The sequence below is a fragment of the Lycium barbarum genome, chromosome 6 (assembly GCF_019175385.1).
Source record: "Lycium barbarum isolate Lr01 chromosome 6, ASM1917538v2, whole genome shotgun sequence".
NCBI classification, from domain to species: domain Eukaryota; kingdom Viridiplantae; phylum Streptophyta; class Magnoliopsida; order Solanales; family Solanaceae; genus Lycium; species Lycium barbarum.
The window spans coordinates 90,390,800-90,462,888 of NC_083342.1; the positions used below are offsets into that span (position 1 = coordinate 90,390,800).

Below are 72,089 nucleotides of genomic sequence, written 5' to 3' on the forward strand. Positions count from 1 at the left end.
ATATAAAATATGCAATTATTAATGCTCAGATAATAAAATTATATGCCGTCGTAATAGCCGTGCAATAATATTTCGAAAGTCCACAGTAAATAAACACTATTATTTAATTATGCGTAGATAAATGCAATGTGTGTGCCTAAGCGGGTAAAAAAGTGCTGAAATGACAAAAGAAAATATGAATTATAATAGTACTGGTAACATAATAATAATAATAATAATAATAATAATAATAATAATAATAGCTAGTAACTGTAATAGAATAATGAAACGCCGGTATTGATAAGAGACTAATAATTATAGTAAAATATGAATGTATTTTTTAATTTGCCAAAAATATTAGAAGCGTAAATAGGTATTTCGGAGGAGAGGCGGGACAAAATTGGGTGTCAACAATTATTATGTCATTTAGGTTCTTCCGATGTTTTTTATGACGTCGGATGCCGGTCACGTCTAGGGTGGGTTTTGGGGCGTGACACCTTTGCTTATCCTAATCATAACTCATGCTACTTAATTGTGACATAAACAAGTATGTAGACTCAGGAAAGCAAATTGAAGATTCTAGGATAACACAATCTTATCAAAGAAAGCTAGCAACTACCTCAAACTACTCAAGATGGATCATCACAATACTTTAGCAGTCTCTTACATTCAAATAGGATTAATATTAGTCTAGAAGGTAACTAAGGTTACTTTTATTAATCACATAGCCATATTTTATCATGTTTAAGGAATGAGCAGCCAAACAAGATCTTCAGCATCAAATAAAAGCATACAACAGTCTGTGCATTTCTATCTATGGAGCAACATCAATAAAATTATCTAGGCTCACACATTTTGTCCATATTAACAACCACTATTAAGGTTAAGCATGTCCTTTATGAAGATAAGAAAGTAATCTCTATTCCCAAACATCTAATGAATCTTAAGCATCATTTAGAACAACACATTACCACTAATTAAATCCCAAGACAATCTAACAGCAAACTAACATCAAACAGACCATTATCACATAACAAAGCCACTGAAAAATAACAAAAATATGTAACAAGATAAAATGTTACCTTTTTTAAGTGCAGCTGTGTTCAAGATTGAATTTGAAGACCTTTTGTGCTTCCAAATTCCCCACTCAGCCGCACCGACACAAAACAAGCAAGGAAATAAATTTTAGAACTAAGAAAAACCCCAACTTTAAAGTCGAAGTTAAATTTTATATTGTAGAAGCTTAAACTCGAAGTTCTAGCTTATTTAGGTTTTTTCCCTAATTTTTTCAACCTGTTTTCATGGTAAGGGTGGGGTTCTATTTATAGAAACCCAAAATTTAGCCAAAGACTAAAATTATCGATGTGGTACAAACATCATTTTTCAGAACAAAACATTCAACACGAAATTAACGATCAAGATCTAAAGACAACCAACATATACGATACCCATTTTGGGTCGATCTTAATCAACATCTAAGGCCCAATAAGAAATCGTGAAAATAATAAAACAATACAACATTAAATCAACAGAAAATCGCATGCTTGACTCGAAATCTAAAAGAAAAGAGTAAAAGGAGGGATTTATTACCGTGTTTGGAAGGAGGGATTTATTACCGTGTTTGGAAGGAGGGATTTATTACCGTGTTTAGGACGAGTTTGAGCGAAATCATGTTGAAACATTAATTGTTTCACTCTTTTGATTATGCAAAGACTGTCAAAAGTCTGAGGAGTCTACGTTTTTGCCATATCGGGTATGAGAGAGGGAAAACGAAGAGCGACGCCTTAGGGATTTTATAGGAAAGGGGAAAGGGAGGAGACAGATGGAGTATAAGGCTGCGTTTATTATGAAAAATAAAAAATTGAATGAGGGAGTATTACTCCCTTTCTTTATCTGCGCGTTTTTGGGCCGGGTCTAATCCATTAAGTGGGCTGGGCCTGGTCCGATTTTAAAAGAAATGAATATGGCCCTTTTTCCCTATGTATATCACGTGTGTATATATATATATATATACCAGATGTATATACGCGTGTAGAGTAAAGTAGGTAATTTTAATAAACGGACAAAAACTAAAATATTGATTATTGGTCATAATGTTTGAATTACAAACATACTTAATCTATTAAATGATTTTAAAAGAGGTCAACTGTGTAAATGGGCTCAATTTTGCCAATATGGTCCTAATTGATTTTAATCTCACTGATTATTTCAATTATGGCCATATTTGGCCTAATTAGCAAATTTTAAAACAATTAAATTTCATTAATGACCTTAATTAATTTGAGCCAATGAATTTGGTTATTTCAATTAAGGCCATTAAGAGGCTAATTTTACAAAGATGACCCCAATTTCCTTAAATCATGAATTGGTTAATTTAATTGTGGCCATGACAAAAATAATTAAATAATTAAAAATCAATTTGCAATAATGACCACCTATTTGATTAATTAGCCTAATTAAAACATTTATGGACAATAATACATAATTTTGACATATTATGCAATTATAAAAAATTAAATATTAAGGGGTGAAATGGTTAATTATTTAAATTACTCAAAATCCTTGAATTGAAGGGAATAAAGTATTTGCTAATTTTGATTTTTGACAATTTAAACAATTAAATAAATGATTAATATTTTTAAACAAAATGCCCTTTTTTCTTTTGATTAAATCTAACAAGCATCTCATAAATGTCATAAAAGGTATAAATTAATTTCTAAATAATTTGTGATGTCATGAAAAACCTTTTTACCAATTTAAAGGAGTAAAATATTGATTTGAACAATTTATATAAAAATCATTTAAACCCTTAAGGTGCATAACTCATTTTATTTATTATTCAAGGACTCTGAGTGATTAAAATAAATTACGGGAGGTCAAAAATTAGCTGTCAACAGATCCTAGGTTACAGTTGTTTTCCGGTAAAATCGTTAGCTACCAAAAAACGAAGTTAGAGATTTGTTTTTATGGGTTTAAAGACAAGTAGGTCGTATTCAATCCGGAGAATCTTGCGAATGAGCTCGGGTTTGGTTGTTTTTCTTATAAGGGAGACAAGTAATAGTACTTATCTAAGTTAACAGTGTAAATGGAAAGTAAGAAAATCACAATAATGATCAGATCTCCGAGAGTAAGTATATTTCTTAGCTATATAATAATACAAGAAGTGAGAACTTAGGTACAAAACATGTGATCATCCTTTTCTTCTCTCCTAATCTTCGATTATATAGATAAACCCTTGGTATGTTACTACCTTAGGTGTCGTCAGTCGAGTGACACAGATTGGACTCTGTGCACAGTGGCACTCTACATGATGACGGCTAATGTGATGGGAGTTGTTGCGAGTGGGAGGCAGCTGTATAGATCTGTTTAAGACTTTTGTGACCACGAAAACTTCTCGCCTACGCTTTGAAACCTCCGAGCCTGCTTACTCCCAATGTTACGAGACCCGGTGTCCTTGGGCCTCGTGTTTCTCGGTACGAGAATACCCTCAAATATTTATTCCCTCATACAGATAGTCCCCCACTTCCCGGACGTTTCATTTCTGTGAAAGATCGGGAAATGGAACAGAAAAGCTGTCACGTCAATCTCACTACATAACAATTCTTGAGAATCACATTCTGGGACAACTGTTTTTATTATCTTCTCACGCCATCACTTAGCATTAAATGCTCCTTGCTCCTGGACTGTTGGGTTTCGGGAAACGGAAGGACCGTCGCATCCTATTGTCTTTCACGCATCGACATATGGACAATCACCCTTTCTGAAGTGCATTTTTCAAGGCGTCGATTGGTGTTTCCCTAAGGACGCGCACTGCTTTACCTATATAAACCAACCAATCCAAAATGTTATTTTCATCCTGACCTCGTATTACTAATAATCATGTTCCATCTTTATTCATAGCAAGTTAACGATGAATCATTTATCTTCTATCTCCGGCCCTTCAACCGTGAGACCCTTGCCGACATTTTACTTTTTAAGACGAATTTTGCCTTGCCGATTGCTGTCAATGCCTGAAATTCTCTGGCCATCGTTTGGAGAGCAACGTCCTTTGATACCCTCTCGAAACTTCTGGTTTTCGGGAGGGGTTGTCTTGATCAGCCCTGACCTCTGCGTAACAAAAAATTCTTCCCTCTTAGTTAGAGGCAAAAGACCCGCTCCCATGATACCTTCTTCCGACACTCTCAATTGGCTAGGATTTCACTGGCCCAACGGCTATTCAAGAGTTTTCTGCACAAGGTATAGTATATGTGTGGGACGACTGGTACCGCGCGCTCGGGAGGTAGTTGGATGCCTTCGTGATGCTCCCGAGCTTGGTGTCCGTCGTCTCTCACATATTTTATCCTTTTGTGATTTTTTACTGTTAACGTGCTTACTGACTCAAATATCAACGGTACGTTTGGTAACATTCCAAATACGACCAGTACGGTTATGGTTGAATTTTGTGGCGTACCTTTATGAACAGCGCCATTATTTTTAATATTAACATAATCTTCGACTTAAGAATCCCTAAATATGTCGTAAGCGGGATAACTCCTTTCTTTCCAAATGCACACGAGAGTGAATCTTGTGTTCGTAATCTTGATTCAGGCCCAGCCGACATTATTGATAAAGGCTGGAAAAAACTCATGTCGCTTACCAGACCCGCCGGCAAGTTCGATAAGAGGTCTGTGATGATTCTGCCAACTCAGATTCGACTTTAGTTGCAGCGTTGAAGGCGGAACTGGTGACTCATGCAGCTCTTCCCATACTTCCCCCATCCGAGGACTTGGATGCGCCCCCGGTGACGAGGTCTGGTCTAGCTAAGGAAAAGGGGAATCCTTGGTGAATCTTGAGGCGCACTCCTCCAGACTCCCGGCAACTGAGGTCCCAGCGGGTAAGGGAAAAGGGATGATGTCTGATACGCTCAAATTACACCTATTAATGGCGTAAAGCGGACGTTGTCAAATATAGTAAACCAAACAAGGTTGGGGTCGAATCCCACAGGGAATATGGAGAGAAAAGAGTACTAATTGTATGCGATACTAGTCTTTAAAGGCTTTAATCCAATCCCGAATATTTTGAAAAACGATTTGGTTTGTATTCGCTATTTTGAAGTGTTAGGAATTTGTGTGGATTTGGAGAACCAAATTGTGTCCCCGCGATGATTAGATGTTATGCTATGGGTGTCAATATGATATATTTCTAATAGGTCGGGGTTATGTATGCACTTAATCTCTAATGCACTTTCTAATATTTTCCAATATTTAGAACGTATTTCTTTTCATGATTTTCCCAAATGCAGAAAAGTTGTAAATAAAATTGATTAAATATGCCAAGTAGAACTCATCTTATCCCTAAGCGAGTTCATTAAACGAGGGTTAGCGCCCCGAGTCCTTGTTATATTATTCAACTCACACCCTAGTTCATCTTTCCAAATAAACTAGGGTTTGAGCATGAACAAGTGTTTGCAACCACTAATGAACAATGAATGCGAGAAATAATAAAACACATCACAACCCATTATATATATATATATATATATATATATATATATATACAATGTTAGACACCCAGTACATAGCATCCATCATTTGGGTCCACAACTTTGATTAAAGAACTACTCACACATTATGGTCTCAAAAGTAGTAAGCAATAAATGAGACATAAAGCTTACAAAGTGTGATAAAGATGATGGAAAATGGAATCTTGTTGTCTTCACTAAGCTCCAAAAGGGGAGTATTCAATGCTCACCCACCAATGGAACTTTGTTCACGTGGTTACAATAATAATTGGCTGCCAAAAAAAAACCTAAAATGTTCTTTAAATAGGCTCCAAAAAACGCACAGCAGCGACTGACAAAATTGCCCCCGATAGAACGATCGACGGACCGTCGATCGTTTGACGATCCGTTGATTTCTCCGTCCTTTGTACCTTCAGCAATGTGTTTCATTCGACGGTGCCGTCGACCAGTTCGACGCTCCGTCGAGTATTCCGTCTTTCTCTCTTCTTGTTGACAGATCCTAATTGACGACAAAAATGACGAAGCGTCGATCAGTTCGACGCTTCGTCGATGTCTCCGTCCTTTGTCATCACTGGAAAATCGAGCTTATCGACGCTTCAAAGGACGGTTCATCGGCTGATCGACGGAACGTCGATTCTTCATTTCTGGCCAATTTTTCCTTTGTTCTTTGCTTTTTGCTTTTAGGCCATTGTTTTCCTAAAACACAACAAAACATATTAACGAAAACCAGACTTACTTGAAAACAACCAAAATTCATAGTAAAAAGGCGTCGAATGTGCCACAAATCCGCGGCACATCAACACCCCCAACTTAGGATCTTTGCTTGTCCTCAAACAAGTCAGACAAAACAACCACAAAATAAAACTGCAACTATGCTAAAAATAGAGTAAAAGTGACTACAATGGTGCTTGCTAATCGCTACCGGCATGTGCATTTTTCAAATCAACTCCCTCTTTCCTCATTCCCAAACAGGGTTCTTTAAAAAAAAAAAAACTTATTAGAATTGACCATGACGCTTCAATCGATGACATCACATTATTAGAAGCATTTATGCGTACGAGAATTCACCATTATGCCCTCACTTAGATTATAGAATGTCCCCCACATAATTTTACAATAAGAATCGGGACAAGGATGGATGAGAATAGAAAGCACTCGCGCTCACAAAGAAGTTCATGATTTACAAGTGCAGATACCATATGCTTGCCTTTAATTTCAATGCCTAACGCTTTCGGATGGTTCAGTTGTGATCACTATAGGACTTGTTCTTGGGTTGTAATGTAGGCTCGGGGACGGGTAGGATACTCATTTGGGAATTAATGACTCATCCTCCTCGACACTACAAATTTTGACCTTTCTTCTCATGCCCAATCTATTCATTCTTCAACTCATGACTAAGATGTGATTTTACTCTTACTAGAATTTACAATCTTTTTATGAGACATTATTATAAAACTATATATACATATTTTTTTTAAACTTTTCTCAAATTTAATCCGCTATCACATCCAGTTCTCGACTATGCAACTCACACACCCCCAGCTTTAGGCTCTTGGCCTTTACTTCACACATATACCACCCCCAGCTTAGGCGATCTGCCTCTTTTCTCTAGTAGTGTCAAGGAGGGAATGGGTGCAAAGATGGAATGAATTCATGAAGTGGGAAAAAGTTTTGTTACGGCTAATCAAGAGAAAAGGTCAAAGGCTTAACGTGGGAACTAGTGATATTCATATAGAACGGGTTTTGGGATTTTTAAGGTTGACGTGACTATTTAGAAGGAAAGCCTATGATCACTTCACAACCAACAATCCTAAGTAATATAGCACGACCTACCAGGCAAGTTCTGGATCCACATATGCTAACAATGAACACAAGAAGTCCTCACACTCACAATGGCATAAGGATTTGAACACTCAATTCATACACACTCTAATATCTATGATGTTACAAAAAGAACCATACATGTCAATTCATTACAACCTGAGATACTCAATAAACTTTCAGAGCGGTCAATTTCAAATCAATCCATTTTCAAGTTCACAAATATCCTTTTTCATTCAAAATTCATGCCATAAGTTTAAAATGCAACAACCATGAAAGTCACAATTACTTTAAATAAGATTTAACAAATATATATACTACAAGGTACATCAGGTTACCCCACCCCCAGCAAAAAGAGGATGCATTGTCCCCAATGCATAAAAAATCATACCATCACCCCATGGTGGAGGGGCCGACCTGAAATGCTCTAATCCTGTTGTGGCTGCTGAGGTGTCTCCTCCGTAGCAGTGCGATTGGGAGCCCTCTCTACTGCTGGCTTAGTGGACTGAAGAGGTGGAGCTGACTAGCTCTGTGGCTGCAGGCCCTGAGGAGCTAAAGTAATCAGCCTGACTGGTGCTGGAAGATGCGCTGAAGAACCTCGTGTCCAGGCGCGACCGCCGAATACCCTCCTGAAGCTCGAGGTCTTCATCCTCATTATCCTCCTCCTCATCCTCATCATCAGCCAATGTGACAGGCCTCTTTCTCTTGCGACTTCCTCTAGGCTCATCCTCAGTCACCAAGTCAACTACTCTGATCAAATCGAAAATGCTGGCGACCGGTGCAGGTGGTGTCGGGTCATTCACAATAACCTACTCTCTTGTCCGAAGGGCCTCAATCTCAGCTCGGAGTTGTTCAAGCTCGGTCTTCAAATCTCCCGAAGTACCAGACTCACTCTGCTTCTCAATAGTGAGTATCCGCATCTCTAAACTGTCAAGTCGTGCATTGACCTTAGCATGATGCCTCTCTATAGCCTCCTGAAGAGGCTTCAACTCCAGTGCAATCTCTTTCCGGACAAACCTACCCAACTGCAGTAATATCCGGGTCACCTGCTGATCAGCACGCTCTGCCTTGATTGCAAACTCTTTGAAGTTGGCTCTGTTGAGGACAAAGCGATCCTCGGAAGCTGATGTTGTGGCTGACGGAGGAATAAGAGATGCAGATGGGACAGCAGGCCGAGGTGGTGCCTCTGAAGAAGGGGTAGCATCAGCTACAGATGGTGTGAAGGCCTCCGTTGTGGACAGTCCTTCCGTGCCTATATCAACTGTGCCCTGTGGTACTGAATCCATAACATGCTCAGCCTGTTCACCCATGAGATCTAGCAATGAAGTACTGGTGGCCTGAGATGTACGGAGGGTCTTATCCCTACTCCATGTGATGTCACACACCTTTGTCGCGGAGAGAGTAGCTGCAAATGTATCAATGTGCCTCACCTGGGCCAACCTACACAACTGCGTGATAAGGCACGGGAATATCAAGGCTGTCGCCTCTTGTGGTACGCGTGCCCGAATGGCTCTACTGATCAGATCACCCAAGTTTATTGGGTACCTGGATAGCATGGCAGCCACAACCACTGCTCTGTTCAGCGTGACTATGTTATCAACTCCCTTGGGCAGAACCGGATATATGACGAAATTCCACCAAAATTTAGCTTCCAAGCTGATATCCGCCTTATGGATTTTGGCAGCCAAGTGTCTCACCCATGGGGCCTGGTCCGCCGGCCCTCTAGCCATCACTGTCGCAAACCATTCCCTTACAGATTGCTCAGCCCTTCTTTCAAACTTATCATTATATTCCACTGTGGTCGGTGCCACGTAGTCATCACCAAAATAAAACCTGTTGATTGTGCGGGCTGAGATATCAACATGGATACCCCGAACATACATTGTGTCTAATGGAGGGGCGGCTTTCAAAGGTCTCTTGTTCTTGTGCCGCTGCTCGAGCATTACTCTGTAGGTAGCATAGAATTCCCAAACCATGGTTGGGCAATAATCCCCTGGAGGCTGTGTGAATGCCTCAAGATGATAGTGCTGGATGAGATCAGTAATCTGAGGCTAGCTCTCTAAGCTGCTCACACTGATTTGTTCTTCTTCTTGAATATTTCTCCTCGGATTTCCCCCGCTGATTGTGGTGGCCCCTTTTATATAGTACTTTCGGCACCCTTCATAGGGGAAGCATATTTCAGCTATCTCCATCTTTTGCAGCCGCAGCTGCTCTTATTCCTCATCTGAATTTCGCTCAGGAGCGGCTGGTTGCTCTGTTGCTACATCGCTAGAATCAGCGGATGTGGAGAATGAAGTCCCTTCTGCAGACTGAGAGGAGGGTAAGGTGGGTGATTCTGCTTGGGGAGTGGTGGTCTGTGCCCTCAATCTAGTCGTTGGGACTACCGCTTGACGTTTAGAGTCAGAGGGTTCATCCCTAAGAGTAAGGGTTGTTTGACCCCAACCTCGGCCTTTTCTGGGACCACCACCCTGCTTGACTGGATTCTTTGGAGGCATACCTGAGAAAAGAACACCCTTCGTTGTTAAGACAACCATAGAAATATAACAGAATCAGACAAAAGTGCAAGACATGCGATAATGTTAAAGCTGCCAGCGGTCCGTCGATTTGCTACAAGAGTCGTCGAACAGATCGACGGAGCGTCGAAGTGGTCGTCGTACTCTTGTTAGCCACTGGAAATTTTGACTGAAAGACGGTTAGAAAGACGCCCCATCGATTGATTCGACGGGCCGTTGATCTCACGTTAGCCACTGGAATTATCGACTAAAAGACGGTGGGAACCGTTGATCGATTTGACGAGCCGTCGAATCCACCGTCGATGTTGTTTTTGGTTAAGAATTCTGAGAAGGCTCATTCGACGTTGAGTAGGACGGTCCGTCGATTGAATCGATGGGCCGTCAAACTGAGCGTCGAATGTTTTCGCATGCTAAAACTACAGATTCCATACACTTCTTTGGCCAAGGTGCAAATCGTCACGTACTTTGGGTTACTCAGACATCACCCCATGTTGGCTTGGGTTAGACTAGGGAAAACACTTGGCGGGCAAAACAACTCTATGTTCGTAATGCCCTCCAAGCCATCGTGACACACAATGCTATACTTTGGCATTTCATCGAACAGGTAGTGGGCAAAACAACAACAATCTCATGAATGAGGTGTGTTCGTCGTAATGCCCTCCGACTCGGCTAAAGATCAATGACCCAACAACCACAAACAAACCAACAAACCAACAAACCACCCCAGCAAAAAAATATGAGCATCCCAGGCGAAATTATAAAAACAAATTAGCAATTGGAAGGCAAGAAAAAATAATCAACACAAGCCACGGAATGCAAAAAAAAAAAAAACAATCAAAACAAGGGAGCACACAAGCCACGAATTCACATACCTTAAAATAGAAAGAAGAGATTTCAGCCCTTAAGGAAGGATAAATACCTGAAGAATCACTATTAGGGCGACCCACACATAGAGAGACAGAGTAGTAGGGCAGGGGGGAAGTGGCGGTTGTGGGGTGGTGAAAGAAGGGGGAAGTGGGGGACGGTTATGGCAAGGGGAGAGGTAGAGAGAGAGAGAGAGAGAGAGAGAGAGAGAGAGAGAGAGAGACATTACAGAAAGTGAGAATAGTGAAAAGTGACATTACAGCCCTTTGAACCGTCGCGTTAAAAGGACGGAGCGTCGATTAGTTCGACGCTCCGTCGAGTGAACACCCTTTTTTTTTAATATATATATATATGAAAAAGAGAGAAGAACGCCCGTGGAACTGACCGTCGATCAATTCGACGGATCGTCAAACCTGTCGTCGAATTTCCATTATTTCCAGTGACCAATCTTTCATTTGATCCACTCGACGGTGCATTCGACGGATCGTCAATCAGATCGACGTTCCGTCGAATGTGTCGTGTAACTACTTTCCTGACAATTTCTGGGTTCAACACTTAGGTTCCTCAACACATCAACAAACATTAAAACAACACAACAACAAAAATCAACGGAATGAAAAAAAACATAATTCGAAAATGCACATGGGTTGCCTGATGTGATTTTTCGAGTTAACAAAGAACCAATCGACCAGGATCAATTCTTGAAGCGATTTGATGGGCAGATTCAAGAAACGGGCGTATCTCAAGTTATAGGCGTTGGATTAAAGTGATTCAAAAGCTATGTGAAAGATGACAATCTGAACTATAACAATAACTATTGAATGGTTTAAATCAAGTAAGTCTTGAAGGCGGAATGATGGAAAGAAAATTAGGGTTCTGGATATGAACTAGAACGAATTTTAATCAAGAAACGCGTTCTTGAATGATCAAGAACAAATAAAGTTCCTAAGTCACCACTTGAAATCAACTTACGTGATAAAGAAACACCACACGTTATTGAAAACAAGATAAAGACTATCACCACCTTGCTTGGAACCAAAAACAAGGATAAAGAAGACCAAATAGAGAAAATAACTCTATTGCAAACTAGGGTTTATGCTCAAAAACGTGAATCGTGTTTAACAAAGAATAAGAACCCTTTATATAGGCCTAGGGTCTCTTCTTTGATGACTACAAATCCTTATTCTACTCTAGAAAGGAAATAGCTAAAACAAGGAAAGTAAAATCCCTATTCTACAAGGAAAGGGGAAAGTAAAACCTACTAGAGCAAGGAAAACAACTAATCCTAATTTAAGAAGGAAATAATTTTAACTTGGCTTCTTAGGCTTGAAATCATCCTTGGGCTTCTTGAATTTGAAGACAAGTCCACATACCAATTCTTGGGTTCACAAGAGCTTGTTGTTGACACCCTAAATAACAAAAGCCCAATATAGCTTCTTGATTTTCATCATTCTCCCCTGGTTGAGAAAGACTCGTCCTCGAGTCTGAAGGCTCAATAAATGGTGCAAGATCAGCTACATTAAATATCGGGGATACCCCATACTCTTCTGGTAGCTCCACTCTATAAGCATTATTACCCAACTTTTGAACAACACGAAAGGGACCATCAGCTCTTGCTTGCAACTTTGGATACTTTTGTTTAGGAAACCTTTCCTTCCTCAAGTATACCCACACTAAGTCTCCCACTTTAAAGAGTTGTTTCTTTCTCTTCTTATCAGCTTGTTTCTTGTATGTTTTTGTTTGCCTCTCAATCTCTTGTAAAACTTTCTCATGAATTTTCTTCAACTCTTTAACTCTTTCATCAGCATCTCCACTAAAAGAATGATTTTGAATGAGAGGAGATAATTCTAAGGGACCAAGAGGATTCTTACCATATACCACTTCAAAAGGACTTTTTCCGGTTGTTCGATTCACGGACTTGTTGAAAGCAAATTCAGCCTGTGGCAGCAGTGACTCCCACTCTCTTATGTTCTTCTTAACTAGACTTCTTAATAGGGAACCCAAACTCCGATTGACTACCTCTGTTTGTCCATCCGTCTGAGGGTGATAAGACGAACTATACTTCAACTCTGTACCAAGCTTAGCCCATAAAGTACGCCAAAAGTGACTTAGAAACTTAGTGTCACGATCTGAAACAATGCTTCTAGGAATACCATGCAACTTGACAATATGGTTAAAGAACAAAACAGCCACATGTGTTGCATCACTTGTCTTTTTGCATGAGATAAAGTGGGCCATCTTAGAGAACCTGTCTACCACGACAAAGATAGAATCCTTACCTTCTTGAGTTCTTGGTAATCCAAGCACGAAATCCATGCTGATATGTTCCCAAGGTGTTGTGGGAATTGGCAAAGGTTCGTATAACCCCTTATTGCTACCATGCATCTTTGCCCTTTTACAAGTTTCACAACGTTCAATCAACCTCAAAACATCTCGATTCAACTTGGGCCAATAGAAGTTTTCTTGAATCATCTTTGATGTCTTAGAATGGCCAAAGTGACCAGCTAATCCACCCTCATGTGCTTCTCTAACAATGGACTCTCTTAAAGAGCCTTGTGGTATGCAAAGTTGTTTGCCATAGTAAAGAAAACCATCTCTTATCAAAAACATTCTTTGTGGACCTTCCAAGCATCTCGTCCAAATGACTCCAAAGTCTGGATCAGCCTCATAAAGTTCCTTAATATGGTCGAATCCGAATACATTAGTTTGCATGATGGAAAGCACACATGGTCTTCTACTAAGAGCATCAGCAACTTGATTTAGTTTTCCAGCCTTGTGCTTGATCACAAATTGAAAATTCTGAAGGAACTCTACCCATTTTGCATGCCTCGCATTGAGTTTTTGTTGATGATTAAGATACTTTAGCGCCTCATGATCAGAATATAGAACAAACTCTCTGGGCAGCAAGTAATGACTCCAATGTTGCAAAACTCGAACAATAGCATAAAACTCTTTCTCATATGTGGAATACCTAAGCTTAGGTCCACCCAACTTCTCACTAAAGTATGCAATGGGTTTACCTTCTTGACTAAGGACTCCTCCAATGCCAACACCTGAAGCATCACATTCTACTTCAAATAGATCATTAAAGTTTGGTAACTGAAGGATAGGAGCTTGTGTCATCTTATTCTTGATCAATTCAAAACTCTTTTGGGCAGCTTCATTCCACTTGAATATGCCTCCCTTCAAACACTCAGTTATAGGAGCAACCAACGTGCTGAAATCTTTAATAAACCGTCTATAGAAGGACACCATTCCATGAAAACTCCTTATGTCTGAAATTGACCTAGGAGTTGGCCAACTTAAGATTGCCTCTATTTTGCTTGGATCAGCTTGAATACCAGCACTAGTTACTATGTAACCAAGGAAGCAAACGTTATCAGCATAAAAGATGCACTTCTTGAGTTGTGCATACAACTTCTCCCTTCTTAAGGTTTCAAAAACCTTCTCCAAATGTTTCTCATGTTCGAATTCCTCCTTGCTAAAAACTAAGATATCATCAAAGTAAACAACAACAAACTTCCCCATGAATGGTCTAAACACATGAGTCATAAGTCTCATGAATGTGCTCGGAGCATTAGACAAACCAAAAGGCATTACCAACCACTCACACAAGCCTTGGGTAGTCTTGAAGGCAGTCTTCCATTCATCACCTTCTCTCATACGAATCTGGTGATATCCACTCTTCAAATCAATCTTGGAAAAGATTTTAGCACCATGCAATTGATCAAATAGATCGTCTAACCTAGGGATTGGAAAGCGATACTTGATGGTGATTTTGTTGATTGCCCGGCTATCAACACACATCCTCCAGGTTCCATTTTTCTTAGGAACAAGCAAAGCGGGTACAGCACAAGGGCTAAGGCTCTCTCTTATTAAGCCCCTCTCTAGTAACTCTTCAACTTGCCTTTGGAGTTCAGCTTGTTGTGTAGGATTCATCCTATAAGCAGCTTTGTTCGGCAAAGAAGCCCCAGGTATAAGGTCAATTTGATGTTGAATATCACGCATAGGTGGAAGTTCTAATGGGACATCCTCAGAGATCACATCATCAAACTTAGTAAGTAGCTTTTTGGCTCGTGCATCTAACTCTTTCTCCTCCTCTTGTGAGTCTTCTATAGCTATTGCAATATACAATGGCTCTCCTTTATTAATGTGGCCAACAACTTGTGATCTGGTCAATAAGGCATCATCACCCATGGGTTTGGTCTTCTTATTAAGCTCTCTTGGGTGCAATGGTTTCAAAGTTATCTTACGTCCATCAACAATAAATGAATAGGTGTTAAGGTATCCATCATGATGAGCACGCCTATCATATTGCCATGGTCTGCCAAGTAATAAGTGGCAAGCATCCATACTCATTACATCACACCAAATCTGGTCTTTATAGATTTTACCGATTGAAAAAGAGACCAAACATCTTTTTGTGATCTTCATACCTCCACCATCTTGTAACCACTTAATGTTGCAAGGCTTGGGATGTTTCTCAGTCTTCAAACCCAATTTAGTCACCATCTCTTCCGAAACAGCATTAGTGCAACTTCCACCATCAATAATCACAGAACATACCTTGCCATGTGAAGTACACCTAGTGTGGAAAAGTGTTTCTCTTTGACATGACTCTTCATCTTTATGTCCAGCATGTAAGCTTCTCTGAATAACTAAACAAGCACCTTCATCGGCTTCAATTTTGGCATCCTCACGTTCCTCATCAACTTGATCAGATTCTTGGTTGTCTTCATGATCAGCCCCATCTTCTTCCTCAACTATCATAATAGGCTTTCGATTGGGACAATCAGCTTGTAGATGGCCAAAACCGTGGCACTTAAAACACTTTCTCCTAGTTGAATCCCCTTGAGGTTTCTTCTCATCACTCTTAGCATTAGTTGAATTAGAAGAATTACCTCTATGAATTGCCTTGGAATTCCCAGCACCAATATTATTATTCCCCTGGTTAGAATAGTTCTTCTTGGGGTAAGATCTTTTCGGCTCCTTTTGTTGCTGTTCAACATTGATAGCAAGTTTTCGCACATCATTAAATGTCCAATAAGGTTGCAGTCGAATAGCATCTGCGATGGAAAGCTGCAACCCACCAATGTACCTTGCTATAGTTTGCTCCTCATGTTCTCGAGTATCACACTTAATCATGAGATATTCAAACTCCCGAGTATAGTTTTCCACGGTTAGGTCTCCTTGACGAAGATTATAAAACTTCAGATAGTTTTCTTGCTTGTATGTATCAGGAATAAAACGTCTACGCAGTTCTCTTTTCATCTTCTCCCACGTTCGAATCTTTCCACGACCTTCTCTTTCTCTTTCTCGTTTAAGATTCTCCCACCAAAGTGATGCATATCCTTTAAGCTTGATGGCAGCAATCTTCACCTTTTTCTCCTCAGAGTAGTCCTTGAACTCAAAGATTCGTTCAACAGTGAGTAACCAATCCATAAACGCATCCCCTTGGGCTTTTCCATCAAAATCAGGAACATCAACCTTCACATCATCTCTTTTCTCCCTTATATGAGGCCTCCTTCTTTTTGGATGATCAAATTCATCATCTTGTCGTCTCCTAGCAAAATCAGAATTATCGCTAGAGTCATCTTCATCAACATCATGAAAGGGATTAATATCAGACCCTTCGTTATCATCCTTAGGAATCCTTCGTCGTTCTTGCCTTTGGTAACGTCGAAGTTGTGTTTGTAATTGTTGTATGGTCCTTCTCATCTCTTCCATCTCCATGTCACGATCCGCTGCTCTTCCGTCATCTTTTTGAACCCAACGTCCTCTTCTTGCTTGTATATTATTAGCCATGGTACTCCTCAACTGAGCTCTGATACCAAATTGATGTGATTTTTCGAGTTAACAAAGAACCAATCGACCAGGATCAATTCTTGAAGCGATTTGATGGGCAGATTCAAGAAACGGGCGTATCTCAAGTTATAGGCGTTGGATTAAAGTGATTCAAAAGCTATGTGAAAGATGACAATCTGAACTATAACAATAACTATTGAATGGTTTAAATCAAGTAAGTCTTGAAGGCGGAATGATGGAAAGAAAATTAGGGTTCTGGATATGAACTAGAACGAATTTTAATCAAGAAACGCGTTCTTGAATGATCAAGAACAAATAAAGTTCCTAAGTCACCACTTGAAATCAACTTACGTGATAAAGAAACACCACACGTTATTGAAAACAAGATAAAGACTATCACCACCTTGCTTGGAACCAAAAACAAGGATAAAAAAGACCAAATAGAGAAAATAACTCTATTGCAAACTAGGGTTTATGCTAAAAAACGTGAATCGTGTTTAACAAAGAATAAGAACCCTTTATATAGGCCTAGGGTCTCTTCTTTGATGACTACAAATCCTTATTCTACTCTAGAAAGGAAATAGCTAAAACAAGGAAAGTAAAATCCCTATTCTACAAGGAAAGGGGAAAGTAAAACCTACTAGAGCAAGGAAAACAACTAATCCTAATTTAAGAAGGAAATAATTTTAACTTGGCTTCTTAGGCTTGAAATCATCCTTGGGCTTCTTGAATTTGAAGACAAGTCCACATACCAATTCTTGGGTTCACAAGAGCTTGTTATTGACACCCTAAATAACAAAAGCCCAATATAGCTTCTTGATTTTCATCATTGCCTCCCAAGAAGCGCACAATTTAACGTCGCGGCACGACGTAATGTCACTTTTGATGCTAAGGTCCGGTGCCATGTTTCAACCGGTGAGCATCAACAACCTTGTCTCCATCAACCATCCAATGGTAGTGCTTTACCCGATGGCCATTCACCTTGAAGGTACGCGTCCCATCGTCGATCTTTAACTCCATTGACCCATTGGGTGACACACTCACCAAAGTAAAAGGGCCGGACCACTTGGATTTTAACTTGCCCGGAAAGAGCTTCAACCTTGAATTGAACAGCAACACCGAATCACCCGGTTGAAAATCTCGCTTCAGAAGTTTGACATCATGATAGTGCTTCATCCTTTCTTTATACAAACTCGCACTCTCATAGGCATGATACCGAAACTCATCCATTTCATTCATTTGAAACAACCGCAGCTTGGTTGCTTCGTCCCAATTCATGTTCAATTTTTTTAATGCCCACAAAGCTTTGTGTTCAAGTTCAACAGGTCGATGACAAGCTTTACCGAATAACAACCGATAAGGAGAAGTACCAATGAGTGTCTTGAATGTTGTTCTATAAGACCAAAGAGCATCATCAAGCTTAGATGACTAATCAGTTCTGTTTGCATTAACCGTCTTGGCTAAGATGCTCTTTATCTCCCGATTGGAGACTTCGACTTGCCCAATAGTTTGGGGGTGGTAAGGAGTTGCCACCCTGTGCCGCACTCCATATTTCTCCAAGAGATTAGCGAATTGCTTGTTGCAAAAGTGAGTGCCACCATCACTAATGATTGCCCTTGGAGTGCCAAACCTTGTGAATATGTTTCTTTTGAGAAATTTGGTGACACTCTTGCCATCATTGTTGGGCAATGCTATAGCTTCAACCTACTTGGACACATAGTCAACCGCAACAAGGATGTATCACATACCATGAGAACTCACAAATGGGCCCATAAAGTCGATGCCCCACACATCAAATAACTCAACCTCCATGACAAAATTCATTAGCATTTCGTGCTTCCTCCCAATTGACCCTTGGCGTTGACATTGGTCACAAGATTTCACCATCAAATTTGCATCATGATAAAGGGTGGGCTAATAATAGCCACATTCAAGCACTTTAGCTGTTGTGTGGTTCCCACTGTGACGTCCCCCCACGGGAGAGTCGTGGCAAGCTTTCAAGATTTCCATGGCCTCGGATTCGGCCACACATCGTCGAATGATGTTGTCGGCACAAGTGCAGAATATATAGGGCTCATCCCAATAGTATTGACGACTATCTCTCAAGAATTTCTTCTTTTGATAAGCCATGATGTCATCGGGGATAAGACCCGTCACCAAGAAGTTGGCGATATCTACATACCAAGGGGCAACCTCACAAGATACAGCCAAGAGCCTCTCATCGGGGAAAACATCATTTAACTCAAGATTTCCAGTCGGTCTCCCAGCTTCCTCAAGTCTAGATAGATGATCCGCAACTTGGTTTTCTCAACCTTTTCGATCTTTGACCTCAAAGTCAAACTCTTGCAACAACAATACCCAACGAATCAACCGTGGCTTTGCATCTTTCTTTGTCATCAAATATCTTAAGGCCGTATGATCCGTATGAACAACCACTTTGGATCCAAGTAGATAGGCCCGGAACTTCTCAAACGCGTAGACAATGGCTAGAAGCTCTTGCTCGGTAACAGTATAATTCATTTGATCTCCATTGAGGGTCTTGCTAGCATAATAAATTGGGTGCATGATTTTGTTGTGCCTTTGCCCAAGCACCGCACCAATAGCAAATCCGCTTGCATCACACATGAGCTCAAATGGCATTGACCAATCCGGAGATACAATAATTGGAGTAAAGGTGAGCATTTCCTTCAGCTCATTAAATGCCTTAAGGCACTTCTCATCAAATGCAAACTTAGCTTCTTTTTCAAGAAGCTTACACATCGGGTTGGCAATCTTGGAGAAATCTTTGATGAACCGCCGATAGAAGCCGGCATGTCCCAAGAAGCTACGAACCCATTTGACAGAGATTAGTGGAGGGAGCTTGGCTATAACATCAACTTTTGCTCGGTCTACCTCAATACCCTTTTCGGAAATCCTATGGATAAGGACAATCCCTTCCTTCACCATGAAATGACATTTCTCCCAATTAAGTACAAGGTTGGTTTCTTCACACCGCTTTAATACCTTACTGAGAGTGGCAAGACATTCGTCAAAAGAGTCACCAACAACCGAAAAGTCATCCATGAAGACTTCCAAGAAGTCTTCCACAATATCCGAGAAAATAGACATCATACACCATTGGAAAGTAGCTGGGGCATTGCACAAGCCAAAAGGTATGCAGCTGAAAGCAAAAGTGCCATAAGGACAAGTGAAAGTGGTTTTCTCCTGGTCCTCTAATGCAATGTTAATTTGGTTGTACCCCGAGTAGCCATCCAAAAAGAAATAATAAGCTCTCCCGGCTAGCCGATCAAGCATTTAATCAATAAAAGGCATAGGGAAGTGGTCTTTACACGTCGCGGTGTTGAGCTTTCGATAGTCCATACACACTCTCCATTCGGTAACTGTCCTTGTAGGAATCAACTCATTCTTGGAGTTAGGGACAACGGTGATGCCCCCCTTCTTTGGCACACATTGCACCGGACTAACCCATGGACTATTTGCAATTGGGTATACAACACCCACATCCAACCATTTGATTATCTTTTTCTTGACCACTTCTTGCATAGGAGGGTTTAGCCTTCTTTGATGCTCTACACTTGATGAACTATCCTCCTCAAGTTCGATTCTATGTTCACAAATACCGGAGGGAATCCCCCTAATATCCGCAATAGTCCACCCAATAGATCTTCGATAAGCCCGCAACACTTCAAGCACCTTTTGAGTTTGTTCCTCATTTAACAAAGATGAGAGAATAACCGGTAAAGTATTATCTGGGCCAAGAAAAACATACTTCAAATGAGAGGGAAGTAGCTTGAGCTCAAGTTTTGGAGGCTCAATAATCGAAGGCTTAGCCGGAGGAGTGGTTCTTTTATCAAGATCAAGAGATAATTTCTTCGGCTCATAAGAGTACGAACCCCGGCCAATGAGAGAATTAACTGTTTCAATATACCCCTTCATGTCATCCGCCTCGAAGTTCACCAAAATAGCCGAAAGTGTTTCGTCAAAGTTCTCCTCCTCGAACTTATGATCCACCGCTTCGTCTACTACATCGAAAGAATCAATGACCGAAATGCTCTCATAAGCACTAGACAATTTTAACCCCTTTCTAGCTTGGAAAGTTACCTCTTCATTGTTGACACCTAATTTTGGACCTCTTTTTTTTCTTTTAATTAATTTCACTATGCTTCTCAGTCCTGAAAATTCGCCAGAATGAGTTTGGAATATTTTCGCTAATTATTACACTATTTTTCGAGATATGTTTCTCTTAAGTTGAGGACATTTTTTATTGTTTCCTAAAAATTACCAAAACATCATATTTTTATAAGTAAAATTACTAAACATCATTCTTTACAATTAAATCAAAAAAAAAAAAAATAGTGTTGATATTCCTATATCGATATTGACATTGGCATTTTTTCTTTAATCCTATTTATTACTATGTTAATCATCGTTTATTCTATTTTAAAACTAAATACGTATATTAAATTACTTGTATTATAATTTTCATATGTACAAATTTTTGAGAATTAATTAGGACAAAGAAGCATATTTTAATTAATTCAAAAGGGAAAGGAATTGGGATGATTAAGTTCATCTATTGAATTGGGCCAATTCTCTTCTACCCTTATACAAAATCTGTGGCCCAATATTAAACCCCACAGACCCAAAACGCCCCAGCCCAATATTAAACCCCACGGACCCGAACCGACCCAACCCACTAAAACAAATAAATCAACTAAGTCCCTAAAATCAGTAACCAAACAGCCCTTTCTTCTAAATCAACAACCCTAACCAAAACGTTCCTCTCTCCTCTCTCTTCAACCTAACCATGGCTGCCACCCCTTCCACCCCGTCACGTCCGTCACCTCACCACCACCACGCCCATATCCCACAAAATCCGCTACCTACGCCCCTCTTCTCTTTTCTCACACTCCATCTCTGAAGTTTGCAGGAACCATGTGCGATTTCAGCGGATTTTGGGGTAAGTCCCATCCCCATTTTCATCATCTCATCTGTTGAAAAATGTCTCCCAAAATTTCCCCCCTTTTCCTTATTTTTAAACTTCGAATTCAAGCTGTTGAAACCCTCAGTATTTTTCTATAAATACAGACCCTTGTGGGCTGTTTTGAACAAGTTTCAAGGGTAGAAAATCCCATTTAAGTTAACAAGGTTCAAGTGTTGGAAATTCCTCTTGAATAACCAAAAAAAAATAAAAATATCTCATCTGTTTTCTTAAAAAAAAAAAAAAAAACTTTTTTTTAAGTTGCTGGTCTGAAAAATTCTCTTTTAACTATACTTTTGTTTTTGTCGAATTCTTGGTGGTTCTCGGCTAAACAAGCTTCTCAAGCGGATTCGGAGACTCGACGACGTTAGCCTCAGTTCGCTGTCACAAAGATGGTCGGTGTCTCTCCTTTCATCCTTATTTATTTATGGAAACTTGAATATGTGAAAGTCCTAGGGTCCTTGTTTGGATTGAGGTTTTTCTATATAGCTTCAGCTATGTGGTTGTTTTAGTCGATGCCCGTCCCTTTATTTTCATTCCATTCTGATTCATGTAATTAAATTGCAGAAGTTTGAGCATGTGTTGCTAAATTTAAATTCTGTTTTTTAGGTGTTTTTCTTGAAATATGTTTTCATTATTCTTTATAGAAATCAGCATATTAAGTAACCTGAGGAGTATTGCAAGTCATAAGGGTATATCAATAATACTTGGAGTAAAATGACATATGAATGTATGATCGCTTGAATATTTAGTTGTTTGTCGAGTATGTGTTAGTTAGCAGCTCTGCTTCTCTCTGTCACTTCGATTCTTAAAGTTGTGAAGCCTTAGCCTTTGTTGTTTTATTTAAGCAAATTGATATTCAGTATGTTTATATTTTGACGCTGGTCATTTTTTCGAGTCGTCGTTTGCTGCACCTTGAACTTATGTAAAAAACTAGGTTCTGCGATCTTTAATGAGTATCCTGTTTTCGATCTGCTAGAGCCATGTTCTTTATCGAATTCTACTTCTGGAATCATGTCTCAAGGCTTATCTTTTAGATGTGTTGAACCAGCACTATTCTTATAATTCTATGCTGTATTTTAGTAAACCGCGTACTAAGCTTCTTCTTTTTCCTTGTTTGGTGGTGTTTGAACATCAGATTAAGAGCATGAGTGTAGTTTCTGCCCTTTTTCTTAGTTCGAGTCTGTCCTGTTCAAATGTTTTCAAGAATCAAGCTTTAAAATCTCTTTCTTTAGTTAAGGTTTTGAGTATACAAATTCTATGCTTGCTTTATTTTTCCCTTGCTAATTAGATACTGGTTCACTAAAAGAATAGAAACATGTAATAAGTCAAGGATGCTTTGTTTTTCATCAGGGAGTCATATCAGCAAGTTTATTTGCAATTTTTACATCATGTATGCCTTCTCACATTCTTAGTTGTTAAATTTGTATACCATGCCCTGTTAAGAAGTATAACTCTTAATCTAGATCTCATTTATTTTCTCAAAAGTTTCATTTTGAAGTTCAAAGAAATAATAGTCCTCCTTGTGTATCTGTTAATCCCACTTGTTCCCTGCTAATAGTGTGAGACGACTTATTGGTCAAAGGATATGGTTGAAATACAAATTGTTTCACTTTTATAATAAGAAGTTAGTCTATATTTGGTTAATGTGACTAGAGAAGCCTAGTAAAACTTGGCTGCTACATTATCCTTATCAATGGCTGTAATATTTTGGCCAAACAGCTTGCTGTTTTGGGCATGTATTATGCTATCTTTTGAAAGTTGTCATACTTTAATGGAAAAAAAAAAGACATTACTACTGCTACATGTCGCTGTTACTTGCATTTGCTGTGTTTAAGATAAATCTTGCCAGGTTTTGGGATAAAGCTGTTGCATTCATTAAAAAGAAATAGACTCACACTTGATTAAGGGATTGGTTTGGCATTTGCTGCTGGTTCTGGCCTTGGCTACTGTTTTGATATAAAAAAGCTACTGTTTTTTTTACTAGGTCACCTACTGTTTTTGGGTTAAAAAATTTGCTGTTTTTGATATAAAAAAGCCACTGTTTTTTTTTTTTCTAAAACAGCTACTGTTTTTTTTGGGGTGTTTTGGTTGGGGAAAATTACTGGTTTAAGGTAAAAAAAAAAAAAAAAAAAAAAACTGGAATCTGTATTTTCTTTTAGATAAGTTCCGAGTGTTCAAATGGCCATGTTCTCTTAGTCTCTGAAATGGTTAAAACTCATCCCAACGTACCGGTTGCGCTTAAAATAGGTTAATTAGCATGTAAATGCACCTCTCTTGTGTGGTTAAAATTCTTGCTTTTTTTTTTTTTTTATAAAAAAAAAACCATCTTTTACTTCAAAAGTGATGTGTTAGTCTAGCTAAGAAAATAAATTGTTTAGGTGTATCTTTTCTAGAATACGGTCATCTCGTTCGTTAGAATCTTTAATATCTATGTTGCACATCTAGAACAAACTTAGACTTGAAAACGAGCCTTCGGTCTATCCTTTGATATTGTTTCCTGCTCAAATCATGACTTGGGGAATTTTGCTTATCTAAACATGAAAGCCAAACTTGTGTTGAGAATCTGGAAATAATGGCTGTCAACTCTTTCTCTAGAAAAACCTTTGCATAACGAGTACGCGCCAAACATAATTTCTATGCTAAAATCTGGTTCAGCGTGTTGTGTGTTCCGGTATGTTTTATGGGTTAGAAATGAAGTCCTAGGCCTTGAAATTTTACATTAACAGCGGGCCATTACATATTCAAGTTAGATCACATCTGTTAGCTTTTCTTACGGGTTAGGCATGCTTTCATCCTTCCTTCTTTGTTGTGATTCATACTGGCTTTGCTCTAAGTTTAGTTGGTCTATAGTGTTATACTCAGTCGGAATGGATCCCTAGCATTGTTGCAAATAAATTGAGGTGCTGACTGGGTGTGAGAAGAAGAGTCCTTACTTAAATGAATATGTCCCAAAGGGGAAATCCCAAACCTCCACACCATGTCTCTCATGTGGATTCATAATTGTCCTCCTGATACTTTTACTATGGAACCCTTCCACAAGAGAATCAACAGTACTTCCCATTCGTAGTTTTCAGCGGAGGCATTTGTACTTGTGGATTGGGATATGACTCAACTAGTGATGACCATAAGATCCTTAAGATTGATCTCACAGCATGCAGTGAAATTCTAGTGTTGAAACATGGTTCCTGGACAAAACTTTGATAAACATCCGAGTATCCTACTGGCACTTATCCTGTGTTGTCTAATATGGACTCTTTGGCATTTGCGCATGGAGCATTTCATTGCCTTGATTTGTCAGTGAATAATTTTGTGGTTTCATTGAATTTCAAATGAGGTGTACGGACAGATACTGTTGCCAGTGAAATTCTAGTGTTGAAACATGGTTCCTGGACAAAACTTTGATAAACATCCGAGTATCCTACTGGCACTTATCCTGTGTTGTCTAATATGGACTCTTTGGCATTTGCGCATGGAGCATTTCATTGCCTTGATTTGTCAGTGAATAATTTTGTGGTTTCATTGAATTTCAAATGAGGTGTACGGAGAGATACTGTTGCCAGTGGAGTTGTTGTTGATATATTTAGGGATGTTCATGGTTCGGTTTAATTTTGACCTATAAAGAAGGCAAATATCTGTTGCCATTGATGTGATTCTGATAGCAATAGTGCTTCCTCCGTTCATTTTGTGGCTTGACACTGTCCACAAACTGCTATGCAAAAGTTTCCATATCTGAGGGCAGTGACATGAGCAGATTTGAGCCATTTTGCTGCTGCAATTTGAGGCCAACGCTGCTGCGTTTTTTGGCCATTTTCTACTGTGTTTTAGGCCATTTTCACCCCATTTTAGGACTGATTTACTGCCTGCATTTTGGCCAACTGATTGCTGTGTTTTTGAGGGTGAAAATGCCACATTTTTGAAACATTTTGGGGGCAAAAAATGCTGCTGCACATTTGAGCTGAACTGTTACCACGTTATTGTGCCAAAACGTTGCTGCGCTTTAAGGCATCGTGTACCACATTTCGATGAAAATGGTTGTTGTTACACTTGATAAGTATAGCTACTGAGGTATCTTTGGCTAATTGTTGGTGTCTAGCTGAAACGGATGTTCTTTAAGAGGCTACACTTGGTTTGCAACTGCTGCTATATTTGTGGCTAAGCTGCTGTTTTAAAAAAGAAATGGATATTGCACTTGAATTGCTGTCTAAGAACAATTGCTGCTACTTGAGCTAATTCATTGGCATGTGCTGAAGGGAAGAATAGATACTACATCTTGATATGCCTGCTACTACATTTTCTAAATGCTCAAGGCTGCTAAGCAGCTGCTGCATCCTTTTTTTTTTAGATCACATACTACACTGATCTGAACAGTTGCTTCATCCCGATATTTTCAGCTGCTACGCTTGGTGAAGAATCCTTCTGATCTGAACTTGATACTACGCTTAGGGCCGATGAAGAGTTGTTTAACTTGAGGCCTCACTTCTAAAAGAACGGATTTCCATACTTGATTGAAAGTTAACTGATTTGAACACTTAAAACTTGCATAAAAAGGGAGTGGGACTGCTATACTCAAGTTCGGGTGTAATTAATATGCTAAATTATTTTTTCCTTATATGTTATTTTTTTTCTTGCATTCGATTCTTTTATCTAGCTTTTAATAATTAGAGTTATATGGATTCCTTTTTTTCTTGTTGAGAATTATTTCTAATCCTTATCTTTATTTTTTTTCTTTTTCATGAGCAACTTTGGGAGCATTTGGAGTTCTGGCAACTCTGGATTTTGCCCATATCAAAGAGCGGCCAGCAGCAGATTTATTTGCTCGTGTCTAGCAGTCCGACCTCGTCCACGTCTCGAGTCTCCGTCCTTCTTCCTTATTCAAAATTTCAAACCTCCATAGTGTTTGATACATGCTATTTATATTATTTGACTAACACTCTTGTGAATTTGTATTTTTGTAGTTTTGTAGTTTTGTTTTGAACACATAACTTGACTTAAGTATATTAGATATTGAACTTAGTGTATTTATTCGGATTAGGCGTATTAGAGTAGTCACATAAATGAGGTCAACTTTTTTTTTCAGGTCGTAAGAAATTGGATTTTTCTAAAAGGTGAAATTGGAGATTTCTTTCGAAATAAAGAATTTGCTAACAATGTTTTTTTTTTCTTCTTTCAAGTGTTTCAAGCAAGAGCTAGGCATATTCTATGCGATGGCCCACACATGAATTTTTTAGAAATAAGAAAAAATGCCGGTTTTGGAGGATAAATAATAAATAAGAATTTTAGTGACTCAAAACATCTTGTTATTTTTAGAATTCGTTCTTTTGCACTAACGTCGAGAAAGCTTTATCTTCCAAGTTGAAAACAAGAAAAATCATATTAGGCTTATGTGTAGTGGTCAAGTTATTTTACAAGAACTACAAGGTACGTACTTATTTTAATACACATATACTATCTTTTTTTTTTTTTTTAAAATTAATCTTTTCATTATGCGTGTACTTATCTATATCATAGTACTTATACATATTATTATATTTTTCATGGCTATTTCTAAAAGTATACCTTTTACACTATATTTTTTTTACATACGATAAATATACTTCATGTATATATATTATTTTCTCATAAAAAATATACATTTTCATACTCTACATTATATATACTGTCCTTATATACAACAATCATATTATACCTCATCTTCTAAAATATACGTACGTACTCTTTTGAAAACAATATATATATTCCTAATACAAATAATTTTACATCTTATCTTAATTACTTTCCTTTATTATAGGTGTACCAACATACTATTTTCATACGCGCATATCATACCTGTACTATCTTATTTTTTATTAATTCCCTTAGTCGTATTTTCATTATATGTACACATATAGTACTATCATGGCATCAATAATTGGTTTTTATTTTTTATTTTATTTGTTACCCATGATATACATATCACGTATATACGTTATTTTCTTATAATATATATATATATATATATATATATATAAAACTCTTATTCTATTATACATACCACTCTTAGATAAAACAAATGTCATACATATTTTCCTCATGCACACATTAGCATTAATTACTTCTTTTATCTATATACATTTTGCTCACATGGTTACAATTACATTAAAAAAATCCTTTTTTTTAATTTTTCAAATAGTTTTGAGAGAGTAGTTTCTTTTCCGTAATTCTTTAAATAGGTGATAATAAATAATTAGATAGTTCCCCCTCTAGTATTAATTAAACTAAGTTTAAAGACTGTCCTCGGATAGGCTCTGAGGGATGCTTAATACCTTCCCCTCGGAGTAAATAAAACCCTTACCTAGAATTTCACAGGTTTCAAAGACTAAAAAATGGAGTTTACCCTTTTTACAAATGGTTTCCTAATATTTCCTAAAATTAGGTGGCGACTCTGAAAATTTACAAAACCAGAGGAAACATGGTCATAAGTTGTGAACTAGTTTTAACCCGTTAAAAATAGGGCATGACATTCATCATTAACCCGAAATTTTATTTCATTCTTTTCTGAGTCCATTAGAGCTCTCCCGGTGGCAAGAAATGGCCTTCCCAAGATAATTGGAATTTCTTTGTCAACCGCACAATCAAGGATGACAAAATCTGCCGGTAATAAGAATTCCCCCACTTTAACAAGAATGTCATCAACAACTCCTACCGGTCTTTTGATGGTTCTATCGGCCATTTGGAGACGCATGCTCGTTGGTCTAGGTGTTCCCAAACCGGCTTGCTTATAGATATCTGGCTAGTGGCATCAAATTAATACTAGCCCCATTGTCACATAAGGCACGAGCAAAATCATGATGATCGATGGTGCAAGGGATAGTGAAAGCCCCGAGATCTCCCTTCTTCTCAACCTTTGATGACAAAATAATAGCGCTCACACGGTGGGTGACTCCCGCCGTATCATCCTTGATTAATCTTTTCTTCGTCAGCAAATCCCGACATTTCTTGGAATGCATCAAGAAATGGGATATTCATTGATAACCCTTTCAATTGGTCGTAGAAGCGTTGGCACTTGGCATACTCCGTTCTTTTCATCAATCTTTATGGGAACGGGGGAGGAGATTTATATGTTTGAGTCAAGGGTTTAATTGCTCCCGTGACCTTGCTCTTTTGGGTGCTACCACTGGTAGCTTTTTCAACACTTGTCTCCTCGTCACCCTTGAGAACAATAGGGTGTGCTTCCTTCTCTTTCTCAACAATAATAGGCACTTCAATTGGTGCCTCAATTTCTTCTTCAACTTCTTCCTCAATAACCTCATCAACAATCGGCTCGACAATGATAGGTTCAACCACTCTCTGATTTACCGCATTAAGGATCTTTCCACTTCTAGTAGAAATAGCTTTGCATGAGGCAATGTGATCACCTCCACCACCCCCTGGGTCTGGAATTGTGCCGCTAGGAAGGCCCCCTCTTTGTGGTGGATATTGCTCACGAGAAAGATCTCAAATTTGTGACTCAAGTTTATGAATCGAAGCGGTGTGAGAGCCTACCACTTCGGTCAAATTTTCCATCTTCTTGTCACTCTTATGCTGGTTTTCCAATATCTTTTCAAGCATAGATTCCATTCGAGAGGTCCTTTGATCATTGGAAGGACCTTCTCGCCAATTTTGAGAGTTAGAAGTACGGCCCTTTGGTGGAACATAGGCATTCACGTTCCGATTACTATAATTGTTGTTGTTGTAATCCCTCTTGTCCGAACTACCATATTCATTTCGACCATATTGATTGCTTTGTTGTTAGGGTCTCCATTTCTTTTGATAACCCCCTTGAGAGTGATCAATATAATTAGCATCCTCACGTTGTGGCTGCCCCTCTAGATAAGCTTCCTCCGAGACTTGGTACATTCCGGGAGCATGAGATGGCATCTCTTCGACAACATTCACACTTTTAGCTTCTTTCTCCGTAAGCCTCTTTGACAACAAATCCACGGTGGTTTGCAATTGAGCAAAAACATGATCTCGCTCATGATTTTCTTTGGCCACCGCGGCAGCAGAGGGACTACCATATAACATGATTTCACTATCACTTGAGTGCCAAGCTTGATTGTGGGTGATGAGCTTATCGAGCAACCTGGTGATGCTGACAAATGATTTGTCCATGAAGCATCCCCCAGCTACAGTGTTGACAGCAATATGATTTATTGTATCTAACCCCTTGTAGAACTTCTTGGTGAGAATAGCATCCGGAAACGCATGAGTTGGAGATTGAGCTAGATAGTACTTGAAACGCTCCCATGCCGAATATAATTGTTCCCCCGGAAGTTGTTTGAACTCAAAGATCTTATCCCGAAGCTCAACCTTTTTGCTTGATGAGAACCACTTCTTCAAAAATGTATTGGCTAACTCGCTCCAGGTATGAATAGAATTGCTGGGGGAGCTTTTCATACCATTCCCTTGCTTGGCCAGCTAAGGAATATTTAAAGACCCGTAACCGAAGTGCATCAGCAGAAACAACACCTTGGGATTGTTGAGCACACACATGCAAGAAGTTCTTCAAATGTCGGAGTGGACAATCCTCCGAAAAATTTCGAAAATAACCTTCAAGTTTCAGCAGCTGATAGTTAGAACTATCAATTTTGAAAGTAGCATTTCCAGTTCTAGGAGGAACCACAACAGAAGCATAATCAGCTTCATTGATAAATTTCGCAAATATATTCTCATCCTTATCCTCTTCTGGTGCAGGTGGGTTCACTTGGAGTCCACCTTGGTTTCCTTGATTCCGATTCTGTCTTCCTGCCATGTTCACCTGGTTCACCACAACAACAAACAAGGTGTGATGGAATAGAAAAAGTTTTAAAGAATAGTACACAACAATCAGTAATTTCAAAACCGTATTCCCCGGTAACAGCGCCAAAATTTGATACGCTCAAATTACACCTATTAATGGCGTAAAGCGGACGTTGTCAAATATAGTAACCCAAACAAGGTTGGGGTCGAATCCCACAGGAAATATGGAGAGAAAAGAGTACTAATTGTATGCGATACTAGTCTTTAAAGGCTTTAATCCTATCCCGAATATTTTGAAAAGAGATTTGGTTTGTATTCGCTATTTTGAAGTGTTAGGAATTTGTGTGGATTTGGAGAACCAAAGTTGTGTCCCCGCGATGATTAGATGTTATGCTATGGGTGTCAATATGATATATTTCTAATGGGTCGGGGTTATGTATGCACTTAATCTCTAATGCACTTTCTAATATTTTCCAATAGTTAGAAAGTATTTCTTTTCATGATTTTCCCAAATGCAGAAAAGTTGTAAATAAAATTGATTAAAATGCCAAGTAGAACTCATCTTATCCCTAAGCGAGTTCATTAAACGAGGGTTAGCGCCCTGAGTCCTTGTTATATTATTTCAACTCACACCCTAGTTCATCTTTCCAAATAAACTAGGGTTTGTGCATGAACAAGTGTTTGCAACCACTAATGAACAATGAATGCGAGAAATAATAAAACACATCACAACCCATTATATATATATATATATATATATATATATATATATATATATATACAATGTTAGACACCCAGTACATAGCACCCATCATTTGGGTCCACAACTTTGATTAAAGAACTACTCACACATTATGGTCTCAAAAGTAGTAAGCAATAAATGAGACATAAAACTTACAAAGTGTGATAAAGATGATGGAAAATGGAATCTTGTTGTCTTCACTAAGCTCCAAAAGGGGAGTATTCAATGCTCACCCACCAATGGAACTTTGTTCACGTGGTTACAATAATAATTAGCTGCCAAAAAAAACCTAAAATGTTCTTTAAATAGGCTCCAAAAAACGCACAACAGCGACTGACAAAATTGCCCCCGATAGCAAGATCGACGGACCGTCGATCGTTCGACGATACGTCGATTTCTCCGTCCTTTGTACCTTCAGCAATGTGTTCCATTCGACGGTGCTGTCGACCAGTTCGACGCTCCGTCGAGTATTCCGTCTTTCTCTCTTCTTGTTAACAGATCCTGATTGACGACACAAACGATGAAGCATCGATCAGTTCGACGCTTCTCGATGTCTCCGTCCTTTGTCGTCTTCAACTTTGTCATCACTGAAAAATCAAGCTTATCGACGCTTCAAAGGACGGTTCGTCGGCTGATCGACGGAACGTCGATTCTTCATTTCTGGCCAATTTTTCCTTTGTTCTTTGCTTTTTGCTTTTGGGCCATTGTTTTCCTAAAACACAACAAAACATATTAATGAGAACCAGACTTACTTGAAAACAACCAAAATTCATAGTAAAAAGGCGTCGAATGTGCCACAAATTCGTGGCACATCAATTTCCTCTATTGACGGTGCCTCCGGATCCCCTAAACTTTAGAAAGATGATGTCGCGATGACGGTTCGAGGGGCCCCTACCGTGCTTGTGCCTTCGGAAATGCCTGCCCCTGCCAACAAGCTAAGTGATGCTCCTTAAGTTTGACTTCCCTGCGTGGAGTACTTTGTGAATTTGTTTTTGGGGCCATTTTAGAAAACAATCTTCTCTTTTACTTTGTGTACTTGGATTATGTCCGAGGTTTTCGGGGCTTTTTTGCTATGCTACAAAATTCACATGCTTTTTTTTATTGTGTTTTCCGTAATTGTTTGAATTAGGATTGATTACTTTCAGCTTACTCTAGTTATGTTGATATTCTTTGTGGCGGAGTGTTCGTGATTTACTCGGTCCTTTGAAGTGGAGCAGATCAACCAAGGAAATCCTTCCACTCTCAGGATTCCTTATCAGGACTATGCTCTGGCATGACCATGAACACTTGTGTTTAAGGTATGCGATGCCTTTTATGTGTCATCGCATTCGTGTGCGAGATGCTTAGGCGATTATTTTCCCCAATCCGGGAATGTTACTTTTGGCCGCGTTCATTATGATTGGGAATTTAAATCATACATATCATAATTAACGAGGGCCCCCCTTTGTTCGACTGCCGGTGAGGAGGACGTCTCGACCTCACCTTATTTCGGCATAAGGAAATGATACATTCACGCTCTAAGGTCAACTATCCGTGTCGTGTGTTCGAGGTGGATATTATCGGGTCCGGGAGGACACGTTCGTATCAACAAAGTCAGAGTATGAGAGGCTTTTCGGAGGCAATTTGAATCGCTTTATTCGATTTTCGCCTAATGCTTTGAATACATAATTGTTACTTAATAGCAAAACAAACAAAGTTAGCAAAAAATAAAAAACATGGGAAATGTCTTCGGCCGCGTCTGTCCTAGAAATTCTGTTGTGTCGCTATCTTTAAGTAATATGATGTTCAGTTGTTGCCTCATTAAAAACTGTGCCGACAAAAACCCATTGGGAAAAAGGTCGGTCAAGGAAATGAGTGCAACACGTATTTTCAGATCTTCATTCCAGCTTCTTCCGGATCAATCCCAGTCTTGGTTAACCCTAGTCTCAGCGTTAGTCCCAATCCTGAAATCATAATGGGTTACGAAAAAATATGAATTGGCAAAGAAGAAACTCATACCTTCGGGGGCTTTTAAGGCCTGATCGTATCGATGAAGTTGGCCGTAAATTCCGGCAAACAGGGGACTCGGATGGCTGCCCGAGGCTGGTAGGATAGCTCGTACTTGCTTACTTTAATCGACCATTTTGACAGTCGGCTTGAGATATTTTCGGCGCGGAGCAGCTCTTAAAGCAAGGTATCGGTCACAACAGTAACCGGATGGCACTAAAAATAAGGTCTCAGCTTTCGTGTGGCCGTGATCAGAGCCAGGACTAACTTCTCCGAGTCTAGATATCGTGGCTTAGCCCTGGTTAACGTTTTGCTGGCGTAGTGGATGGGAAGTTATTTTTTCGCTTCTACTCGCACGAGGGCGATGCTAATGGATATCTTCGAAATAGTTAAGTAAACAAATAACTTTTCTCTTTCCTCCAGTTTAGCCATTATGTGAGGGATAGCTAGTTAAGCTTTGAGGTCCCTCAGGCTTTGATCACATTCTTGCGTCCCTAGGAAGCGATGGTCCTTTTTAGTGAGCTTGAATAATTCATGACATCGGTCAGTTGCCCGGGACATGAATCTTCCTAAGGCTGCCACCTTCCTGGTTAACCTTTGAACCGTTTTGACATTGTCCAACGTATCCGGCATCGACCGGATAGCCTCTACCTTGTCCGGATTCATTTCAACCCCTCGACTCGAAATGAGAAAACCCAGAAACTTGCCCGACCTGACTCCGAAGGCGCACTTCTCCGGATTCAGTTTCATGCCGTGGCGTCGCAAAACGTCAAAGGTTTCGGCTAAGGTGTTACGTCCCGTACTTTATACATTGGGACAATCCGGATTAACTATGATACGTTAGGGCCAAGACCTTTCCGGGACATGAAGTCGGGACTTTTGACTTTCGATTTTATTTTGAGACATAAGTTGTACATGAAATTGTGGGCATGGAACACTTAGGAAAAGTTGGGACCAAAAGTCATATAGTTGGAAGTTGAAAATCATGCTAAAAAAAGGCCCTTTGGCCGTGTGGCTTTGAAATTGGTCCCACACATTTTGTGGCCAATTTTAAATGGTCCAACTCATGTGTGGGCCATGGACACTTGGAGGGTTCACTTAGGAGCTTAAAAGATGACTTCTAAGTCATCTTCTATCATTCTACACTTAGCAAAAAAATCAAGAAGTTGAAGAGCAACAACAACAACCATTCGGCCAAGCCTAAGAAAAACCAAGTCCAATTTTAGCCATCCCAAAAATATTTCTTTGGTGAAAATCCACTAATTGAAGGTCCCTAAGTAACGTGGAAGTGTTGTTGGAGGGATCAAACCATTCGTCTAGTAGATCGTAAACCCTAGCCTATTGTGGAGTTGAAGAAGAAAGGTAAGATTTGATCTTGTTTTATGTGTTGTGAATGTTTTATGCATGTTGTAGTATGTTATTATGGATGAAAATTGTGAAATATAGTAAGTTGGAGGTGAGCCGTGTATGGTGTGTATGGTCCTGTAGATGTGTGTGTTGTGATTGGGTTGATGAATTGATTTTATGTAGCATATTTAGTTGGGTAGTGTGGAGAAAAGAATAAAAATCATCAATATATGTATATGTGTAGTGTGGCCAAATGTATGTCATATTACATGACAAGAATGGGTTATGGTTGTGTTTTCGGGTTTGGGACTGTTTTCGGGAAAATTGGAGCAATTGTTGGATTGTTGGAAATATTGTATAAATTGTTTAAAATGTCCTTGAATATTGTTGGTATGGGTTCGGGTTGGTATTTGAATGTATGAGCGGTGATGTGGCTTGAATGTAAGCCGTCGAATTGAATATTGTGAATGTTGTTGAATGATGTAAAAGAGAGTTATTAATGTTATATTGCCTTTCGGATTGGTCATTGGGGTTGCTAGGTTGGTTATTGTTGTTGTTGTTGTTGTTGTTGATTTGGCCGAGTTAAATTCTCGGGGCTGGCCTATTTGCAGGGGAAATGCTGTCCAAATTTCTGTAGAATTGAGTGTTAGTTTGGAATAAATCGCCTAAGTGCCTATGTCTAATGTTTGATATTCGTTGACGTATTTGTAGACCTTGGGGAGCCCGAGGCGTAGGTTGGGATTAGTTTGAGTTGGGCTAGCTTGGAGTGCGTACGAGGTATGTAAAGCTCAAACCTTCCTTCTTTTGGCATGCCTTAGTTATAAATAGATTATGTCACGAGCCTCGAGGAAATTCTAAATTCGCAATCCGAGCACGTTATGACTCATATATATATTTCTTGGCATTCGTATGTTTGATGTGATGAAATACGAACCCTTATGTCTTCGAAATAATTGATTTTCAAATGTTGCACAAAAAGCCTTGTTTTAAAGAATTCCGTAATTCTGGACGCCGTATCTTTCACAGAAAGGCTCGGATTGCTCCGATATTTTCGTAGGAGTTTGCATGGCGTATGGTGAGTATGTTTTCCATAGACGGGCCCGGCTCGGGTCGATACCCGTCCGTGGGTCCCGCGACTTTCCTTTATGTAATTCGGAAGACTTTTGAAAGAATTTGGTATGACTATTATTTTGAGTCTCAAGTATGGTCATTTTACTTATATTTGAGTCCATGATAATGATTTTATGCATATGGTTACTCACGACTCTGCTCGTGCGTTATGTTATATCTTTCACCGAGTCCCGGGCCGGTTCTGTTGTCGTGCGCACTTTGATATACTCCGGTGTTATGCTGTGTTTATGGTTCACCGAGCCACTCATTAGAGGGTCGGGTTCCACTTATATTGGGCGTTATGCTGTGTATGGCGTTATGTTGTGTTATGATGTGTGACGGGGACACAGAGATGTGAAACCTTCTGGTGTTATGCTGTGTTGTGGCGCCATCGACGGGCGGGCGACCATATTTTCTGTGCCCTATGCATGACTTATATTTTGAGAGTAAACATTTTGATATTTTGGACTTGCACTTATTTTCTGTACTTCTATTTCGTTTATGCCTCAGATTTGTTTTCTGTATCTTCTGCTTTGCATACTCAGTACATATTTCGTACTGATCCCCTTTCTTCGGGGGGGCTGCGTTTCATGCCCGCAGGTACAGACGCACAGTTTGGTGATCCACCAGTTTAGGACACTCTCTTCTGCTGTTTGGAGTGCTCCTCTTATTCCGGAGCCTACATTTTGGTATATATACTCGTTCGTTGCATATGTATATATTTGTTCAGGGGTACGGCGGGGCCCTGTCCCGCCATATGATTCGGTTGGTCTGTTTAGAGGTCTGTAGACGTATATGTGGGTTTGTGCCTACTTCTGTACAGGTGTGTTTGTGTGATCCCACTCGCCATGGCAGCCTTGTCAGCGTGCATTTGTATATGTTTTGGGCCGTTGCGCCATTTGATAGCCTTGTCGGTTTCTGATGTATATGTACATATATGGTTGTGTTTGAAATGTGTCTGAGTCAGTTTGATATAATTTGAGGCAGCGTGTGATATTTGTGCCCGTATACACTATCTGTATGTAAGTCGGATTGGATGAGTGTGTTCGGGTGCCCAGTTCGGGCACTAGTTACGGCCTACGAGGTTGGGTCGTGACATAAGGACTCCAGGTGGGTCTTCGCTCGTCAGGACTTAACCAGCATGTCGTCGATGTAGATGTAACACTTTGTAAATTCGAGTTAAATGTGAAAACGTCTTGGAGAATCAGGACTCCATATTTTGTTAATGAAGAATAAGGCCAAAGAATATGGCCCGCATTTAAAAATACGACCCGTATTCTTAGGTGTATTTCACCCGCCTCCCTATGTTGTCCACTGTTTTGTTAATGTAAAATACGGCCAAGGAATACGACCCGTATTTCTGGGGCATATTTCACCCGCCTCCAGCAGTGTGTATATAAAGCGGGGTGCAGTTAATTTTATCACTTATTCACATTCTCATAAACCCTAAGGACGAAAATCTTTCCTCCAAGTCTTCAAATATTAAGGTAAGAACATCTTTAACATTATTAATCAATCCTAGCATTAAACGCATGATTCTTAACATGATTTTTGAATGAAAAACCTAAGGTTGCAAGGTAATCTTTCTCAAAGTGACTCAAGCTAAGGTTTTGGGTGTTCTTCGTTGTAAAAGTGAATTGTTGAATTATGTAAGGCTTAATTAAGGTATGTCTCTTTTGAAAACCTTATTTTGGATGCGTGTCTCCTTTTCAAAAGTTCTTTATTGAATAAAAATATGAACTTTTCATACTTTTAAACCCTATTTCATGCTTTGATTGTGGTTGGTGTGCGTGAGGGGACAAGCCCACATTAAACCTTAATTGTATTATACTGTATACATGTATACATAATTCTAATAGTTTTCCTCTATAAAAGATGATCATCAATAATGGCTAAGGGTTGGTAATGGTGTTTTATGATGAACTATGACAATTGAACCTTGTTTAAGGAAGTGGAAACGTTTTCAAGATTATCAATGAAATGATGTATCTTTGTAATGACATGATGAAATGAAATGCTAATTGATGATCTGACTACCTCGAGATGAATTGTGATTCGGCTTCTATGCTATGAACTTTGTTGTTGTGTTTGGCCTAGCTACTCGGGAGGAAGGGTAGTCACTATAGATCCTAGTGTGACAATTGCCTAGCCATTCGGGAGGAAGAGTGGCCACTGCGGGTTCGCTACCCGGGTGCGGTTTATGGCTAGCTATCCGGGAGGAAGGATAGCCATCGAGAACCTGAGATTCTGATGTGGTGCTTCTAAGCTGTTTAGGGAACCTCAAAGGTCATCCCTTCATTGTGATTGATTCTTGGACCTGTATTGGCATGTGTGATATCTTTATCTCTCCGAAAGTATTATTGATGATAATCTGACAAATTGAAAGGACATAATTGAAAGTTGTAAACTTGATAAAAAGGGACTCTCATTCGTTTTGACAAGCATATTGAACCAAGTTGAGTAACTGTTTTTACAATGATTTCACATGGTTTCCAAAACTGTTTTATTTATTTATTTATTATTGTGTCTTATTTTCTTATTACTTATTGTCCCCGATGCACTCACTGAGTACGAAGTACTCAGGCATACTATTGTTGTTTTTTATGGTATATTAGGTAACGAAGAAGAGCAGGTTCGTAGAGACTAAAACGCTAGGATAACTTGTTGTTGCTGTTGATGTGGTGAGCCTACATGCTCATTCGTGGGTCATCCTCTATTTATTCATTCCAGTTATTTATATTAGTTTTTCGGGCTACATCCCGATGATTAGACAATCATTCTTTAGTCTTAGGAGCTCCATAGTTTACATTCATTTCGTGGGTGGTTGAAGGATTATTGTTAAAGCTTTGGCTTTGCTGTTTTGACTAAGTTATACCTTTATCAACACTTCCGCTGATTTAATAATTGACATTTTTTTTATTGGTTAGTTGCTTATCTATACATTGCTTGCGTTTGAGTAACGAACCTTGTGGGTTCTAGAAGTTGAATGTTGCATATTTAGGTTCTTCCACGGTTGTTCATGACTTCGGATGTCAGTCACGTCTAGGGTGAGTTTTGGGGCGTGACCGTAGATTTCTATGGTTTTACCGATTTTCTTCTCGAACATTTTATAACCAACCTTTGGTAGGTAGACCCTGCATTTTTAAGACCGAAAGGCATAACGTTATAGCAAAAATTACCATGGTTAGTCATGAACGAGGTTTTCTCCCGATCATCCGGGTGCAAGCTGATGTGATTGTACCCCGAATAGGCATCCAGAAAACTGAGCAACTCATGACCGGCCGTGGCATCTATCGTTTGGTCTATTTGTGGCAACGCGAAAGAATCTTTAGGGCACGCCTCGTTCAAATCTTTGAAATCCACACACATTCTAAACTTGTTGAGTTTCTTGGGTACAACCACCATTTTGGCCAGCCATTCGGGGTTCTTAACAGGCCGTGCTGACCCTATGTTGAGCAAATGAGTCACTTTTTCGATGACGAACTGGTCCCTTATTGCCGATATGGGCCGTTTCCTTTGCCTGACTAGGACGTGATTAGGGTCCACACTCAATTTGTGGATGGCTATATCCGGGGGGATCCCTGTTATGTCAAGATGAGACCACGCAAAGCAATCAAAATTATGAGTTAAATAATTCAAAATTTCACTCCTGAGCCCAGGTGATAGATCCAAGCCCAGGTATACCTCATTTTCGGGACATTCTTCGAAAAGCTCCACACTCTCCAGTTCTTCGACTGTTGAATATGCGGGATCCTTATCTGGAGGTAAGAAGAAACCTTTCGGGAGAGCTTAACCCAGGCATTCTTTGTCGTCCAACCGCTCATTGTTTTCTCCGGATCCCTTGCCCGGGTTCGGCTGCTGTAATTGCTATTGATCCGCTGTTAATTTCCGGGGACCCACTACCGCCAACATATCTTCTCTTTGACTGTGGAAGTCGTCCCCCTTAAGTTCTTTGATCCCCCAAGGTGTAGGGAACTTGACTTTCTAGTGATAAGTCGAGGGAACGGCCTGCATCGCGTGTATCCATGGTCTTCCAAGGATCGCGTTGTAAGTCATATCCCCGGACACGACATCGAAGGTTATGATCTGCTTCACGCCGTCAGCACAAATAGTCAAATCTATCTCTCCTTTGGTCACCTCACTGGACATATTGAATCCAACCAGTACCTTGGTCGTAGGGACAACGGACTCCTCCTCTCTCATCTCTTTCAGAACCCTTAGGTGAATGATATTCGTCGCGCTCCCTGGATCAATTAAGACACGCTTAATGAAAGATTTATGGATTGTTAAAGATATTACCAGGGCCTCGTTATGGAGTGGGGAGAGGTTCCCGCAATCAGCCTCCGTGAATGATATGTCTTGATCTTCTGCAAATCCTGGCTCTCGTATGTTGGTGATAACCGAGACTTTCAATTTTTTTGTGGAAGTGTAAGTGACTTATTTATCGTCTTTTTGTCGAAGATCATATAAATGCTATGCGTAGGCGGTGGCATCTGGTTCGGCCTCTGCCATCGTTTCGACCCAAGTTGAGCTTTGCCCGATCGCTGATGTACTCCCTTAAATGCCCAGTGCGCAGCAATTGCGCTACCTTTATTCTTAATTTACCATAATATTCGGTAGTGTGCCTTTGGATGTTATGATAATGACACCATAACCCCGTACTCTTTTTCTCCAGGTTGGAATAAATGGCATCGGGAAATTTGGCTTCCTTCATGGTCTTCATTATCGACACTATCTCTGCTGCGCTGATGCTAAAGTTATGGTCGGATAGCTTCTGCAGGCCGTTACTTTTTGACATGGACCTCTCGGTTCGCTGAGGCCCCCGATCCATGAGGCCTTGATTGTTCCTGATGTTTCCTCGATTCATACTTGTATACGAGAGCTTTCTCATCTCGTACGGACCGAAACGCCTATTGCTTGTAACGTCGGTGCCATACCCCTCTTTTCGAGGGGTGACTATCAATGTGAGATGTCATCCCCATTCGTCGATCTTCTTCGATTCTCATTTTGGTTGTATACCTGAGATTGACTTCGCTCCACGTTTGTGTTGGGTGCTCTCTCAAGCTCTCTTTTAGTTTTCTGGAGGCATTTGAGCTTTCCGGGTTCAACCCATTGGTGAAAACAGCGGCTGCCCAGTCTTCCTCAATAGGTGGCAGCAACATCCTTTCTCTTTGGAACCTGTCCATGAAACTTCACAGCAATTCATCCTCTCATTGCTTGATTGTAAACACATCCTGCTGATGGGTTTCCACCCTTCGAGCTCCTGCGTGCGCCTTAACAAAGACATCTGCAAGAGAAAGGAAGCAATCAATAGAATTTTCAGGCAAGTAAATATACCAAGAAAGTGCTCCCTTTATGAGTGTCTGCCAAATTTCTTTAGCATGAATGATTCGACTTCCGATTGTTTGAGGTCATGCCCGATGACCGCTACCTCGAAGGTTGCGATATGATCTTTCGGGTCCATGGTGCTATCATATTTCGATATATCAAGCATCTTGAACTTCTTCGGGATGTGGGCAGGCGCAGCGCTCCCCGAGTACGGCAAGACGCCATATTTCTGGCTTATGTGCCTTTGATCATCGGTAGTGCTCTGGGAATCTGACTCATCCGCTCGTTCATTTCCCTCTCTATGCGCTGCAACCCTTCTGTGAATGCGTCCATCTGGTCTTTCCCACCTTCGCTAGCCTTTTTGCTGGCTCCAGGATCATCTGTGGCGTCTGCAGCTGTTGCCCTGTCGTGGGAGTCCCAACTCTTGAGTGAGCAGCTATGACGGCTGCCGCGGCTTCTATGCGCAGCATGATTTCGTTCTGGCCTTTCAGGATGGTCGAGATCGTCTTTTTGCTGAGCGATCCTCCCTTTTTGGCTGCTCGGGGTTTGCTGGTTCGAGATCTAGCTGAGCCCCCCCCCCCCCCCCCCCCTTCAAGCGTCTCTTTCGCCTTTGCCTTCCATGAGGCCCCGCCAGAACGAACTTCTTTCGACGGTTTGATCGATAATTCGCTTTCATCGCTCCGCCTCTTTGGCTTAGATTTTTCTTTCGTTCCTGTCGCTTCTGAGCGATCTACCAGGTTTTAGGGTTCTACGGGTGACGTTAGTCCTTCGAGTCTCTGCGTTCCCCATGCAACATTATCTTCTCCAGCCATGTTTTGATGAAGTGCTTAGTCCTGAGATTTTCAAGAAAATCAGCTACAGATCAAGACAACTCTACAACTGTCTATCCTCACAGACGGCGCCAAACTATTTTCCGGTAAAATCTTTCACTACCAAAAAATAAAGTTAGAGATTTGTTTTTACGGGTTTAAGACAAGTAGGTCGTATTCAATCCGGAGACTCTCTCGAATGAGCTTGTGGTTTGGTTGTTTTTCTTATAAGAGAGACAAATAATAATATTTATCTAAGTTAACAATGTAAATGGAAAGTAAGAAAATCACAATAATGATCAGATCTCCGAGAATAAGTATATTTCTTAGCCAAATAATAATACAAGAAGTGAGAACTTGGGTACAAAAAATGTGATCATCTTTTTCTTCTCTCCTAAGCTTCGTTTATATATACAAACCCTTAGTATGTTACTGCCCTAGGTGACGTCAGTCGAGTGACGCAGATTGGACTCTGCACACAGTGACACTCTGTTCGATGACGGCTGATGTGATGAGAGTTGTTGGGAGTGGGAGGTAGCTGTATAGATCCGTTTGAGACTTTTGTGACCGCGTAAACTTCTCGCCTACGCTTTGAAACCTCCGAGCCTGCTTACTCCCAATGTTCCGAGACCCGGTATCCTTGGGCCTCGCGTTCCTCGATATGAGAATACCCTCAAATATTTATTTCCGCATACGACAGTGGTCTTAAAATGCACAATCTTGTGTCTTTTGAGGTCAGCTCATGCATGATTTTAGTTTGAATAGGTTGTTGTGATAGTTCTGACAGGATCACACAATCATGGAAAGAACGACTATCTTACGGTAGTTGGATCATATCTTCCTATTTTTTACGTGTACTATCTTATCTTTATTTTAGACTTTTTGGACTTCATCGATATCGGTCTCTTGCTTCCCCGACAGACACTATTTGTTAGGACCAAGTGTCACCGTAACTAATCACTTGGTACCACAATATGAAGTCAACAATTGAGTACAATCTTATTGATGGTCAAGCCAATTCAATACTTGTCAAAAGAGACGTCTTGTAGTGGTCTAAATTTAATTGTCGTAGGTTAATTTCAGTCTCAAGTCGAAAAAAGATTGCTATATATGTGAGAAACTAAAACAATGCTGCTGCAATTGTCATATGCATCAACAATTTAGGGGTGGGCATGATACAATATGATACGGTATTGAAAAGTTTGATACGGTAATTTCATTTTCGATTTTTAAAAATACTACACCATTATCATACCAAATTAATTCGGTATGGTTCAGTATTTTTAAGTTCGGTTTCGATATTTTTCGGTACGGTAAATCGGTAACCATTATTTGTTCGACTTCGAACTACATATACTTATATAATAAATAATTACTACTTCGGCTATTCAAGAAACATCTCAATTATATTGTACCAACACCTTATACATGTAAATATATTCAAAAGAAGCACAATTAATCCCCTTCGTAATCAATTACACAAAAGGACATTTCAATTAACATAGATTAATCAAAAGTCCAACGTTTAAACAATTAATTTTGTACTAATATTTGTTTATATATTTGTTAGTATTAAAATACTAATATATATGACTTGTATATGTAACATGGTATTCGGTATATTATTTATAAATACCGAACTTTTTAAAAATGCATACCAAATACCATAATATCAAAATCACGATATAAAAAATTTCGATTTCAGTATGATAATCGGTATATACCATACCATGTCCACCCCTAATCAACATCGTGTCACCCTAAGGTCCAACTTATCACGTGATAAATACCAACATAATTTACCACTCATCAACTAACATACTTCTTTAATCTTTAGACAGAAAGAAATATAACATTTCATATTTCACAAACATACATATTTACAAGGAACTATCCTATTTAAAGAAAGATATATGATTGACCTTCTTAATATTGATTATTGTAATTTAAACTCAAAGTGACCTAGTTGTCAATAAAGTGAGTTGAGCACCATGAAATGTCTATAATTTACCCGTCTAATATAGTAGTCAAATCTAATAACCAGAGATGTCTATAATTTACCTATCTAATATAGTCACAAAAAACTAACTAAATAAAAAAACAAAAGAAAAGAAAATTATATTGCTCCCTTCTTTAGACTGAAAAATATGTGTATTTCATTTGAAATATACATATGTTTTCAAACCAATTGTTCAGAGTTTGTGAACCCAAAAATATAAGATTTGGATTACTAATTTGTGAAACAAAAAGAAGCCTCACCAAATTTGTGAGACACAAGAAAAAATGTTTCTCAATTTTTGAACATTTCATTTGATGATCAAATCATGAACTCTCAAATGTTAAATTTGGTGAGGCACAAGAAAAAATGTTTCTCAATTTTTGAACATTTCATTTGATGATCAAATCATGAAATCTCAAATGTTATTGATCAAATTAGTATATGCAGATAATGAAATGCTGATCTATACCATTGTAGTAATAAATCCGGGGAAAAAATTAAACAAAAAAGATAAGAAAGGGAGAAACAACTAGGAAGGGGATTCAGATGGTATATTTATTCTAATAAAGAAATGTTAGAATTGTCCCTTAAAATTTTACAGGGATATACCCGCCAAAGCCTTGGTCCCAGAGTAAACGGGACTACAAATCAAGTGGCATTCTAGTTTGGATGGTTGTTACCCATTGTATTGTACCATGCTATTAATTAAAATACAATGTTTTGTTACTTACATGTTATTATATTATATCGTTAAATTCATCTGTTCTATTTTGTTTAGTGACTGATTTAGTGAGATCGCGTTATTACCTTATTTATTGTCTTCACTTATTATCTAATAATCCTAATTTATCATTTATCCTACTTTTTAAAGTAGCTCTAACACGTACCTTACTCCTATTTTATATAACGACCGATTTGACGTGATGACATAATTACCTTATTTATTGTCTTTACTTATTATCTAATAATCTTAATTTCTTTATCCATCTTTTTATAGTAGCTCTAACACGTATGACATACTCTACTTTTTTCGTCGGTTTATCTCTCAAATTATTTTTGTGTGATATTACGTAACAACGCAAAATGATATAATCTTAATTTATCTAAACATTATATTCATTAAACAATACGCTTACAGTACAACACAATAAAATATAATACCATACATGCCAGACAAGTGCTATTCTTAATTAAATAGTTCCAAACTCTGAACTCTTCATCACAAAAATATCTCAATTCTCTGTCTAACCAGCTTCAATGGCTGCACTGAGTTCAGTTCCATTGACCCATGTGCCTTTTTCCATATCTAACCTTCAACTTCCAAGAATTAACAGAAGATTGCCTACTATACTTGCATCATCATCATCATCATCAGCTATGCCTTCTCATGAATCATCATCATCCACACAAAGTGGAAGTCTACCATCCGCACCAAAATTGCCCCTTGTTGAGTCCTCTAAAACCCCTGAAAATGGATTCAACCATGCTTTGGCAAATTCCAATGGGAATCCAGTTGTTAGATTTGTTCAGCATACTGAGTCAACTATTGAAAGGGTACAGTTTTGATTATCTTGCTCTTTCTTGGTACTTATTATTTAGTAATATTTCTTTGTTTATTTGTCTATCTGCTTATAATTTCCATCTGAAAATCATCCATTATTCTGTTTTATCACTGATGTTTCTCAAGGGTTCTTCCGACTCTCTAATAATCTTTCTGAAAACTATTGTTATAGCCTATTTAAACATCATAACAGTATTGTCTTAAAACAAGATTAAAGAGTTGTATCATAGCACCTAGGGGTGATATCCACTAAAATCTTGGGTACTCATAGCTTCTTTGGCCAATCTCCTGTGAAGTAAAAAATGCTTATTAGAGAGAGTTGAGGTGTTTGGTCAAGCTTTTAAGGGGAAAATAAAATCAAGGCCAAGCTTTTAAGGAAAAAAAAAAGTTAAATGTTTTTGAGTAGTACAAGAAGTTATTTTTCAGAAGCTAAAAAGAGTAAGCTTTTTTCGTAAAAGCACTTCTGGAACCTTGGCCAAGCAAAAATTGCTGCTCTAATATTGATCAGAGTGATTGTCAAATTTATTAGCCAAACACAAGATGCTACCCTCCAAAAGTTCTTTTTCAAAGACAAAAAACACATTTCAAAATAAGCAGATGTTGGAAGTTCAGCTAAACATGCTATAAGCTTGTTTTATGCGGACTGTATGAATTGGAGTCAGAATATTAAGATATGATATTGCCCATGGAAGTGATTTAAGCAAAGCAAAAGCTATTTAGTGCAGTTCTAACAATGGTTTCATGAAAGGCGAAGTTTCAAGTCCATATGCTCAAACGTAGAATCACTACAAGATGGCATCAAGAATTGACACTGAGTTCTAATTTCAGTATCTGTTCAATATGAATGGAAAATTGATGTATGTTTCACATATCTATTGCTCACTGCTTATCTGTATTGAGCAGGCGATATTTGATTTTCGTTTTCTGGCACTCCTTGCTGTTGGAGGCTCATTGGCTGGTTCTCTGCTCTGCTTCCTCAATGTAATTCCTTTTCAAGCATACCTTACTTTTTCAATGTGAAGTACACAAATATATGAATATCATCTATTATAAGCAGTTAAATTATATATCATTGTGTTTACTGGTGAAATTATGATGCAAGACTTCTGTTTAAAGCTGTAATTGAGGCACAAATGTGAATACTTTTGTGCACTTGTGGTTTTATAGACCACACGTAATCTATAGACCGGCAAGATGTTGAATCATAGATTCCTTCATGATTGCTAGATACTTTAGGGTGATTGGGTATGTGAAACTTCTTGCTTCAAACAACTTCAGGAGTTATTTTTAGATTCAGTATATGATGAAAATGACTTGTTGAGAACCAGACTAACATTAATCCATCGTGATTCTGTTATCATACATCATGCATTGATGGAAAACACAGTATCTGGGGGAGTCGGTCATTCCTAATCCATTACCGAAGTCTTATTGGAGCTCGTTTCCACTTTCCTGCATTTCAATTTTTTTTTTTTTTTTTTTTGAAAAGGTAACATTTCAAAATTTTATAGTCTATCACTATTTAAAAGCACCAATTATCCTCCATATGTTTGTCAACTCTATCTTAACCTCTGAAATTTCAGTTGATTATCAGTCTATAGTTTATGTAAGTGCATTATAGTTATCCTCAGTCGATTGTTTATTTATGTACATTATTGCTTCTAAAAGCCTCTCTCTAGTGTTTTAAGGCGTAAAACATTGATTTTGCTTCATACAGTTAATCCTAGACCAATGTGCTTCTTACTCTCTCTTCTACGACATGTCATCATCAGGACAAGAGATAATTTCACTTTTACCAGTTCTATCGGTTGTTTATACAGTTAAATTCCCTTTTGTAGGGTTGTGTCTACATTGTTGACGCTTACAAGGTTTATTGGACGAGCTGTGTCAAAGGAATTCATACAGGACAAATGGTTCTACGATTGGTTGAAGCTATAGGTGAATTTTTGAATAATCTTGACTTTTTTATGATCATCATGCTTGTAGTTAGAAGTTCGAAATAGACGAGCATCTCACTGTAGTGGAGACATTTGACGATTGCATTTCAATGTAGCTTCAATCATCCATCTTTCGATGACCACTTTGAAATTATTTGTGCATTGCAGTACATATGCAATCCTATTATAACCTGCCTCAATATTTATTCTTAACGTCAGAGTCATTTTCTGCTAAATTATCTAGATTACTCTAAGTCTTCTAGCTTAATGTCACTTTCTAGTGGAAGATTATATTAAAGTTTATCTGTCGAGAAGAAAGCTTAAAACTTTTTAGCTGTATAAGATACTCTGATAGTTACACCATAATCCGATATTCATCTGAAATATCACTCAGCAGATGGATAAAAAATTCTTTTCTTGTCTCTCTAAAGCGAGGCATCTATGGCTCTTCAATATACAACCTGTGTACACTTGCACTAAACTTTGTTTTATTGTGATTTCCTCTAATTGTCTTGTAAGTTATCCGTGAAGTATTTTTACCTCGGAAGCCATGGCCTAGTTATGTAGAGGTTGTGGCTGTGAAAGAATATTCAGTTGTCGCTTGTATGAAAGTTGCAGAATTTCCAACTAAAATGTCAATTTACTGGTTGATATAGTACCTCGTCCTTTACATCTAAACATGTAATGTCTTCTTTTTCTGTTCCTGATTTTATTATCCTTGTAATGCAGATGTTTATCTTGCTGGGACCGTGATGTTAATATTTGGGATGGGGTTGTATGGATTGTTCATAACTAATGTCTCTCCTGATGTGAATCCAGCCGCCGACCGTGCCCTCAAGCAGTCTTCCTTGTTTGGGATGTTTGCTCTAAAGGTAGTCGAACACGGGATCTTCTTGACTTATGTAGCCTATGTCTTTCTCAACTCCATTTGCCAATTTAACGGTCTTAGACTTCTACTATCTATTGTTTCCTTCTTTATAAACTTCAGTTTATTCTTTCCTGTTCGATTACTGGAGAAAGGAATTTGGAGATGGCAAAAATGATGATTCTCTTTCAAAATGAAAACTGCTTTATTTAGAAGAGAGTCTTTAAGCTGGAATGGCATTCATGTCACATGATCTAAGGTGGTTTACTTTTCAACCATGATGTATTAAGAAACATGGTTTTACTCTTTATGTAGCAGCAATGCCCAGCAAAGCTTGATTCTACAACAAAATAATTTTTCTATACTTGGCTTTAGATATCAGTGTATCTCGGAGTTCTGATTGGATAGATGCTAACGAATCTCTAAGATCATTTTCGAACTTTTATAGGCTCTTATGGTACAGCCTAATGAAACTCCTAGAAGTTCACTGTTTCATCTTGCCTGCTAGCAGTCTGCTGAAGATTGTGGTATTCACAGGACTATAATGGTTTCTGAATATCTTCAAAAGACTAAAATAACTGGTGTTAAGGATTTAATATGACTGCTGAAAATCGTTGTTATCAGAAGAAGCATAAGTTTCATGGAGCTAGTTACGTTCTTTCTTTGGTACCTGTCACTGTTATGGCCCCTCTATGTGAGCGTTAAATATTTGAAATTCTAGCCTATTAGTTTGCCAACACCAGAAATTGGTGCTGTAACATGTAAGCTTGTGAGGATGAATGCATCTTGCATACATCAACCACGAAACATGCATGACTGTAGAAATTGAGTTCTCTTTTCATTAGCTTGTTTAAATCACTTGATGGTGCCATGCAGGAGAGGCCAAAATGGATGAAGATCAGTTCGCTTGATGAACTGAAAACCAAAGTGGGACATGTTATTGTCATGATCCTTCTTGTCAAGATGTTTGAGAGGAGCAAGATGGTCACTATAGCCACTGGTACTGATCTATTAAGCTACTCCGTCTGTATCTTCTTGTCTTCTGCTTCCTTGTATATTCTTCATAATCTGCACAAAGAATAATGCTTGACATGTACCATAGTGATATATGTGTAGCCAAGTCATCAAACCTTTGAATCTTGCATGAAATATATATTTGTTTCTTCTGAATACCTTGCGCGGTTTAGTAGCCAGTATTCATAGCTCTCTTTCCTGAATGTTATAAAATGGAAATTCCAATCCAAGGTGGTATTTCTCTAGAGTTGTGGAGGACAGAAAGCCTATCTCCCTCTCAACATTGTTTATTAAAAGTGAGTATTCCTGCATCCAGCATCTACAATTTACCATAGACCAAAGGAAGAACATAATAATTGGATCCCTACATCCAAAAATAGGCGGTGTGCTGAATTGCCTATCACGAAAATTAAAGGAAGGGCAGCTCGGTGCACAAAGTATTCTGTGTTCACACGGGTGGTCCGGGATAGGGCCGCACCCGGAAGTGATGTATTAGGCAATCTATCTTGAAGCAAATATAAAACATAATGGTTGATTCCACGGCTCAAATTTGTGAGCTATAGTCACACAGAGACAATTTTGACAATTTTATCACTGCTTCAAGGTTCCCTTGGTCTATCCTGTAAATTAGTTGGCAAAAAATATGAAGGAAATTTACATGGTGATTGGCTGATTACAGTGGTTGCCAATAGACAAGGGCACTTCACTTGAAATTTCTAAGATGTTAATAGAAACTTGGTCTCATTTTACCTAGGGGTGACAAATGGGCCATTTGGGTTAAAGTTGGGCGGGTTAAGATGGGCTGAATCTATAGATGGATCAAAGCCCAACCGTGCCCAAAGCTTGTTTGGGCTAAGATGGGCTGGGTCAAGATGGGTTAAATGAAGGGTCATAACTCAACCCGCCCAACTTAACCCATTTTTTCAAAATTTTGAGAAACTAAAAATATCAATATTCTTTGGTTGCAAATATTCTCTCGCTCATGCTTTTCTAAATAAACGGTATTTTGAAAATCAAATTTAAATACTTTTTTGATATAAAAAACTCAAACTTATGCTTTTATTCAAAATAATAAAGATATTCACCGTAAATATTTCCTTATAAGTTATCCGGTGCATAAATTACATTCGAAGTTATTCCGAAAAGTAAATCAAAAGAAAATTAAATGTTAATTGTCGTAATGAATAGTGATTTTGTCATTCGAAGTTATTCCGAAAAGTAAATCAAAAGAAAATTAAATGTTAATTGTCGTAATGAATAGTGATTTTGTCAGATTCCTCTCTTTTACTCCTTTGTTTTATTTATATATTTTTTTATGGTTGTCTTATACATAACTAAGAGTGGCAAACGTGTGTCGGATATGGGTGGGTTGAAAATAGGTTAAACAAAATGGATAAGCATAGACCCTCCGGAAAAAAAAATTAAAACTTAAAAATAAAACATTATTAGTAAAAACAAAATAAGGAAAAAAATTAAATGAAAAATAAAATAAAAATATTTTGTTCTTAAAAAAGTTAAAAATAATCATTTTAAAAATTAAAAATAATTACAAAAATAAATTCAAATAATAATTAAAAAAGAAGTTAATCATGTTTGGAAGCTTTTATAGAGGACAATTGATGAGTCAGTTTGGGCTCATTTGATGGGCCAGTTTGGTTTCATAATTGGAAAATTTACTTATCATAGCTACTTCTAAGACCTATTTATAAATAGTAACTACCTTTTATTTTATTTATTGTTCATAACTAAAATATTTTCTTAAATTACACATCATAACTAGTGTCGTGTATTTCACAAATTCCTCTTTTAAATTGGTTTTCTCTCACCTCTCAAATCTATTTCTCCCTCACCCTTCTCTTTCTCTCTCTCCGTTCCCTCTTCTCCCCCTATCACAGTTTGCTGATTCCAAGCAGTACCAAAATTCCAAGTAGTACCAAAAGTAGTGGAGGAATGGTCAAGGATAAACGTAGAGACAATGCATGAGCATCAGATTGCTCAAGTGCTCCATGTTAATTTTGCTTTAAAAGCCAACCTGTTGCAATCTACAGAGAAGACACTAAAAGAGTCGAAGCTCAAGTTGGCACCTGTAGGGTAGAGAAAATTCTTGGCATGATAAAGGAGAATTGTTCTCAAAGTTGTTAACTTTTTCTTCTTCTTGGATTTTTGGTGAATATGTGGTTAGTGTGGAAGTTGTGGAAACACCATTGATGAGAGTTGTGGAGCTTCACGCCCACCAAGTGTTTGATAAAATGTTTCAGTATATTTCACTGTATTTATCTTCTTCTTTTTTTGTGTAGAGCCTATTTTTGCTCCACTTTGTTTTCACGATTTTTGTATTTCACTGTATCTCAATGTAATTCTGCATTTTATATTTCTAATTTATGAAATAGTTTCTGATATATTTCATTGTATTCCATTATATATACACATACTACAAGTTTATATTTCTTAAACAATCAACCATATTTCATTGCATTGCAGCGTATATTTTTCTATATTTGGAAGTTTTCAGATCTTTAGTGGTTTTTGAATTCAAAAAGTTTTGATTGTGATAAAAGTTGAGAGAGATTCGTGAGCTGTTATGGAATGCGTGAAATATGATTGATTTAATTTAACTTACCATTTAAAAATAAAAAGAAAAATTTATTCAAAAAATATAGCCTATTTTTACTCAACCCCATTTTGTATTTCCCTGTATTTCAAAAAATCTATTCCATAAATAGCTCTTGATTTCACTGGAGCGTGTTTACTGTTCACTGTATTTCTCTATATTTCAAAAAAACAGAAATACACGCATTTCTAAAGAAAAGTAGCTACGCTTGGTAATTTTGCATTTTATAGTTATATCTAGTTATAAGACAATAAAAGGTAGCTATTAATGTAAGTTGTCCTTGATAATTTGTGATGGGTTACCTCGGGCAAGCCCAAATCAGTCCATCTTCAAAATTACTCTAGCTCAAATCCATTAAAACTTGAACGAGTTGGACGGGTTAAATGAATTTGGGCTAATTTTACCACCCCTAATTTTGCCACAGAAGCTGTAAATTGTGTAAGACTATCGAAGAATGTACTAGCATTATACAAGTGAAATTCTAATACAATATCCACCCTTTGTACAAACAATTTTTATGGCTAATATTTTCCAATTAGACATCCTTTTCTTGATCTGGCCACACAATTCACAACTACGAATTTGTACGCAACTAAATTCTACATGAACACGAGTTACAAATGTACAGATTATCTTTCACGAGGATGAGTTCTAAATGGCCGAAAGAAAAGTGAGAAAAATGACAAATCTATCATAACAAGACAAAAGATGACAAGTGTTGACAATGATCTCACTAGACCATTTTGTGAAAAAATGACAACCTATCATTACTTTACTTATACATTTACTTTATTTACATTTACACTATATAGAAGCACAGTTTTTACACTTTTTCGTCGTCCGTTGGTGGGCCCAAAAAAAATTGTGGGCCCACATATTTTAAACAACTACTAATATTTGAAAACAACTACTAATATTTTAAAAAAGCACCAGTTTTTACACTTTTTCGTGATCCGTTTGTGGGCCCAAAAAAATATTATGGGCCCACATATTTTAAACAACTACTAATATTTTAAAAAATAATTGTGACCCACATATTTTAAATAACTACTAATATTTAAAAAAAAATTGTGAGCCCCATATTAAACACCAACCAGTAATAAAAAAATAAAAAGTGAATCTCATATTAAAACAACAAACAATGTTAAAAAAAAAAAGTGCTTAGAAAATCAAACAATTAAATCAATAATGATGGATTCATTGCCACATGCGTATCAACCCATTAGAGGGAGCAAATGAAATTATTGTACAACAACATACTTAAAATACAAAAATGCTTAGAAAATCAAACAATTAAATCAATAATGATGGATTTATTACCACATGCGTATCAACCCGTGGGAGCAAATGAAATTATTGTACAGCAACATACTTAAAATACTTATATATATATATATATATATATATATATATATATATATATATATATATATATATATATATATATATATCCTTTTTTTAATTTTTGAAAAAAAAAATTGTGGGCCCATATAGCCTGATGGATTCATTGCCACATGCGTATCAACCCATTAGAGGGAGCAAATGGAATTATTGTACAACAACATACTTAAAATACAAAAGTGCTTAGAAAATCAAACAATTAAATCAATAATGATGGATTTATTGCCACATGCGTATCAACCCATTAGTGGGAGCAAATGAAATTATTGTACAGCAACATACTTAAAATACTTCAAAAAAAAAAAAGTGTGATCCCCATATTAAACACTAACCAATATTAAAAAATTCAAAAAAACACCAACCAATTAAGCATTTTAAAAAAAAAGTGTGGTCCGCATATTAAACACCAACCAATATTTAAAAAAAAAGAAGTAAATAAAGTGGAACCCACCATCTCCAAACTCACGGGAAAAAAAAAAGGTGGACTTCATATTAACAAAATCAAGCAATATAAAAAAAAAAGTGAATCCCATATTACAAAAACAAACAATGTCAAAAAAAAAAGAGTGCAGACTTTATATTCGTAGCAAACACTAATATAATAAAGTTTTAGATACGGAGCACAAACTACAATGTTATATTAACTGTGTTTTGAACATAGTATCCTATATTGACAAAATCAAGCAATATAAAAAAAAAAAAAAAAAAAAAAGTGAATCCTATATTAAAAAAACAAACAATGTCAAAAAAAAGTGCAGACTTTGTATTCATAGCAAACACTAATATAATAAAGTTTTAGATACGGAGCACGAACTATAATGTTATATTAATCGTGTTTTGAACATACTATATATATATATATATATATATATTATGCATAAAAATAGTGCAAACTAATAATGTCCAAAAGGGTGGGCCCCATACTATACAACACCAAGCAATATAAAAAAAAAACTATATAAAGCATGGGTTTAGACCCATGCTTCGTCGTCCGTTGTCCGTTAAAAAAACAGGGGGGGGGGGGGGGGGGGAAATACTAAATAACACCAAGCAATAAAAAAAAAAAGAAAAAAAAACGAACTCACCATCTCCAAACTCATGGGAAAAAAAAGTGGACCCCATATTATCAAAATCAAGCAATATTCAAAAAAAAAAAAAGTGAACCCCATATTAAAAAAAATATAATGTTAAAAAAAAGTGCAAACTTTATATTCGTAGCAAAAACTGATATAATAAAGTTTTAGATACGGAGCACAAACTACAATGTTATAGTAATCGTGTTTTGAACATAGTATAAGTATATATATTATATGCATAAAAATAGTACAAACTAATAATGTCCAAAACAAAAAAAGTGCACCCCAAAAAGGGTGGACCCCATACTAAACGACATCAAGCAATATAAAAAAAAAGGTGGATCCCACCATCTCCAAACTCACGGTAAAAAAAAGTGGACCCCATATTAACAAAATCAAATAATATCAAAAAAAAAAAGTGAACCCCATATTAAAAAAATAATAATGTCAAAAAAAAGTGCAGACTTTGTATTCGTAGTAAACACTAATATAATAAAGTTTTAGATACGGAGTACAAACTACAATGTTATATTAATCGTGATTTGAACATAGCATATATATATATATATATATATATATATATATATATATATATATATATATGTGTGTGTGTGTGTGTGTGTGTGTGCGCGCATAAAATAGTGCAAATTAATAATGTCCAAAAAAAAAAAGTGCCCCCCCCTATTAAAAAATCAAACAATATTCATGTAATTTTCAATGTATCTCATTAAGTCAATAATGATGAATTCATTACTACGTGCGTGTCAATCCATGAAATTGCTTTTCTTCAAAAGGTTAAGCGGTCAAACCTTACAATTTTCTTTCTTTTTTAATATTAGTCTGAGATCTAATCTAGATATTAAACTGTTGTATTTGCTATTCCGCTATGTCATTTATTTGTTATGTTTACTAAAATAAATATACTTAAAATATATTATATTTTAAAATAAGATAGAATTTAATTAATTTTTTATTTTTATTCTTACTCTAATAAATGTGAAAAGAAATTAATGTCGTAAAAAAAAAATATCAAATGCAGATTAAATAATGAATAAGGTAAATTAGTCAAATTATAATTCTAATCGACGTTTTCTTAAAAAACCATGCAAAAGACAACATGACAAGTAAAATGAGCTAAACCGAGAATATTTACTAAAAATTAAAAAATAGTATTTCTTCGTTTAAATAAAAAATTAATTTCTACTTTGTTTCGTTTTAAACATGTAAAATTAATTTAATAATTTGAATTAGAATTGTCCAAATCAAAATTTGATAAAAAATAATAAGTATTTTACACCTTTTTAATCGAATTAAAATTGAAAGTATCAACTGATGCTTAAATATTGCTATTGTTTTATCTCAAAGAGAAGAAAATAGTTTCCTTTTAAACAAGTCTTCTCTTTTAAAAAATATTAATAAATTTGCCGATTTTGTGTTCATAGCAAACATTAATATAATAAAATTTTAGATACGGAGCACAAACTATAATGTTATATTAATCGGGTTTTGAACATAATATATATATATATATATATATATATATTATCACTATTCAAAAATAACTATATACACATAAATGCACTATAATCTAAAGTGTTGGGCCCGTGCTGCATAGGCCGTCTAGTACTACTTAGAAGAGGGAGTTTGGTCGTCCCTCTTCGTCGTAGTTGATGGGCCCCATAAAAAAAAAAAACTTTTGGGCCCTATATTAAACAGGCCATAAAAAAAAAATTGTGCATCCCATATATATTAAACAACAACTAATATTTAAAAAAAAAGTGGGCCCCATATTAAACACCATGCGTATTCGTAGCAAACACTAATATAATAAAATTTTAAATATGGAGCATAAACTACAATGTTATATTAGTCGTATTTTGAACATAGTATCCCATATTGACAAAATCAAGCAACATATAAAAAAAAAGGGTGCAGACTTTGTATTCTTAGCAAACACTAATATAATAAAGTTTTAGATACGGAGCACAAATTACAATGTTATATCAATCGTGTTTTGAGCATAGTACATATAAAAATAAAATAAAATTGGGCCCCATATTAAACAGGCCCATAAAAAAAATTGTAAAAAAAAATAATTGTGGGCCCCATATATATTAAACAACAACTAATATTAAAAAAAATGTAGGCCCTATATTAAACACCATTCAGTATTAAAAAAAAAAAAAAAGTGGAACCCACCACATCCAAACTCACGGGAAAAAAAAAGTGAACCCCATATTAACAAAATCAAGCAATATTAAAATAAAATAAAATCGTGGGCCCCATATTAAACACCGTGTGTATTCGTAGCAAACACTAATATAATAAAGTTTTAAATACAGAACACAAATTACAATGTTATATTAATCGTGTTTTGAATATAGTATCCCATATTACAAAATCAAGCAATATATATATATATATAAAAAAAAAATGAATCCCACATTGTGGGCCCCATATTAAACACCATCTAGTATTAAAAAAAAAGAAGTGGAACCCACCACATTCAAACTCACTGGAAAAAAAAGTGAACCCCATATTAACAAATCAAGCAATATTGGAAAACAAAAGTGAATCACATATTTAAAAAATAAACAATGTTAAAAAAAAATGTGGGCCCCATATTAAACACCATGCGTATTCGTAGCAAACACTAATATAATAAAGTTTTAAATACGGAGCACAAACTACAATGTTATATTAATCGTGTTTTGAACATAGTATCCCATATTGACAAAATCAAGTTGTTATGTTCACTAAATATACTTAAAATATTTATATTTTAAAATTAGATAGAATTTAATACAAAAGACAACATGACAAGTAAAATGAGTTAAACCGAGAATATTACTAAAAAAATTAAAAAATAGTATTTCTTCGTTTAGATAGAAAATCAATTTCTACAACAAGTCTTCTCTTTTAAAAAATATTAATAAATTTGCCGATTTTGTATTCGTAGCAAACATTAATATAATAAAATTTTAGATACGGAGCACAAACTATAATGTTATATTAATCATATTTTAAACATAACATATACTCTCTCTCTCTCTCTCTCTCTCTCTCTCTCTCTATATATATATATATATATATATATATATATATATATATATATATATATAGATAATCACTATTCAAAGACAACTACATACACATAGATGCACTATAATCTAATGTGGGCATAACCCGTCTAGTAATCATAACAACAAACAAACCTATCATAACAAGACAAAAAATCACAAGTGTTCACAACAATCTCAATAGCCATTTTTGTTTAAAAAAAAAAAACAAAGCTGCGTCTGCCGGGAGTTGAACCCGGGTATACGTTCAGTTAGTACCTTAAAAGTTCAGAAATATTCTATGATAGAATGATATACGTCATGTAGTTAGGTGTTGAGTTCACAACTAGGAGACATAGTATTAGAATTTCATAATAAACATTTAACATTCAGCTAATTAGATTTTCATAGTTTACTGGAGTAGAAAGTAATACTATTCCTTTTTCTCTTTTTAATTGAGTTAGCTCCCTAAAGGAAAAGGTTCTCACGTGATCCATTAACTGTTTGTTGATCTTTTATATTATTGTATCTATTCAATTTTGCTTGTGACAATGTACAAAATATCTTGTCTTTACATTTTGAAGTTGTCTAACATTGTACTTTCTCTTAATTTTGACAAGGCTGTGCAATTAATCTGTCTAATCCTTTCTCTTGAAAGCTTAAGCACTCTTCCAATCTCCTCAAAAGATTGAGAGGTATCTCCATTCAGGCCAAAGTGCAATTTCAGAATCATTGCTTCTCTATCACATAACACATTGTGGAGAAGCTTTTCCAGGTCTTGCTTCATCATTTGTCTTTTCACAATTTCTTCTGGTGTTGTGTCTTCTGGACCTGATATGATATCCTGCAAGAATCAAAATTTGAAGGAAAGGCATGAGCTTTTACTTATACTAAATCATGCCCCTTTTCGTGTGTAGATTTAAGTCAAGCTTGATCAGCATTAGCTCAATAAGAAGCTCTATTTGTGTATACGGTAAAAACCGAATATATGTTAAACCGGTGGGACCGAAGGCCGAGGGGAGAAAGGGACAAGAACGTGCATAAAGGCTCCCATTCTGAACCGAGGAAACGGCTGGACCGGAGCAAAGGAAGGTCGTCATTTGGTCTGGTTCATCCATGACCGGTTGTTCGAGGCCGTATGCCCATTTGATCGTGGCCGGTGGTCCGGGAGATCCGTTGCACGGCTGCCACGCGTCGATGACGTCCTGCTATGTTCAACTGCCAATCGTACAGGTGTCAGACCGTACGGTCTACCTAATCCAACCTAATCCAACTCAGAACTTTTTCTTTATTTTATTATTTTTTATATTGTATGAAGCCCATGGGGCAACACTTTAAATAGGGGGCATGGTCCTCCTTTTAGGGGGTTGGCTTTTTCATATGAAGAACACTTTGTAATAGCAAACTATATATAAGAATCTCTCTCATATCAGATTTCAGTCCATATTTGCTGTGCTTTATCTCTTACGTTTTCTAAATCAAATAACACTTATTTGCTAGCAGATACTCGAGTCTAGAGCAAACCACTAGTCATCAATTGCTCCTTGTAGCATAGTCACATATTTCTTTTCTCTACCAAATAAGATCAAGATATAACCACATATCCTATACCTCACCTACAATTTTAATTGATTATTCAAATCCGGGGTAAACAGTTTGGCGCCCACCGTGGGGCTAGCATAATAGTGGTCTTTTATCTTGATCTGTACCTTACCCATCTAAATCAAAAACACCTTTTGTTCGTGTCTGAAAAAACGGACTAAATGGCTGACAGTGGGCAATCTGGTCACGTCAACAACAACGAAATCGTGGCCGAAAACGAAGGAAGCGGTCCACGAGGACCACAAACCCCGCTGATCCTAACCCCGTTAATTCGAGGGAGGGCCTCAACCGTCAAAACACCGTGGACCAGGAGAATGCCACCTTACCGGCCACTGATCCTCTAAATACCCACCATTCTGTTACTTTGTCCCGGGCACAGGACCGGAAAGAAACGGGTACACCTAATGATAATATTGACTTACGTTTAATTTTTGAAATGTTGCAGGAGCAGAGAGCGGCGATTGCCGAACAGGAAATCGCAATAGCCCTGTTGCAAAACAGAGGGGATACAACGACCCCGGAAAAAACGAGCGGCGTTGCTGAACCCAGAAGAAAGGAGGCACGCGTTATTGAGAGCAATGGATCCGGAGCTGGATCCTCCACCGAGGTTCTAAAAATGCTCGAAACTTTGGCAAAACGGGTAGACTCGACCGAGAAGAGGGTCGAAACATACAACTCTCGGGTGAATCAAATCCCGGGGGCTCCGCCTTTACTGAAAGGGCCGGATTCGAAGAGGTACATCCAAAGGACTTTTCCTCCGAGTGCGGCCCCGAAATTAATCCCGAAGAGGTTTAAAATGCCGGATATCCAGAAATATGACGGCACGATGGACCCGCACGAGCACGTGACCTCATACACATGCGCCATAAAGGGCAATGATATGGAGGAGGACGAAATTGAATCGGTATTGCTGAAAAAGTTCGGGAAAACTTTGTCAAAAGGAGCATTGACATGGTACGACCATCTACCCGAGCATTCGATCACCTCTTTCGAAATGCTCGCCGATGCCTTCATCAAAGTTCACGCCGGTGCCAAAAAGGTGCAGGCCCGTAAGGCTGGCATTTTCCGTATAACCCAAAGGGACGACGAGTTACTACGAGAATTCATCAACCGATTCCAAAGGGAGCGGATGGAACTCCCCCCGGTTCCAGAAGAATAGGCTGCACAAGCTTTCACAAAGGGGCTCAATGTTCAGAGTTCAACAGCTTCGTTCAAATTAAAAGAAAGCTTGCTGGAGTACGAGGCTGTGACATGGGCTGATGTCCATAACCGATACGAGTCGAAGATTCGGGTGGAGGACAATCAATTCGAGCTCCCCCCGGGGCCAATAAATGTGAACAAATGTTTTGAGAGACCAAGGAAGGGTTACGAAATGAGGGCCGAATCGTCAAAGGAAAGGTATCGGCCATACTCTCATTCGGAGAAGCAAAGTTTTAGGTCGGAAAAGTCGAGAGTGAGCCCAAGCCGTTTCTCCGGTCGGGGTAGTAAACGGGTCGAGCGCCCATCGAACAGCCGGGGTCTCTCATTCAGGAGCGATGCCGGAAGCTCTGCCGGCAACAAGGACTCACCAAAGATATCGGAGTACAACTTCAACGTCAGTACCTCGGGCCTAATTTCGGCCATTGGTCGTGTTCCGGATGTAAGATGGCCATGACCTCTAAGGTCGGATCCGGGCCAACGAGACCCGAGCATGGTGTGTGAATACCATGGAACCCATGGTCACCGAACCGAGGATTGTCGCCAGTTGAGAGAGGAGGTAGCCCGGTTACTGAAGAATGGTCATCTTCGAGAGCTGCTGAGTGAACTAGCCAAAAGTCACTACAAGGAAAGGGAGGCCCATCGAAGGACCGAGCCAGAAGAACCCCGGCATACAATCAACATGATAGTTGGGGGCACCGATGCCCCTCGAGGGCCGGTAATGAAACGGGCCAAGGTCTCTGTTGTTCGCGAGAAGCGCAGCCGGGACTATTTACCCGAGGGCTCTATCTCTTTCAACAACGAGGACGCGGAGGGCATCATTCAACCGCACAATGATGCTTTAGTAATCTCTGTACTTATCTTTAAAACTAAAGTTAAACGTATTTTGATTGACCCAGGTAGCTCGGCCAACATCATCCGGTGGAGGGTGGTCGAACAGCTAGGGCTGCTCGATCAGATCATACCGGCAGCCCGGGTACTCAGCGGGTTCAACATGGCAAGTGAAACCACAAAGGGGGAGATCTCATTGCCTGTGAACGTCGATGGCACCATTCAACAAACGGTGTTCTACGTGATCGAAGGGGACATGAAGTATAACGCATTACTGGGCAGACCCTGGATACATAGCATGAGGGTCGTTCCCTCAACACTGCATCAACTGCTGAAGTTCCCCACCCCGGAAGGGATAAAAACCATCCGAGGTGAACAGACCGCTGCAAGGGAGATGTTCGCAGTGGAGGAAGCAGCACCTCGTCCCAAAGAATCGATTCAGAATGAAGAAGATGTAACCGGAGGAGAGGACACCAAATAGCAATCAAAGCACACCGGGTCGGATCCGGGGCATGAGGAGGATGATTTCGAGGTACCCAGATCGTTCGTCCTGCCGGATGACTCGGATGCAACCAAGTCAACTGTAGAGGAGCTGGAGCAGATCATCCTGTTCGAGTACCTACCGGACAGAAAGGTATACCTGGGCACGGGGCTTACCCCGGAGCTCAGGAACAAGCTAATTGAATTTCTTCGAGCTAACGCAGATTGCTTCGCATGGTCCCATATAGATATGACAGGTATATCACCGGAAGTAGCAACTCATAAGCTCAGCTTGGACGGGAAGTTTTCCCCGGTGAAGCAGAAAAGAAGGCCCATGGCGGAAGCAAAACACGCCTTCGTAAAAGGCGAGGTAACAAAGCTTTTAAAAATAGGTTCTATCCGGGAGGTAAAATACCCGGATTGGCTTGCTAACGTGGTAGTGGTGCCCAAGAAAGGTAATAAATTTCGAATGTGTGTTGATTACAAGGATTTAAACAAAGCATGCCCGAAGGATTCATTTCCGTTGACTCACATCGATAGAATGATCGATGCGACGGCCGGGCATGAGATATTAAGTTTTCTCGATGCTTACTCTGGGTATAACCAAATTCGGATGCACCCGGAGGATCAAGAGAAAACGTCCTTCATCACCCGATATGGGACTTACTGTTATAATGTAATACCTTTTGGCCTAAAAAATGCCGGTGCAACTTACCAACGCCTAGTTAATGGGATGTTCGAAGAACAAATAGGAAAAACAATAGAAGTTTATATTGACGATATGGTTGTTAAGTCCCTGGAAACAGAGGACCATTTGAAGCATTTGCAGGAAACCTTCGATGTGCTCCGCAAGTATAACATGAAGCTTAACCCGGAAAAATGCGCTTTCGGCGTCCGGTCCGGTAAATTTTTGGGTTTCATGGTGTCAAACCGGGGTATTGAAATCAACCCGGACAAAATCAAGGCCATCGAGGATATCGAAGTAGTGAATAACGTCAAAAGAGTATAGAGGCTCACCGGAAGGATAGCGGCGTTGAGTCGCTTCATATCGAGGTCTTCGGACAAGAGTCATCGTTTCTTCTCCTTACTAAGGAAGAAGAACGACTTCGCTTGGACACCGGAGTGCGAAAAAGCTTTACAAGAATTGAAGAGGTACTTGTCTAGCCCCCCGCTGCTGCACACACCGAAGGCGGACGAGCCGCTTTTTCTCTACCTTGCTGTCTCCGAAGTAGTGGTAAGTGGCGTTTTGGTCCGAGAAGAATCAGGTACACAATTCCCTATCTATTACGTGAGTAGAACTTTGGGGGATGCGGAGACCCGTTATCCCCATTTGGAAAAATTGGCATTGGCATTGGTAAGCGCTTCCAGAAAGCTCAAGCCCTACTTTCAATGCCATCTAATATGTGTAGTAACTACTTACTCTCTCAAAAACATCATGCATAAATTGGAATTATCGGGTAGATTAACTAAATGGGCAGTAGAAATTAGCGGGTATGATATCGAGTACAAACCTCGAACGACCATCAAAACCTAGATCTTGGCCGACTTCGTGGCAAATTTTACCCCGGCTATGGTCCCCGAGGTTGAGAAAGAGCTTCTGCTGACCTCGGGAAAGGCCTCGGGCATTTGGTCTTTACATAAGGATGGAGCCTCGAACCTCAAAAGTTCCGGGATAGGGATCGTCCTTAGAACCCCGGCCGGGGATGCCATTCGACAGTCCATTAGAACTGCTAAATTGACTAACAACGAAGCCTAGGCAACAAGTACAACGTGTTACTTGACAAATATAAAGGACAAACGTCCGGATTCTCGGGGTCACACCTAACGAATGGGGACTTAATAGCACTCACCCGATCTTATAGCTCGGTCAAGAGCTAGGGGACTATCACACCCACTCCGGAGGCCGCCCTCAACAAATAACACCGGGCCAAAAATGTTAGGTTCCGATGTAAGGACCAAACGATCAAAATGAATCGTGTCCACCAAGTGTTTGCTACGGCAAAAGAAAGGCCGGACCTTTTGCTATAGGTTTCGGTGTAAGGACCAAACGATCAAAATGAATCGTGTCCATTTAGTACTTGCTATGGCAAAAGCAGAAGGGAACAAAATTCTCATGTATATAAACACTTTGCAATGAAAAATTATCGAAAGTTTGGATAGCAATATCTCGGTTATCTTCCTGTTAAAAGACTTTACCCCGGTGATAACCGCCGTGTTTCGGCACTACTTCATTCACACACCCTATACCGGGCACTATGGTCGAAATTCGACAAAGGCGACAAGGTCATAGCGAACCGAGCCAAAATCGTTAAAAAATTCGACTAAGGCAACGAGGTCACAACGATCCGAGCCGAAATTTTCTAACCTCCCCAAACGGGGACTGTTACGACAAAATTCAGCCAAGGCTGAGATTCGGGTGCCCGAAGGAATACCAGCCCTAAAATATTACCGAAAGATCCCGGCCCTAAGGAAATGCCTATCGTGATTCAGAGGCATCTAAATTCACAAAGCATTAGGTAAGTCCTACGGGCACAGTGAACTAATGACTACGAGTCGGCTTGTCCTTAAAACGGACCAACAATTCAGACAAGAATAATAGCGAACATTCAAACGAAAAAACAAGAGAGATGCATTTTTCATATATACAAGGGGTGTTTTTACATCAAAAAACCAAAGTCCCACTAAGGCAAAAAATAAAATAAAGATGAAAGCCAAGTACAGGCCCTAATCTACCCGGAATGGCTGGAGCCAGAACGGTCGGACACTGTCCGCTCAGAGTCATCGGAGTCAGAACCGAGAGCATCCTTAGCCTCTCCCTCGACCCTTTTGGCCTCAGCAATAAGGGCCGGAAGATCAGTAAATCCATGCTCGGCTTGCTCGAGGGTGATCCTCCGAGATTTCCATTTCTCGTACTCAGCAACAATAGTGGCTTGAGCCTCGGAAACTTCCACGCTCTTCAGAGCTTCTTCCAAATCGGCCTCGGCCTTGGCTAACCTCGCCTCGCATCTCGATCCTCTCCAAGAACATTCTACATTTGACTGGCCGATTGAAGCTTGGCCTGGAGAGTGTCATTTGCATCAGCCGTCTCCTTAAGCTCGTTTTTCATATCATCACACATCCAGACCCTCATCTCCGCCTTCTCCTCGAACACCCTTGCACGCTTTTGATATCGGGCACTCTCGGATTCGAGCAGCCGATTCCTCTCGGCCAAGCTCGCAGCATCCGACTTCACCAAGTCCACCTCCTCCCAGAGTTGGGAGAGGGTGGTTTCGAGCTCGCCAAGCCTCGAGGAAATCTGAGCGTTGTCTCGGTTAAGGCCGATCTTGTCAGCTTCGAGACTCCGATTATATTCTGCCATCGCAGCTAGCTCACTCCTTAACTGATGGTTTTCGACCTTCGCTACATTAAGCTCGGGTCGGAGGTTGGAAAGAGCGACTGCCCGGTTCAACTCCTCCTCCTTCTCCTGAAGAAGGTGCAGATATTTCTCCGTTTCCCGGCCCTGGCATCCAGTTGGCCCTTGAGATCGTCCATCTCCTGCTGGGCACGGATGAAGGCTTCGTTGACGAGCACCACACTCTGCAAGTAAAGCAAGTTAAAAACTTGAACGAAGCAAAGTTAAAATTCTCAGTGAAGATATGCAGAGACGGCTAAAAATCTTACCCGGTTGCCCGCATGCATACCCTCGTTAATGAGGCATTGCCAAGAGACCCCGATCATCTTCCGCTTGTCCGAATCTGAGACAAGAGGCCTCAGATAGCTCGCCACGCCCACCGGGCAAGAAAGGAAGATGCAGTCCTCGGGGACGGTGACCATAACCGATTTTGTTCTCCTCGGATCCACGCTTGGGGCTGGAAAAATACGCACCAAGTTGTCCCTGGCCCCAGATTCGGAGGTCCGGCTGGCCGACCTCGTGGACCAAGGGATAGGGAGATGCCCGAATCCTGCAGCTTCGCCGGTAGCGGGAGGGGTGGCCGAGAACATGTCGTCAAACTCGTCAGGCCTCGGAGCCGGGGTAGAGGAACTTGGAGCAGCCTCAGTATCTTCAGCAAAGCTCGGGGGCTCCGTAGTTGCAGCAGGCTCATGCTCGGGCGTCAGATGAACGTCAATGGGGACTTCGATCTCCGGGACCGGCTTAGTCCTTTTACCGACTTCAGCAGCGGCCGCCTCCCCGGGCCTTCTTGTCCTTTATAGGGGAGTTTCCTCGGAAGAAGTTTCACCTGAAATATTGACGAAATCAATCGACCTTAGAGGAGCCGGAGAATGAATTTCTTCCGCACCTGTGTGTGAAACCGGCACCGAAAGTCCTCCGCCAGCAGAAGGAAGGGATGGAACGGAGACAGCCTCCTCCGGGATCGGAGCCACGGCAGCATCGGCCTCGACTCTCCGAACAATAATGTCGGGCTCTGTTTCATCCCGTAGGGTCCGAGTGACGCTCCTCGCCCTCTTCTTCGACTTTTGCCCTTTATCCGAGGGCCTTTTCCTCTTGGCGGCAGCAGCAGCAGCAAGGGCACGAGATGCACCCGCTGAGTCAAACTCGGGTGCCGACGTTGTGGGTTCAGCTGCCGACTCCGGCCTGGGATCCATCGAACCTTTGGGTAAACCTGAAAGTCAAAAACGCAATGAATATGGATAGTAGAAGGTGCAGTGAACACAGGAAGGAGCAGAATACTACCATGGTTCTGGGCGACCCATCGGCCACGCGACAGGTGCCTCCACGTCCGGTTATCCATGTTGGCTAATAAGTGCAGTGACCCATTCGCTCAGGTTTCGGACGACCGGAGGAATATACCCATTGGCTAACACGAATAAGAAAAACGGTGAGAAAGTGGGATCAAAATTTAACGAAACATACAAAAGCAATCACTTAAAGGTTCAGACTTACGTTTGTTGTTCCACTTCTCCGGGAAGGGCATGTAATTGGCCGGAATGATGTCCTCGGTCCTCACTCGGACATATCGCTCCAACCAGCCCCTGTCTCTATCCTCGTCCATTTTCGAGAAAAATGGATTCCGGCTACGCTTGGCGAGTTTTATTACGCCACCCCGGAACAACCTCGGGGAGTATAATCGTATCAGGTGGGCCAGCGTGAGCTCCTTCCCGACATTGTTGGCCAGCAACCGGAGGCATGCCACGACCCTCCAAATGATCGGGCTAGTCTGTGCCAAGGTCGCATCATAGGTCCGGCACATGTCCAGGATGACCGGATTAATCGGAGGGTTGAGCTTGAGGGTGAAAGGGTAAGTATAGACATACAAGTAGCCCTCCCGATAGTCGGTGGTTGACTCATCGGGCCCGGGGGCAAAAACTTGGACTGGACAATTGCCCCATCCACAGTCAGACCAGACCAGATCAAGTTTATCCTCGGTAATAGAGGAGGGGTATCGTCTCACATCATACCCTCTGTCGGACACCGAGGAAGGTTTTTCGACCTCTAAGTCTTTGTTGAAATTGGTTTTGGCCGGTATAATGTCCGAGGCCGTGGGCTCGAAGGAGCCCTTTGCCTTAGAAGGGGAAGTAGCCTCGGTTCCTGGAGACGAAACCGAGGGAATGTCATGGGAAGTGATTTCAGACATTTGGAAATATGAAAAGAAGAGGTTGAATGGATTCGAAAAAGAAGGTGAAAGAGCAAAGGAAACAGTCAAAAAAGTTCAAAAATGGCAAAAGTAACAGGAGGAAGCAGCAACAGGTGAGAATGACGAGTGGAGAAGGTGGCGGTATCGATTCTTTTCACGTAGTACAAGCAGTAGATCAACAAGAACTGAGTTTTTTAGATGATTATGAGTAGAGATATAGAATGTGTAAGAGGCAGAAAACTTGAAGCAGAAAGATTAATCGAAGAGGTAAAATGTTCAAATGAAGAGATGAAAGAGCCTTATATAGGCATGAGACTGTAACGGTTACGATTCCCCGACCAATCCAGGAGCGCCACGTGTCCCCATAATTAATGAGGAATGACTTGAAACGACATGCGTGCGGCGGTTGTCAGAGCAGACCATCCGGGACGGGACACGTGGCCGATGACAGAAGAACGTGGCACAACTGTTCCCGCCAAAAATGAAGCGATAACGACGGATAAAGGGAGTCACCGGTTTAGTGATTCATCCACTCCCCGTCACTCCGAAAAATCTACGATCCAGGATGTGTGGGGACTATCTGTATACGGTAAAAACCGGGTATATGTTAAACCAGTGGGACCGAAGGCCGATGGGAGAAAGGGACAAGAACGTGCATAAAGGCTCCCATTCTGAACCGGGGAAACGGCTGGATCGGAGCAAAGGAAGGTCGTCATTTGGTCCGGTTCATCCATGACCGGTTGTTCGAGGCCGTATGCCCGTTTGGTCGTGGCCGGTGGTCCGGGAGATCTGTTGCGCGGCTGCCACGCGTCGATGACGTCCTGTTGTGTTCAACCGCCAATCGTACAGGTGTCAGACCGTACGGTCTACCTAATCCAACCTAATCCAACTCAGAACTTTTTCTTTATTTTATTATTTTTTATATTGTATGAAGCCCATGGGGCAACACTATAAATAGGGGGCATGGTCCTCCTTTTAGGGGGTTGGCTTTTTCATATGAAGAACACTTTGTAATAGCAAACTATATATAAGAATCTCTCTCATATCAGATTTCGGTCCATATTTGTTGTGCTTTATCTCTTACGTTTTCTAAATCAAATAACACTTATTTGCTAGCAGATACTCGAGTCTAGAGCAAACCACTAGTCATCAATTGCTCCTTGTAGCATAGTCACATATTTCTTTTCTCTACCAAATAAGATCAAGATATAACCACATATCCTATACCTCACCTACAATTTTAATTGATTATTCAAATCAGGGGTAAACAATTTGGATTAATTTAACTGATTAAAATAGGAAGGGAAGGAAATGAGTGGAAAAAACAAGTCTGAAATAATAGAAGGATGAAGTTGTTATTAATGTGGTCTGATAGCAAACAAAAATATGCTGTCTTTTAGAAAGAAAAAAAAAAAAGATTAAGAAGTATGTCTTCCCTAGCCTCTTCCTCTCATTTCTTTCCGTCTATTCTCACATAACAAATCAAGCTATTGTTAGTCCTCTCTGTTTTCCTCCCAATTTTCTTGAGAACAATCATCCCCAACATGAATTGGAGTAACAGGAAAATAAAGGAAAGATATCTAGTAATAGCAAGATAATGTGTTTTCCTCAAATATATTGCCTTCTTACCTCTGTACTCTAGTAGTGGTTAGAAGGAGAATTCTATTATTTGATTATTTTCTTTTTGAGGAAAGACGCTTCCCTTTTCTTTTCGTTATATTTCACTTACTACTTGTAGTTCATTCTCTTCCATTGCAATCCACCAAGTACCACATGTTTGAAAAAACCGCAGGTTTCAAGTTATTCTTTGTAAGCAAGACTTATCCAATTTCCAGCAGCTTATAAGCAACAAATTCTCATAAGCAACGGTAATTTAAGAAAACAACTGTTGAAACAACAAAGAATTGGGACAAACCTGCAATGACATGTAGCCTTGGCTAGTTACTATTTGATCAATGGAAATTGGTGCTCGGTTTCTCTCGATAACCAGTCTGACAGTTGAAACATCCAGATCAAGAGCTTCTGCAACTTCATCATAGGAAGGCATTCGCCGAAGCTTTCTGCTTAACTCAGCGTTCGCATTGCAAATCTTTGGAACAAGCTCAGATATGCTGCCCTGCATGTAACAGACTAACCAATGCATTTCACTAATACAATTTATCATACGGTCATGTACTTAAGAAGGGAGAAAGGCGGCTATACATGTATCTACTACACCAGGGAAGTTCATGCAGAAGTGTGCCTAATGTGCATATTGTTGGTAAACTAAATGCGCAATTATTATGATTTTCGCAGGCTAATATTGCTGAATTATTCAGCATTTCATTGCACGAGTTATGCTGTAAAAGTCCATGTAGAAAAAGACCCTGCAGAACTTGATGGTCATTGCCCAAAACAATCACAAAATTTGTCACTCATCACTACGTCACAAGCAAAACTTGCACAATGGTGAATATAAAGAGTAACAAAGTCCTTAATGATGCATTAGCTTACCGGTAATCTAATAACTCTAGACTTGTTTGCTACAGCTCTAGTAATAGCTTGTCTAATCCACCAATAAGCATAAGTAGAAAGCTTATACCCCTTCTTAGGATTGAACTTTTTAGCACCATGAAGTAGACCTATGCTTCCTTCCTGTAATTGGCAGTGAAGAAGGGGGTGGTTACGGTCCAACAAAAACACAATCGCAGTAGCACTAAAACCAAATTAAAAGGTGGGGACCTGTATTAGATCTTGCAAGCTTAATCCTTTGCCTTGATATGAAGCTGCAACAGATACAACAAGCCCTCTATAACATTGAATTATCCTCTTTTGTGATTCTTTAGCATTAACCAAGAGCTTATCTAGTCTTCTTCTGCTCATTCCTGATACCTTAGCCAATTGATTTGGATTTAGTTCAATCTCACTTGTTTCTTCAACCATCTTTCTCAGCCTCTCAATTCTTGCTTCTTCCTAGTACAAGAGTAAAATAAATAAATAACGACAACAAAACAAATAAGCAAGAAAATAATAACCATAAAACTGTTCAAGCTGAGGGACTGGTCAAGTTTTTTTCCACTATCTTTAGTTAAGCCATAAGTTTATTCAAAAAGTTACAAATTAAAACGTCTACTCATTTGTTTTAAATTTTATGAATTTTCATCTGGATAACTGGATTATCATCACTATATTCTCTTAAAAGAATGCAAAGAAGATAAACTCTGTACATAAATGAGAAAGTTTAAGTTCTATGCACTGCAAGTGTAAATAATATTTACACAACCGGATCACTTATAAGGTAATTACGTCTAAATTTCTATGATACACATTAATTAGTAACCGGTTAAAAATGGTAACTAACCTACTATCACATGTTAACGTACACTGATAGTGTAAAAAAATCTTTACGATGTTAGTATATATAAGTGAAACTCAATTGTATATTAGTCATATGCAATTGATGAATCCTGGAGTCGTACCTTAAGGTACCAAGAATACTGTGACTCTTCCTTATGGGTCAAGTAGAAACCTGTCTTTACAGGTTTAGAATTGAAAATCTTATCCCCTTTATCTATGTCCATACATTCTGAATAACACCTTCTTCTTTTCCTTCTCTTCTTTCTTCTCAATGCTAACCGATTCTTCTCATTAATGATCTCAAACTTACTGCTACTCTCCTCAATATTGGTTTCATAAACCAAAGTTTTCCCTTCAATTGTCACAGCCTCCTCGTTAGCTCCTTTAATTGCCAAAGCATGAATAGGATCCATGAAAGAGCAATTCTTGGGGCAAAAGAGAATTGCATAATGGAACAGTGGTTTAGTAGATAATTTTGAAGGATAAGGAAAGAGTGAAGCTGGAGAATGGTTTGAACATGACCATGCAGTCATGGCCATAGAATTGTGAAGTTAAAAGAAAATAATGTTTTTAAGGCTGCCTTGATATATTTTGAGGATAGTAGATATTTTCTAGTGTTTTGTTTTACTATCTGAACTTGTTTTCTTTTAGTACATTATTGATGATGGAGACTGTGACTTTTCTTTTTCTCTTTTTTTTTTTTTTTTTTTTTGACTGCTTCTCTTTTTTTTATTTAACCAGGAGTCCACTTGCCCAATCAACTATTAGGATTGGCGCTGCTTATGAGAATACAACATCAGAGGAGAAAGTGCTCCCGACTAAAAGTTGCACTATTTTGAAGGCTCGTTAAGACAGGATGAATCTCATCAAACCAAAATGACAAATTATATAGAACAACCAGACGTTGAAAGTAGCAGAAATGAGGATGTTGAAATAGATGCGTGGGCATTCCAAGAGAGATAAGATTAAGAATGAAAAGATTCGGGACAAGGAGGGAGTGGACCCGTGGTGCACAAGATGCGGGAAGGGAGGTTGAGATGGTTCGAACATGTGCAGAGAAGATACGCGGATGCCCCAAGTGAAGAAGTGTGAGAGGTTGGCCGTAGTGGGTCTGACGAGAGGAAGAGGTAGGCCAAAGAAATGTTAAGGAGAAGTGATCAAGATGTGGCACAACTTCAGCTTACCGAGGACATGACTCTTGACAAGAGGTTGTGGAGGAATAGTAGGTTGTTGAACGTATTTTTTTGGTGCTCCAGACCAGAAATATTAGTACTCCATATCATTTTTAGACAGTACACACCCTTTTCTTGTTTTGGCCAAACAAATCACGGTTACAAATTTGCATGCACGTGCAACTACATTCCACAAGTTAAAAATGCACAGATTATTTTCCATGGGAGTTCTAAATGACCGGAAAAAAAGGGAAAAATTGACAAACCTATCATCAAAAGAGGAATTGCGTCTGCCGGGAGTCGAACCCGGGTCTATTGCTTGGAAGGCAATTATCCTAACCGTTGGACTACAAACGCTATCTGTTGTCAGGGCATGTATCCAACCAAATGTGCAGAAATAGTTGTCAGAAATCAGAATGGTCAATGGAGTGCCTCACCTAAATAGATTTTTCATAGTTTGTAACCAGAGTAGAAAGTAATACTATTCCTTTTTCTCTTTTTGGTTTAGTTGGCTCCGAAAAATAAAAGTTTAATCTTACATGATTAATTAACTGTTTGTTAGTATTACTAGGGAATATGTCCGCGCTTCGCGCGAACGATAAAGAAAATCAAAATATGATAAATTAATTTTTTTTATAAGATTTTTATATTAAAAAAAAAAAAAAAGGTTTCTATACCTTTGATCAATTTTATCTCTCTACATCTCTTAATCATAATACTATGGATTGTTCTTGAATATAATTATGTTGTCAAAGTTGATTGTTTTTTGTTATATCCTCCACCCTTACTTCTTTTGTTTTTAAATACATGGACGTATAAATTTTTCAACT

The 72,089-nt window shown here is 38.9% G+C and overlaps 2 protein-coding genes, 1 long non-coding RNA gene and 2 other non-coding genes across 5 annotated transcripts; 3 read left to right on the forward strand and 2 right to left on the reverse strand.

Annotated features, from left to right (window-relative positions):
- The first annotated feature begins 21,223 nt into the window (after positions 1-21,223).
- On the forward strand, positions 21,224-26,492 carry LOC132644783 (uncharacterized). Its single transcript, XR_009583907.1, has 2 exons — positions 21,224-21,442; positions 21,800-26,492. It is a non-coding gene; the product is annotated as an uncharacterized LOC132644783 (long non-coding RNA).
- Positions 26,493-29,684: 3,192 nt separating this feature from the next.
- LOC132601000 (small nucleolar RNA R71) lies at positions 29,685-29,790 on the forward strand. Its single transcript, XR_009567452.1, has one exon. It is a non-coding gene; the product is annotated as a small nucleolar RNA R71 (small nucleolar RNA).
- A 14,897-nt stretch (positions 29,791-44,687) lies between these two features.
- LOC132644784 (uncharacterized) lies at positions 44,688-49,077 on the forward strand. The gene is made up of 5 exons (XM_060361384.1): positions 44,688-45,098; positions 46,009-46,086; positions 46,944-47,043; positions 47,772-47,914; positions 48,784-49,077. The coding sequence occupies exons 1-5, from the start codon at positions 44,802-44,804 to the stop codon at positions 48,988-48,990; spliced, it is 825 nt and encodes a 274-aa protein (XP_060217367.1). The 5' UTR covers positions 44,688-44,801; the 3' UTR covers positions 48,991-49,077.
- Positions 49,078-57,560: 8,483 nt separating this feature from the next.
- On the reverse strand, positions 57,561-70,956 carry LOC132644785 (RNA polymerase sigma factor sigD, chloroplastic-like). Its single transcript, XM_060361385.1, has 5 exons — positions 70,210-70,956; positions 69,473-69,703; positions 69,245-69,385; positions 68,667-68,867; positions 57,561-57,912 (listed from the first exon to the last, which is right to left on the reverse strand). The coding sequence occupies exons 1-5, from the start codon at positions 70,624-70,626 to the stop codon at positions 57,640-57,642; spliced, it is 1,263 nt and encodes a 420-aa protein (XP_060217368.1). The 5' UTR covers positions 70,627-70,956; the 3' UTR covers positions 57,561-57,639.
- A 588-nt stretch (positions 70,957-71,544) lies between these two features.
- On the reverse strand, positions 71,545-71,616 carry TRNAG-UCC (transfer RNA glycine (anticodon UCC)). Its single transcript has one exon. It is a non-coding gene; the product is annotated as a tRNA-Gly (tRNA).
- Positions 71,617-72,089: the final 473 nt, after the last annotated feature.

Coding starts and splice junctions, on each gene's coding strand:
- LOC132644785 (XM_060361385.1), bottom strand. CDS start 70,626: ATGGCCATGACTGCATGGTCATGTTCAAACCATTCTCCAGCTTCACTC. Junction 69,386..69,472: donor GCTTGCAAGATCTAATACAG/GTCCCCACCTTT, acceptor TGCCAATTACAG/GAAGGAAGCATAGGTCTACT. Junction 68,868..69,244: donor CTAGAGTTATTAGATTACCG/GTAAGCTAATGC, acceptor TGTTACATGCAG/GGCAGCATATCTGAGCTTGT.
- LOC132644784 (XM_060361384.1), top strand. CDS start 44,802: ATGGCTGCACTGAGTTCAGTTCCATTGACCCATGTGCCTTTTTCCATA. Junction 45,099..46,008: donor CTGAGTCAACTATTGAAAGG/GTACAGTTTTGA, acceptor TGTATTGAGCAG/GCGATATTTGATTTTCGTTT. Junction 47,044..47,771: donor ACGATTGGTTGAAGCTATAG/GTGAATTTTTGA, acceptor CTTGTAATGCAG/ATGTTTATCTTGCTGGGACC.